Here is a 72,089-nt window from a genome sequence, read left to right on the forward strand (position 1 = left end):
TTGGCTACTGTGAATAGTGATGCACTTAACATAGGAGTGCTGTTATGTTTTCAAAATTCTGATTTTAATCATTTTTGATAAATTCCAAGAACTGGAATTGCTGGATCATATGGTAATTCTATTTTTAACTTTTTGAGGATGAGGACCTTCCACACTGTTTTTCATAGTGGCTGTACCATTTTACATTTCAACCAACAGTGTGCAAGGATTTCAATTTCTCCACATCCTTGTCAACATTTATCTTTTTGTTTTTGATAATAGCCATCATGACACATGTCCCATCACAAAGGAAGCAGTAAAATTGTTCCTGTTTGTAGACGTTATAATCTCATGTATAGAAAACCATAAAGATTCCGTTAAAAAGCTCTTAGAACTGATAACTGAATTCAGTAATGTTGCAAGATGCAAACTCAACATACAAAAATCAGTTGCATTTCTGTACATTAACAATGAACCAATGAACAATGAAAAAGAAATTAGAAAAAGAATGCAGTTTACAACAGCAACAAAAAGAAAAGAATACCTAGGAACAAACTTAACTATGGTGGTGAGAGACTTGTATATTAAAAACTATTAAACATTGATGAAATAAATTAAACAAGATACAAACAAATAGAAAGACATTCTGTGTTCATAGGTTAGAAGACTTAAAATTGTTAAAATGTATGGACTACCCAAAGAAATCTACAGATTCAATGCAATCTCTATCAAAATCCCGTTGGCATTTTTTTGCATAAATAGAACAAACAGTTCTAAAATTCATGTGGTACCACAAATAACCAAATAAATCCTGAGTAACAAGAACTAAGCTGCAACAATCACATTTACTGATTTCAAAATATAGTACAAAGCTACTGTATTCAAAACAGTATGTGACTAACATAAAGACAGACATATAGACCAATGGAATAGAATGGAGAGCCCAGAAATAAATCCACATGTATACAGTCAACTAATCTTTGACAGGGTACCAAGACTACATAGTGGGGAAAGATAGTCTTTCAAACAAATGATGTTGAGAAAATTGGATGTCCACATGCAAAAGAACAAAATTGGACTCTTATCTTACTCCATACACAAAATTAACTCAAAATGAATTAAAGACTTAAATGTAAGACCTGAAAACATAAAACTCCTAGAAGAAAACAAAGGGGAATCCTTTATGACATTGGTCTTGGCAATGATTTCATGGCTATGACACCAAAAGCACAGGCAACAGAAGCAAACATAAACAAGTGGGATTATGTCAAACTAAAAAGCTTCTGTAGTCAACCTGTATCTACTAAGAATACAAAATTTAGCCAGGCATGGTGGCACGCACCTGCAATCCCTGCTACTAGGGAGGCTGAGGCAGGAAAATCTCTTGAATCTGGGAGGCAGAGGTTGTAGTGAGCTGAGATTGCACTGCTGCACTCCAGCCTGGGTGACAGAGCGAGACTCCATCCAAAAAAAAAAAAAAAAAAAAAAAAGCTTCTGCACAGCAAAGGAAACAATCAACAGAGTGAAAAGATAACCTACAGAATGGGAGAAAATATTTGCAAACCATATATCTGATAAGGGGCTAATCTTCAAAATATATAGGGAACTGCTACAACTCAATATACAAAAATGAATAACCAATTAAAAAATGGGGTAAGGGTTTGAATAGACATTTTTTTCAGAAAAGACATAGAAATGGTCAACAGGTATATGGAAAATGCTCAATGTTACTAATGCAAATGAAATGTAAATGAAAACCAGAATCCAACAAATTTGATAAATATTTCTGTTATATTTTAAGTGAATATAGTGTTATTATATTACACTTTTCCCCATGAAAACACTAGATATTATTCCACTGTTTCTTGGCAGTAGAAGGAGATAGCAATCTGGTTTCTCCCATTTGTAGATGATTTGCTTTATCCACTGAATGCCTATAGGGTTCTTTTATTTCCTTAATTTAGTTATTATATCAGATTATATCTTTGTGTTGATTATCGTCTATCGTGTTTTTCAGAATACATTTTGTCACTGATTTGTAGATTTGGGTCTTTGTTTATTTCAGAATGATTTCCTGTTATTCTGTTTATTCTGCTCTTTTTCTGGTACAATTATCATCATCATCTTGACATTGGATTTTCTTTGCCTGCCTTTATTCTGCTTGCTCATCACGCATTTGCCTTTATCTTCTGGACTTTGTGTTGTTTTCTCATACTTCTTTTTCATATTGTTGACTCTTTCTCAGCAGAATATATTTTACTTGCCATTATTTTTATTTTCAAGTTGCTTTACAATTCTTTTCTTCGGTTTTGCCAGATCACTTTTCATCTCTTGCTGTTTTATGTAGTATTTGAGCTATTTCTTCTAAGAGTCTATATTCCTTTACTTTTTTTGAGATTATAAAATGCTTGTCTGAGCTTTTCTTCAGTTTCTTAAGGATAATGCATCTGAAGTACATTTTTCATTCTGTTTGCTTACTATGTTAATTTACCCCCTTTTTTTTTTATAGTGTCTGTGTATGCAGGCCAAGTTGAACTTTTTCCGCTTCTTATCTGTGAGTGGGGTAAGACTGCCAGATTTAGCAAATAAAAACATAGGGTGTCCAGTTAAGACTGAATTTTAAATACATGTGGATACATTTTTAATGTTACAAGTATGTTCCATGCAGTATATGGGACATTCTGATACTAAAATTCCATTTTAGTATAATTCTAAAGGGTACTTTTTCACTATATATGCTTGTGTCACTTTCCTTGAGAGCACATTTTCCCCACAGAAAGCTTATCAACCAGAGATCAACATGAACTGAAGTGGAGCCTCTGAGCTAATAGGTCTTTGATTATTTAGTGTTTATTCATCTTTGTTGATAAGACTGCTGCAGAACCAATTGGTGTTTTCTCTTTCCTCCAGGTCTCACTTCTTTCAATTTGTAGTTTGGGTTAGAAATAATATAGTAAAGTTGTGCAATCCCTTCATCAACCCACCTCCCATGACATTCATTTTATGACTTGGAACTGTTTGGACCTGCAGTTCCCACATAGCCCACCCATACCTGTGATCTTCATTGGTCCAAATATATGAGTTTCAATCCAGCCTCTCAAGATTCTGTAAGGGAATCAAGGGCAGTGGAAGTGACTTTTGGCTTTCAGCATCCTTCCTCATTTAAATCCAAAATTCATGGAATTTTGGCATGTATTGTTTACAAACTGTGAGTTGGGGTTTTTGCTATTTCCTGAATTTATATAGATTGGATTTTTAAAAACATATTCTGTTTTGGAGTTTTCAGAGAGAGGTGTAGAATAAACACACTTTTATTATAAAATATATCAGAAATTTTTTGGATGGGTTCTGAAGGTGGATTTTAGTATCTCCAATAATAATAATAATAAATATTTATTGAGTATTTCATGCGAAAATCACTAAATTAAGTAAATTTACGTGGGTTTATGCAAAACCATCCTATTACTGTGCTCATCAATTTACAGATAAGGAAACAAAAGCTTGGAGAGTTTAGCTGCCTTCTCCAAGGTTGTGCAGCTCTTAAATGACGCAGACACAGGATTTGCATCTAGTTCTGGAATCCACTTATAACTACGACGTGACTCTACCTCTAATATCAGAGCAGTTACTGAAGAGAAAAACTTTTCAGTTTCCCAAATCATCAATGTTCTGGCATTCAGATGGTTAAAAAGTGACAGAGTGTCACAAGAATGGAGAAAAAGGCACTATAGTCGGATAACCTGGTGGTTAAGTGGTTGCTGGAAACATGGTCTAAATGGGGCAATAGAAGGCCAAGAGAACCACTGTTTTTGACTTCCTTATAGTGTGTCCTGTTCCTCAGTTAAAGGCAAAGGTCATCTGAGATCTCTAAAAATCTCTTTTCATACACTTTCTGTGTTCAGTTTGATCAAAATAATTATCTACAAGCTGTGGAATGCCAGAAGCTCCGTTTTCCAGTGGGGATCCAGCTGAAGAATCCTGGAGAGACCAGAAGTTCATGCTGAAAATTAAATATTTATGTAACAACCTGGTGGAATTGACTCAAATATTGCATTAGCTGTGTCTTATTACTCTGCAATAGAAATGAATACTAGAGATCTGTGCAAAGACCCAGGGCATGCTAGAATAATGACAAGTTAGGAAAAAATCAGATCATCTGTGACCTACTTTGTCTGTACTTCACTGGGGAAAGGTCAAAAACTCTGTCCTGTGCCAATGTTGCACTCATCCTTTCTGCAAACCCTTTCAAAAGAGATTAGGTTCCTATTACTTTATTACTGTAATAAAATGTACGGCCAGAATTCTGTAATGAAAGAGCTGCTGCTACAGAAGCTGTAATAGAAGAAGCCGTAACTTAAGTGTCAGCTTGAAAAATTGCCATAAAAGCAATCTTTTATAGAGAAAATATCTTCTAATTTCTTGTGCAGCATATGCACCATCAGATATGAAATGTCATGGACACTGACTTCTTTCAAGAATGGAAGATTTTCACTCTTGTCTGTCTATCCTTGTTATTTCTCTTCTGCATCTCTCCTATGTCTCCTTCTCATTCATTTCAGGGTAGATTCTCCTGTCCCTAAAAACTGGTATGATAGCAGAGGCACATCCATTTCTTGATTATTTCTTTTCACAGATCATAAACTGTATTTTGGTAATTATATGCAGCACAGATGCAGGGACTGGATTTACTTTGGAGAAACAAGGTTACAGTCAGGGTCACCCTTCCTGAATTTTTATAGCAGACCAGGGGAATTTTTGTGATGTGATTCACTAACATCTTCCAACGGACACTGTCTTTGCAGGCTAGAGAAACTTGACTCACAAGTTTTTATATGCCTGTATTGTCATCAAAAGCCTCTGTGAAATAAATGACAGAAGGGATTTGCACAAACATGGGACACATTGTTTTAGTTTCTATAAAAGGAACTGTGAGGCAATGCATAAAAGCCAATATTGTATTTTAATATAATTTTTAATAATAATATTTGTACTGATGCAAATTGGGGGAAACCCACAGATTCTAGCCATCCGAATTTTTTAATGTACTACTAAATCATCATATGGCATAAACACCAACATTATGCTTTTATGTTGCTAAGAATTTATGAGGGAGATATTTTTACCTTGCCAGCCCCACCATCTCCATTCTCCTAAGTAATATCTCTCTTTGGAATTACCTTTTATTTAGCTTCCCTACTGCTTTAATGGATATTGCTTAACTTGGTCCTTACAGCAACTTTAGCATATGGGAAGGGCAGGTATGGCTATTTCCATTTAACTAATGAGGCAATGGAATCTCAGAGAATTCAAATTATCTAGAAAGTAAAAGTAACCAGAGGCTCAGAGCTTCTGGATTATACACCAGAACATAGGGTAGGTTGGCTGCAAGAATCTCGGCACCAAGGGATGCTCTCATTATGATGCTCAACATGAATGGGTAGCAGATGGGTCTTTAGCTCATGCCACTACTTCCCTCCTTGGGGCGTGGTGTAACAGGGGCTTGCATATTGTATGAAAGACATAAACCTCCCATTCAAACTGTAGAGATGTCTTATGTGATGAGAATTGATAAAGCATTTGATCTGAGGCTTAAAAAAATAAACTCGTGTAAACCCCAGGACAAATTATTTTGCATCTCAATATGTTCTTTTGGGTATTATGATAACTGATGACTGAACTCACTCTGAAATGTCATTGCTTCAGGGGCAGGTGCTCTCATCTTCTTCACTGGAGCATCTTGATTCTTGCGGGTGGAATTCACTCATATGTTGCTTGGCCCAGATAGGATGGTTTGGGCCAATATTTTAACCATGAATTTACCTCTCCACTGGAGGTTTTGTAAACCAGATAAAGCAGATGAACTGCCAAATTAACTATTTTCCCACATTATATTCTTTCTTCTGCTTTTGTGCTTTTGCCAAAGTTACTCTCCCACAGGGGATTCTTTATCCCTTCTTTTTTGCTGTCCTAATCTCCTGCCTCACCACTCCATTTGAAGTTCTATCTTTTCTTGGAAATCTTCTCAGTCCAACTTTTGCTCTCAAATAGTCCTTCACTTGCCTTAATCTCAGTAACATTTATGGAGACTTTATAATTTAATATTGGATTTTGTCATTCTCTTGTGTTAAATTTGATTGTATCGTATTCCTTTAATGTATTAGGCTTCATTGTATCCACCAAATGGGGAACTCTTCCAAGACAGCCATTTGAACGTTGAAGGTCTCAAGAGGACTCAGATGGAAACTGAAGTTGGGTAATTTTAGAAGAGTTTAATAAAGGACTATTTACAAAGGTGTGGAGAGTGTAGAAGGAACTCATTCACACAGTATCCTGGTTAATAGCAGTGTTAGCTCCTCTAGGCTGAAAAGGGTGGGTAAATGGAGTAGGTTTTGAGACCCAGAGGCTCTGTGACCCAGCCAGCCTGTAGAGACCTTATAGGAAGTAAAGGCAGCCAGTCCTTCATATCTGTGGATTCTGTATCCGCAAATTCAACTAACTACAGATTGAAAATATTCAGGAAAAAAACAATAAAAATAACAATATAACAATAAAAAATAATACAAATAAAAACAATATAGTGTAACAATTTGTATAACATTTACTTTGTATTAGATATTATAAGTAATCTAGAAATTAAAGTACACAAGAGGATGTGCATAGATTATATGCAAATACTATGCCATTCTATATAAGGGATTTGAGCATCTGCAGATTTTGGTATCAGAGAGTTGTCCTGGAACTAGTCCCCTGAGAATACCAAGGGACAACTGTACTTCTTTCACTCTCCTCTCATCATCTCACCTCTTGCTGGGGCTCTTTATTGGCCAAACACTTCCAGAAGCTGGAGGACAAGTGAATCCTTTGATATGATTCATGCACATCACCTTTCCAGGGCACAGAGCAGAACACAGAATGGTGAAGAGTGAATCTGGAGGAGCAATAACCTGTGATAACAAGTGACAACTAATGCAAACATCCTACCATTCTTATACTTGTTTTGTGTTTCTCAAGCTTCTAGCACATTGTAAAGCTGACTGACAATTTGTAGCACCAAAATGGCAGAACCATAAACACCAAACGTTGCACATAGCTGCTACAGTCACTCTCCAAAGAAAATCTTCATGGATTTTTCCACATACATTTCCTTGAATGTTACTTTAATTACTTTAATTATTCATCAAAATATTTGGTTGCAGGTAACCAAATATAGAATCGTCATTAGAAATATCATCATTAAAAATGCAAAGAATAAAACTTTTGAGTGTTTAGCAGTGACTTGATAAGTGGGTGGCGTGTGGCAAGATCTGACTAGGATGATTCACTATTTCATCTAAAATCAGTTTTATAGCTTCTTGCATTTCAATTATTCCTTTGGAAAGGAGTCTTTTGGTTTGGAAATTTTGCTTATCTCCAGAAAAATGTTTTATTTTTATTTTCATATTTCCTGTCATTTAAATTTCAATTAAGGCTACTAAACCCCTGCAAAAAGACTTCCTCCTAGCACTCTAGCTCTCTGCCTACTTGTGACAAAATGTATTAGGGCAGATCTCAGGCATCTGAGGTAGCAATACCCAAAAGAACATTTTCAGTTAAGGCTCAAATGGAACTGATCTCAGTTAAAGCTCATTGAAATATGCAATGGTAAAGAAAAGTATTTCAGCTGGTAAAAACTTTAGGATTGCAAGCTGCTACAATACTGTGGATGAATGTCAAAAGACATCTTAACAAATGCTGTTGAACATCAAAGTCACTTGGAGTGTCAACTGCTTTGGGAGAACATAAAGAAAATCTGATTAATTTCAACCTGGGGTTAAGTTAAAAAAGCCCTGGCAGAGATAATAAAGGAAGAACAGAAGTTGCATAGTCATTCTTTGACCCAAGATGCTAAAGTTTATTAAAAAATCCCAAGGTTGCCGATGCTAAAGATGGTATTAAATTCAAGATTGAGTACTGCACTGTAAATTATATTTATTGTTCATGAACATGTAAATGTTATCCTTGCGATTGTTCATTTTAATTTAATATGAGAACTTGATATTTTATGGCAAGGGCGTGTTAAACATGAAAGAATTATACTAAGATAGTGGAAGGATAACATATAAATGGTAAGTGACAAGGTATACTGGTTTAAGTATTTATTGATTTCATTTCAACAAATAATGATTACTTTGATATTACGTCCACTTATTTGATACATGCATGAGGTAAAAGCGGGGCAGTTTTTCTTAATAGCTTGCTTGGTTTTCTCATGGGCTGCCATTTCTTCTTTTATCAAGCAAATTATGTCCTCTATCAACTCCTTATAACTCGATTTCAAGTCTCTTTCTTCTAAGCATTTAGGGGCGTCATAGTAACCAGACATGTAAATGAGATTTGTTTCCTAATTCCAAGTGTCTACTTCATCTCTGAGTAAGAGAGTGCTCACCTCTCGACTTTCACACTGTTCAAAATAAATTCCTACAATAAACATTTATGAAGTGTTTACTATGTACCAGTTTATGAGCACTGAGGATAGAGAGGTGAGCATTACAGAGAAGACTGCTGTTCCCACATAGCATACATTTGAATGTCAGCAAACAGTCAATAAACGAATAGATGAATAAGTTATTTTCAGTGTAATAAAAGAAAATGTGTAATGATATTTAATGAAGAAAACAGTAATGTGTAATATATTTAAGTATAATGAAGAAAAGAGTAACCGTGTGTGTGTGTGTGTGTGTGTGTGTGTGTGTATGGGTGGGTGTAAGCTACTTTAACTTGAGTGGTCTTGGAGGGCTTTTCTGAAGGGGTACATTTAAGTTGAAAATGGAATGACAAGTAAGAGGCAGATAAGAGGAAAGAGTGGTCTAGCCAAATTGAAAAGCAAGTGCGAAGGCCCTGAAATGGAAACATGCTTGATATGTTCATGGTAATCAAGGAATGGTTGAATGCCTTTACAGAAACGCCTAAAGTGATATTTTATTTGAAATTTGAAGAATTATATTGGTCTAAACTTGTGTTAGTAAATGGTTCCAGGGTATTTGCAAATTTAAAGTTTACTAATAAGAATTCTAATCTGACAATGACTTTTGAATCGATTGTTACTTAAATATATTTCAAATTATTAGAGATAAAAGTTAATTTTCACAAATTAGGTCATTTCATTCTTTTTTTAGTAAGAAATTGATCAACTTATGTTTATTGAACGCCCACTACTTGCTATGTGTATTGTGTGCAAGCTCTATGAGGAAAATACAAAGTAGCATAAGATGACTTTTACCCTCAAGATGAGCAGAGCTCAGTTGCTGGGAAAAGGTATAATCTCATTGAAAATAACTAATGATACAACGTCATACCAAAATGCAAATGAATTATGAGGTCATAAAGAGGAAGGAAAGCTTATTTGTGGATTACAGTGCCCAGAGTGGCTTCTTGGAGGAAATGGGATTTGAAGGGGCAGGAATAAGAATTAAGTGGCTAGAGACTGGTAGAGTTTGTGGTAATGAACAGGAATGTTGGGGATCAGTGACATAGTCAAATGCTTTAAATACTGCTTTTTGCCTTTATTTCTTCTTCATATCATGAAGTTGAATAAAGTTTTAAAAATCAATTTTGCATTTGGCATAATCAAAATATGTATCTAAGCATTAGAAAATGGTGAGAGGCTTCTTACTTACAGGAGTGATATCTTTTTATGATATTTATAAGGCTTCCTAACCTACTAGATAGCAGCTCACCATATGAAGAAAACTCTAGTCCTCAAAGTGTTAATTGTTTTATTTTTGGTGATGCTTAACTATTGCAAACAAATGAAACAATGTAACTTCATTTACTATTGACAAACAGAAGGGACATGATGTAATTATTGATATTTACCAATTGTTGATAGTGATATGTACCAATTGTTGATATTTACCCCATTTCTTCCACAGTGAAGGGTATGACTTGGGGTTGCTGGTCTCCATGCCTCACAGCCACACTGTATAGTGTTTTCTAGGTAATGTTCCTTGAAGGTGAATCAAGGTTGTTGATGTATCCAGAGTTGCTAGATGCCTCTCAATGGAACCTGCTTGAAACTGAAAAAGGATGCAAGCAAATAAAGAAATGCAGCTCAGTGGGCAGTTAAATGAAAGGTGTAAATGACACTTCTCATATCACTGACTTTCGCTGGTCATTGAGTAAGGTCCATGTTGTTTGTTGAGGGCCAGTTCAGTAACATTTTCTTCCTTTTACCATCTGATTGGTGTTTCTCTCTACTGGGGCCATAGCTGCTGCAGACTGTCTGAGATGTTACATTGTGTGGGTGCGTGTGTGTGCATGCATGTGTATGCTTGTGCATGTATTTAATTTCTTGAGGTCTTAGAGTGGTTCTCAAAACTGGATAATAATTACAATTACTTGGGGTCTTTTACAAAATACAGATGCTTGGGATTTACCATAAACCATTTAGATAAGGATCACTGTGCTGGGACCCAGGCACCAGTATATTTTTTAAAAGCTCCCAGTGCTTCTAAAGTTTAGTGAATTTTGAGATCCACTGACCTCTCACGGCCAGCAGTGAGAGGACGAATGCTTTAGTTTGTATGCGTGCATTTCTGTTGGATGTTTTAAATGAAAGTCATTAACCAAAAAGCATTGCCAGAGTTCGGGGTCATTTAGTTTAAAATGAAACAAAATGCATTTCTGGGTCAGAACAGTAAGGACATGAAGAGAACCAGAGTGGTGTACACAGGTGTAGGTACTATCTCTGATACAGCACAGATACTGACCCAAAGAAAGCTAGTACCCAGGTCACAGCTGCAGAGACACATTTAAGAAGGACTTCACAATGCCATTACACCAGGTATAAGGTGGCATTGCATTCAACTCCCTGTCAAGAGGATGATCAAGAGGGTGATCCTCATCTGGATAACAGGGCTAATAGGGTTGTACCAACCTACTCCATACATGAGTGCTGAGAGGATCCAATGATGCAACATAGTCTTGATTTCTTTGTGGAGTACAGTCAGAATAAAGAAAGAAAGAAATAATCCACATGTGAAAATCCTTTCTATCTGTCAAGTGCCATGTGATAGGAAGGACTCATCTTCTTTCTCAGTGCAGTGCAGTCACTATGTAGGTTGAACTCTTTTTCAGAGTACTATAAGTAGTAAAGCAGTCACAGAAAATACAGAATTTAAACTCAGATATTAGATTTAACTGTGGCTGCACTTCTAACTTGCTGAGTGACCTTGGGCAGTGATATGGTCTGGCTGTGTCCCCACCCGAATCTCATCTTGAATTGTAGTTCCTATAATCTGTGTCATGGGAGGGACCTGGTGGGAGGTAATCGAATCATGGGGGCAGGTTTTTCCCATGCTGTTCTCGTGATAGTGAATAAGTCTCATGAGATCTGATGGTTTTATAAAGGGCAGTTCCTCTGCACACGCTCTCTGGCCTGCTGCCATGTAAGATGTGACTTTGCTCCTCCTTCACCTTCTGCCATGATTGTGAGGCTTCCCCAGCCATGTGGAACTGTGAGTCCATTAAACCTCCTTTTCTTTATAAATTACCCAGTCTTGGGTGTGTCTTTATTAGCAGCATGAGAACTGACTAATACAGGCAGGTTCCTTGGCTTGTCTGAATCTGTTTCTCTAAAATGTGGACAATTATAAGGTGTGACAATTACAGATATTTTGGTTATAAATTCATTCTATGAATATTTATTGAGTAACTACTATGGGTGAGGTCCTGTTCTAGATGCTAGGGATAAAGCTAAGAACAAAACAAAGTCTCCAGGTCTCATGGATCTTACAGAAGTGTAGGGGAACAAAGACAGTAAACAAATCAAGAAGCAAAGACATAGTATGCTAGGTGCAATAGGGCTTTGGAGAAAAAGCAAGCAGGGTAAATAGGTAGTAATTCTTGGGGGAATGTGGAGGTGTTTTGTATCAGAAAAGCCTCACTGATTAGGTGATATTTGAGACGAGCTGTGAAGCAGTTGGGCAACTGAGCCAGGTGGATATCTGTGGCAAATTCATTGCAAGCAGAAGACATAGCAAGTGCAAAGGCCTTGAGTGTGGAATGATGGAGAAACACAAGGAGGCCAATATGGCTGGAGTGCGGTGAGAAAGAAGGAGACTGATAGATGAGGTTACGGTTACTAAAGAGACCAAGTCATGGAGGCAGCTGTTTCCAAGCTTTAATGTGAGTGTGAATCCTCTGGGGATCTTGTTGAAGTGGGGGTTCAGACTTAGTAGGTCTGAAGTTCTGCATTTCTAATTCCTCCCAGGTGTACAGACCATACTCTGAGTAGCAGTGGTGTAGGGCCATGTAACCAATTGTAAATAAAGATGTTAGCGTTTGCTCTGAGTAAGAAGGGAAACCCTGGGAAGGTTTTGAGCAGACTGGCCTTTTGAAATGATCCCTCTGGCTGTTCAGATAATGAGGTATGGTCAAGAGCCCTGGCTGGCTTTGCAGACAGAATGTCTGGGTTTCAGTCCTAGTGCCACCACTTACTGTGTGTCTTTGGCAAGTTGCTTAAACCCTTTTTTCTCCCACATTTTGTTGTGAAAAATGTTAAGCCTAGAGGAAAGGTAAAATAAAGTGTGATAAGCACCCTTGTATCCTTTACCTAGATTGACCGATTGTTACTATTTTGCTGTAACTACTTTAGCTCATACTCTAAGGACATATTATTATTCTTATTTAAGAGGAGTACAGTTTTGACATAATGATCCTTTATCTCTAAATATTTCATTATATACTTTCTAAAAATTAGAGTAATAGCTTCTATACAATTATAAATTCACAGCAGTTGATATTAATATCGTCATCTAATACAAAATCCTTATTTAAATGTAAACAATCTTCCTCCCAGATGTCCTTTATAACAATGTTCCTTTTCTGATGTGGGACCCAATCTAGGATACTATAGTGCTTTAATTTTCATGTCGCTTTAGTCTCTTGATCTAGGACAGTTCTTCAGCCTTTTCCTTATCTTTCATCTTTCATGCCATTGTTTATTTTATTTTATTACGATTATTTTGAGACAGAGTCTTGCTCTGTCACCTAGGCTGGAGTGCAGTAGCATGATCATAGCTCATTGCAGCCTCCAGCTCCTAGGCTCCAGTGATATTCCCACCTCAGCCTCCCAAGTAGCTGGGACTACAGGTGCTTGCCACCACACCTAGCTAATGTTTTTATCTATTTATTTATTTTAGAGATGAGGTCTCACCATGTTGTCCAAGCTGGTTCTAAACTCCTGGCCTCAAGCAATCCTCTTGTCTTGACCTCCCAAAGTGCTGGGATTATAGGCATGAGCCACTGTACCTGGCACCATTGTTATTTTTGAAAAGTCCAGGACAGTTGTTTTGTAGAATGTCATTCAATTTTGGTTGAAATTATTTAATAATTTTATTCAGGTTATGCATTTTTGGCAAAAATACTTCCTAAATGCTACCGTGTCTTGCTCAGTGCATCATATTTGGAGGCACTTGATGTCAGTTTCCTTCATTTTTAGTGATGTTGACATGGGTCACTTGCCTACATTGTTATCCACCAGATTTCTCTGCTGTATAGGCAGCTATTTTCCTTTGTAATTAACAAGCCATTCATGGAGAAATGCTATCTAAATATTCTTTTCCCCCAATAAGCATTTACCCAATCATTTTTTTACCTATTAATAATTCTCATCTCAATAAATTATTTATATAGTGGTTGCAAGGTGATTTTTTTTTAAGCTCTATCATTATTCGTGTTTATTACTTGGAATTCTGCTATAAAGAAGAAGTTTCCCTTTACCCCTTTTATCTGTCTGTCTGCCTATCATCTCTATTTATCTATCTGACTATCTATCTACTTACCTACCTACCTCCTTACCTACCTATTGAACTGAACTATCTATAACTTGGCTAAGTATTAACTCTTAGATTACTTTTTAAAAATTTAGTTGCTGTTGTAAACAATTACTGTTTTTATTTTGATGCTCAATTTGTCCCAGTTTTTCCAGTGAGTGCCTATTTAATCTGGTTTCTGTGTTCTTATGAGTTTCTATGTGCTTCCTTACTTTCTTGCCTCACAAAATATTCCAGGTTCACCTGTATTTTACCTTCCCCAGCTTTGGTCCAATGATTTCTCCCGGGAGCCTTGGTTCCTTTTTGTGGAGATTTATACTTGTTTAAGAACTAAGTTTTTTTTATCTGTAAAATGGGATGGCACGTAATACAATACCTGCAGATTTTATTTTTTTTGAGAGTTACATGGGAAAATCAATGTAAAAGACTTTGCACGATAGCTGGCACATAATATATGGTCCTAAATTGATTTTATTCCAACTATTTCCAAGGCAGTATAAATAATGAAAAGATGGCTAGATATTTCAGGGCAAAAAATAGATGAAATGGATGAAAAAAATAAATGGAATTTTAAAAATATAAGTAACAGTGTCCTATGAGGGAAAGCCAAAGGTTAACACATTTTCATAATAGGCCTAGAAATATCTACTTTGCCTCTTGATGCACAGATGAGAAATAGTTTCCCATCACATGTAGCATTTTAGCATAAACAGCTACCAATCTTATGCTTAAGTCCTTATGCAAATAACATAGAAAACAAGTCATACTCTCAAGGAAATGAATTCTTAGATTTGATGATGTGGGAAGAGATTTTACATAAAACTTTCAATCCTAAAGCATTTTATTTAAAATTATTTGCAAAAATTTATTTAAGAAGGGAACTTCATATGGAGAGAGATTGGTCCCATTTAGACCCAGATATAGAACCAAGTACCATGAGAATATATTAGTAGAGTCTTAACGGTGAAGAGGAATTTACATTGCTTCACCATTTGTAATTTTTCTGACCATGAACAATCATCCTTTGCTTGAAGGGTTGGTCTTCTTGTGTGTTAACCTTTTTTTAAAATTACCTTTAAGTTTTCTTTAATATACAAGTTCCTTGTAGATACATGAGAAAATACAAATAAGCAAAAAGAAAAAGAATGGTCATCATTCCACCACCGAAAGGTAACCAGAATTAACATTTTAGCCAATATGTTACATTTCTGTATACTATGCATTTATATGTGTATGTATTATTTGCATATAACAAATATGTTCTGATGCTGCAATATGGCATGCAACTGCCTTTAAAAGATAATATATCAACAACATTTTCACATCAGTGAATATTCTATACTTTTATTTTCATTGGCACAAAATAGTAAGTTATATGTTGGTATAAAAACTTACTTAACCAACACCCTGTTGCAAGCATTGTTTCTAACACTTCCCTATTGAACACAATACCCCTTTGTAGTTTAATTAATTACAACTCCCTTTTGTCTCTTCCACTAGACAGCTGCTTGAAGACATGGGACATATCTTGTTTATCTGAGTTTCCCTAGCACCCAGTAGTATTCTTGGATCCATTTGGCACTAAATAAATATTTCTTAAAGGCATGCATAGTCTATAAATATCTCAAGCTCACTCCTGTCTTTGGGATTTTGTATTTGTGGTGGGATGCTTGGTAAGACATAATCTAAAAATAATTTTAGCAAAAGAAACGAGGAACTGCTTCTCTAAGGTGAATAAGAATATAGCCTAGGACTTTTTAATGATCGCCATTCTAACTGGTGTGAGATGGTATGTCATTGTGGTTTTGATTTGCATTTCTCTGATGGCTGGTGATGATGAGCATTTTTTCATGTGTCTGTTGGCTGCATAAATGTCTTCTTTTGAGAAGTGTCTGTTCATATCCTTCGCGCACTTGTTGATGGCATTGTTTGTTTTTTTCTTGTAAATTTGTTTGAGTTCTTTGTAGATTCTGGATATTAGCCCTTTGTCAGATGAGTAGATTGCAAAAATTTTCTCCCATTCTGTAGGTTGCCTGTTCACTCTGATGGTAGTTTCTTTTGCTGTGCAGAAGCTCTTTAGTTTAATTAGATCCCATTTGTCAATTTTGGCTTTTGTTGCCATTGCTTTTGGTGTTTTAGACATGAAGTCTTTGGCCATGCCTATGTCCTGAATGGTATTGCCTAGGTTTTCTTCTAGGGTTTTTGTGGTTTTAGGTCTAACATGTAAGTCTTTAATCCATCTTGAATTAATTTTTGTATAAGGTGTAAGGAAGGGATCCAGTTTGAGCTTTCTACATATGGCTAGCCAGTTTTCCCAGCACCGTTTATTAAATAGGGAATCCTTTCCCCATTTCTTGTTTTTGTCAGGTTTGTCAAAGATCAGATGCTGGAGAGGATGTGGAGAAATAGGAACACTTTTACACTGTTGGTGGGACTGTAAACTAGTTCAACCATTGTGGAAGACAGTGTGGCGATTCCTCAGGGATCTAGAACTAGAAATACCATTTGACCCAGCCATCCCATTACTGGGTATATACCCAAAGGATTATAAATCATGCTGCTATAAAGACACATGCACACGTATGTTTATTGCGGCACTATTCACAATAGCAAAGACTTGGAACCAGCCCAAATGTCCAACAATGATAGACTGGATTAAGCAAATGTGGCACATATACACCATGGAATACTATGCAGCCATAAAAAATGATGAGTTCATGTCCTTTGTAGAGACATGGATGAAGCTGGAAACCATCATTCCCAGCAAACTATCGCAAGGACAAAAAACCAAACACCGCATGTTCTCACTCGTAGGTGGGAATTGAACAATGAGAACACTTGGACACAGGAAGGGGAACATCACACACCAGGGCCTGTCGTGGGGTGTGGGGAGGGTGGAGGGATAGCATTAGGAGATACACCTAATGTAAACGACGAGTTAATGGGTACAGCACACCAACACGGCACATGTATACATATGTAACAAACCTGTACATTGTGCACATGGACCCTAGAACTTAAAGTGTAATAAAAAAATTAGAAAAAGATAAAACACACCAGGAAGCAAAAAAAAAAAAAGAATATAGCCTAGGAATAAAATTCTCTGAATCTTTCTTGAACCTCTAAGTAATATTTTAGGTATGGAAGTGGAAAGGAGATAGATACCCATAATTTTTTATGACCTGATAATTGTTGCCTCTCAGGATACTCTTTGTGATGTATAGTTGTTCCCTGGGAGAAGGGAAATATTTGCATAAGAGCAAGGAGCTCCATGGGAATAAAGGCAGTGACACACTGTTCATTGTTTTGGTGAGACTGAAAGTTACTAGCCTCTCTCTGATTGTTCAGAATAGATGCTCTCATCACAAGAAAAGTGAGAGAGTTGCTTTTCCACTAGGGTCTAGAAAATGTTGAGGGAGGCCTGGTTCTCAAGCAGCTTGGAGTGGAGGCTTTGAGGCCCTGTGAACCCAGCTGCTTTGGCTCAACAATTTCACTTTGAGGATAAAAGGTGAACACGTAAATAGACATTTTTGAAAAGGCTATAACCTTGAGAGTTTGAGTGGTGGTACTCTGAGTCCTGTACAAGCCTCAAAACTAATCTGGCTATTATTATAGTAGTGAAGAAAGACAGCAATCTGTGGGATGGGTTTTCATGGTGATGACATGTAGTAATGATGGGGGAAAAGAAGCAAACCGGGACTTCCTGCTAGGCTGAGAACATTCTTGGTCTCTTCTAGCGTGTTTTGAACTGAGTTAGTGACTACAGTTCTCGTACAAACTAGGAGGGAGGGGGTATGCTGGTTTTTAACAAGTGATACCAGAACTCCTGCTAATACGGTCTAGTAGGATGATGAGTAATTGGAGAAATAAAAGAAACAGGAAACATTTATGTTCTAAGCTCACAAGACATGTTGTATTAGAAACAAACGCCTTCTTGTTTTACCCTTCACCTATTCAAGCTATAACCTATCTCCAAGTGCATCAATCAGTTATTGTTGTGTAATAAGACTCAGTGACAAAGTTTTTTTTTCATGTGTCTGTGATAATCTAGGCTGTGCTCCACTGGATAGCTCTACCTTAAACTATGAGTCCAGCTGAGTTTTGCTCCTTGTAGAAAGTTGGGCTGAGGCCTGCTCCGCGTGTTTATTCTGGGACCCAGGCTGAGGAAGCAGCAGCTATCTGGGGGAGGCTGTTCTCAAAAGGATAGCAGAAGTGCAAAAGGGCATGCCCACCATGGGAGCACATTTCAAGCCTTTGCTAACATTCCATTGATCGAAGCAAGGCACGAGGCCATTCTCAAAGTTAAAAGCCACGGCCATATAGTCAGTCTCTAATGGAGGAACTGCAAAGTCGCCTGTCAAAGCCTATGGATATAGGATAGGGTGAAGAATGGAGCCTATAAGTCAATCTACCACTCCAAAGATCAGATTAGCCTCCTCTCTGAGCTTTTCTTTGTCTATTTCCATTCTCATTGAAGTTACTCTCTTTAGAACTCATCCAGGAGGAACTTTATCTTAGGATTTAGTTGAATTTGGTCTTGTATTTTTTATGTTCCTTAATGTGTTCTCATCAGCCAAATTATAAGCAATTTATTTAATGATGGAGATCATATCTTATGTTTTTGTATGTTTCTGCATGTCTTACAATAGTGATGAGCATGTATATATTAGATACCAATAAAAATCTAAGTAATATATGTATGGAAGTCACATAAAAACACTTCCTGGAGAAAAGTAAATATTATAATTGCTAAGATCTTAAGATTCTCATAAAAGGTAGGTTATAAGCATGCAACACCTTCTTAAAGAATTTGGCACAAAATAGACTGCCTAAACTTTCTCCCAATAAATACAAATCTGAAAGCAGACAGAGCTGTATGTTTGTGGGCTGCCTACTGCACTAATATTAACTATTTCTAGTGTGATGGCAGGCTGTCTCCTCCATAATCAAAGGAGAATGTACAGATTGACAATTCTTCTGACTATTCAAATGTCTATTAAAAATAAAACTGATGGTAAGTAACAAGCATTTTGTATGTGCTGGTTATTTTGACCTGATGGATTTGCAAATTTCTTATGAGCATAGAAAATAAAAACTGCAGCGTATTTTCAAGTACAAATCTTGGGTACAGCAAATGAAGTCACATTTTTTATTTGTTCATTTATTTGTTTATGCTGTTAGAAAACCACTTTGCAGCGAGTGTGAGGGAGAATACTTATTAGGCTAATAACAACAGAATCATAAAAATGAGGCGTTTAGACAAATCTGCCTCTAGAGAATAATGTGGAGTTACAGAAGGTTAAGAATCTGTAAGGATCAATGGATGCTAAGAGCTAAAAATAGATAAGCAGCATGGAGAAAAGAAGTGAAAAGAAAAAGAAAATATCAAGAAGCCACTAGTAGTGTTTAGGATGGTTATTTTGTCTTTGTTCCCTGTTGAAAATTCCTAAAACTTCATTGACAGACCTTTAGAAATTCTTCCAGATAGATTATTATTATGCACATTATCTAAACTGTGGGTGTCTTTCTTTTCCACTTTAAACAGGCACACATGTATGTATACACACACACACAAACACACACGCATGCCTTTGACTTATATAATGAAGCGCATCTTCAAATTATGAGTGTAACTAATTTGGTAAACAGTGCTACCATGAGCAGTTAAAAGATGAGGAGAGTTGTAACCATTAATGCTGATTCTATAATGCTGAAGTATAATGTTTTCCATATCCACGTGGACATTTTGTAACTATTATTATTGAAACTCCTTATATAATTTGGGAGATAATGCATCATGTTTTCTTTGCCAGAAATGCAGATGTTTTGGTGAGAGTCTTCTGCCTAATTTCCTCTCAAAATTGAGTGGAGTATCAGGAAACATGTTTGCTCTTTATGAAGGCATCTATTCAGAGTGAAACAGGAAGATCCTGGCACAAAACTAGACAGTTTTATTTGTCTATAGTCATCTCCATATTTTATCCATCTTATCTCCAAAATCCCAAAGGAATCCTGGCATTCATGTTCTGTGTTCTAGGAAAATAGGTGAGAATTACAAAAAGGCTATGCTTTGTTTTCTTTCTAGTACTCTAATATTCATAGTATTGTTGGCTCCACCCTATAACTCATGGCCCACTCTGAAAGTTGATAAGAAATAGTAACACATGGTATTTTTACATTACTTTACCCTTTCCTTCCATTTACCAATTGTAATTCTGGAGTTCTTTTTATATCCTTCCCATATCCAAAATTAAACAACTCCAGTTTCTGACTTCTGATCTTTGGGAACCTGGATAAGGAGTGGGTACTATGCTTGCTACCTGAGTGATAGGCTTATTCATACCCCAAACCTCAGCGCCATGCCTTTGTAACAAACCTGTACGTGTACCCACTGATTCTAAAATAAAAGTTGATAAAAGGGGGTAAAAAAAGGACTGGGTTCTGTATGGTGCACTGTATTAGTCTGCTAGAGCTTCCATAACAAAACCACAGAGTCTGAGTGGCTTAAACAACAGAAACTTATTTTCTCACAATTTTGGAGGCTAGAAGTATGAAGTCAAGGTGTGACAGGGTTGATTTCTTCTGAGGTCTCTCATCTCGGCTTGTAGATGGCCACCTTCTCCCTGTGAGTTCACACGGACACAGATACCAGTCACGAAGAAACCAGTCACATTGGCTTAGGACCCACCCATACGACCTTATTTTACTTTAATTATGTCCTTAAAGGCCCTGTCTCCAGATTCAGTCATATTCTGAGGTACTGGGAGTTAGGACTTCAACATATGAATTTTAGGGGAACATAATTCAGCCCATAACACACAGTTTTCACCAACATGGTACAAAAATCTCTAGGCCACTTTACTGTAGAGAAAAATCCCTGTTTCAAGTCTTATTTTTCTAAATCGTATTGATGTAAATTGATGTAAATATTTGTGGTTCAACATATGGTTGGCAAGTCAGAAGTGACTCAGGGATTTAAAAAAATGTTTTAGATATTCCAACACATTCAGTAGGTAATCCAGTCCTGTTGGGCAGACTGCCTGGATTTCAAATCTATACCCACACTGCATAGAGGCCAGATATATTCTTTTTGTGCCCTCTACTCTGCACTCCATCCCAACTAAGTGAGTTGGAATTATTTGAGGGGGAATAAAGATTATGAACAAAAGAATCATGGAGAAACACCAGATTCTCTTCTCTTAAACTCTTCCAACTTTCATCTAAAGTGTCATTTAAAAAAATTTTCCAAAGATCTGTTATCATAGTGGGAATGGCATAATATAATCCATTGATCATATAATATCTGTCCTAGGTACATTGCTACAAATATCTGATATGTCACATCTTTTCTTCTTTCCTTTTTTCCTTCCTTCTTTCCTTCCTTCCCGCCCCTCTGTGTCTGTCCCTGTCTCCTCTCTCCTTAGACCCTCTAATTCCCTAATTCACACATACAAGGATGCAGGGTGAACCTTAAGTAAACTGATTGCTAATGCAATTCATTTACCAATCATCTCTCCGTGATCACATCTGATGAGGACAATGAAGTTAATAAGGACACATAAATGAAGAAAAGCTAGGAAGGATAGCTATAAGGAAACAAGCACAGGATTGAGAAGAATGGGGGAAGGGGACAGGCTGTGATCACAGTCAGGGATACACTGGAACACAGAAGCAAGGGGATGAATGAAGGCTTCTCCTTGTGACCTTAGTACATTGACATGTAGCTGATCACATTACCCAGTTGGATTTTCTAACAAAATCTCAGTTGATGCAAAGATGTTATTCTGAAGGTAATATGTATGTACGAATGATTATATGGCTTTGGTATGTTATTTCCTTGCTGTAGAGAAGAATCTATTATTTATTTATAGAAGTAGCACCAGCCTCACACAGTTTCCACAGGTATGAGGGATAATTTACAAACAAAATATAAGCATCTCCCAATGTAGAAAGCATCAAGGTTGTAATGAATAAGATGATTTTTTTTTAGCAGAATAAAAAGTGCTAGCATGCTGTCACTGGGGATATCTATGTAGTTGTTTGCAGGTCATGTTTCTTGGTAAACTGGTCCAGCGCTATTAAGAAGGAATTATAGAAAACACGTTTGTTTTTCTGCTTCATGGCCAGAAGTAATTTTAATAGATTCCTGAGTTTTGTCACAAGGCAAGCTAGGGACATATGGAAATCATTTTTAGTTGTTAACGATTTTGTTGCTGATGGGAATTGTAAAGAGGATTTATTTTAATCATTTTAGGACTTGTTAAAGGGACTGCTAATAGCTGGGGCCTGGGAGGATTAATTACTTCAAGTGTGTTCACTAACAGGCCCATGTGAAAGTGGGATTTTAGCTGTCAGGAGACAACATACCTACTCCAACTAAACAAATGGCACAGATGTTAGAGGAGCCTCAGCTCCCAGCCAAGGTCAGAAAGCAAAGCCTGGTGATAGATCAATAAATCCTCTAAAGCATCTCATTTTTTCAAACTTCTTCCCAGAAAAGTAAAACACACTGGGTTTGGCTTGGAAAGTTACTAACTCCATGGTCCTGAGTAAGTTACTTCACTTTTCTCTGCCTCAGTGACTTTATCTGTAAGAAGGAGATAACAATAGCAACTGTCTACTTACAATAGCACTTTGAAGGTTGTATTAGTCCATTTTCATACTGCTGTGAAGAAATACCTGAGACTGGGTAATTTTTAAAGAAAAAGAGGTTTAATGGACTCACATTCCACATGGCTGGGGAGGCCTCACAATCACAGTGGAAGGCGAAGGAGGAGCAAAAGCATGTCTTACATGGTGGCAGACAAGAGAGCATGTTCAGGGGAACTGCCCTTTACAAAACCATCAGATGTTGTGAGTCTTATTCACTATTACAAGAACAGCATGGGAAAAACCCACCCCCATGATTCAGTGACCTCCCACTGGGTCCCTCCCACAACACGTGGGGATTATGGGAGCTACAGTTCAAGATGACATTTGGGTGGGGACACAGCCAAAACGTATCATTCCACCCCTGGCCTCTCCCAAATCTCATGTCCTCACATTTCAAAACCAGTCATGCCTTCCTAACAATCCCTCAAAGTCTTAACTCATTTCAACATTAACTCAAAAGTCCACACAGTCCAAAGTCTCATCTGAAACAAGGCAAGTCCCTTCTGCCCATGAGCCTGTAAAATCAAAAGCAAGCTAGTTACTTCCCAAATACAATAGGGGTACAGGCATTGGGTAAGTACACCCTTTCCAAATAGGATAAATTGGCCAAAACAAAGGGGCTACAGGCCCCATGTAAATCCAAAATCCAGTGGGGCAGTCAAATTTTAATGCTCCAAAATGATCTTTGACTCCATGTCTCACATCCAGGTCACACTGATATAAGAGGTGGGTTCTCATGGTCTTGGGCAGCTTTGTCCCTGTGGTTTTGCAGGGTACAGCCTCCCTCCTGGCTGCTTTCACAGGCTGGCATTGAGGGTCTGTGGCTTTTCAAGGTGCATGGTGCAAACTGTTGGTGGATCTACCATTTTGGGGTCTGGAGGATGGTGGCCTTCTTCTCACAGCTCCACTAGGCAGTGTCCCACTGGGGACTCTGTGTGGGGTCTCCCACCCCACATTTCCATTCCACACTGCCCTAGCAGAGTTTCTTAGGGCTCCTGTAGCACACCCCTGCTTGGACATCCAGGCATCTCCATATATCCTCTGAAACTTAGGCGGAGATTCCCAAACCTCAATTCTTGAATTCTGTGCACCTGCAGGCCCAACACCATGTGTAAGCTGCCAAGGCTTGTGGCTTGTGCCATCTGAAGCAATGGCCTGAGCTGTATGTTGTCCCCTTTTAGCCATGGCTGAGACACAGGGCACCAAGTCCCGAGACAGCAAAAGCAGCAAGGACCTGGGCCCGGCCCATGAAACCATTTTTAGCTCCTACGGTCCCTGGCTTGTGATGGGAGGGCTTGCCGTGAAGACTTCTGGCATGCCCTGGAGATATTTTCCTCAGTGTCTTTGAGACTAACATTTGGTTCCTCATTACTTATTCAAATTTCTGCTGCCAGCTTGAATTTCTCCCCCAGAAAATTGGTTTTTCGTTTCTATCACATCGTCAGGCTGCAAATTTTCTAAACTTTTATGCTCTGCTTCCCTTTTAAACATAAGTTCTAATTCCAAACCATATCTTTGTGAATAAAAATGAATGCTTTTAAGAGCACCCAAATCACCTCTTGAATGCTTTGCTGCTTAGAAATTTCTTCTGCCAGATACCCTGAATCATCTCTCTCCAGTTCAAAGTTCTACAGATCTCTAGAGCAGGGTCAAAATGCCATGAGTCTCCTTGCTAAAGCATAGAAAGAATCACCTTTGCTCCAGTTCCCAATAAATTCCTCATCTCCATCTGAGACCACCCCAGCCTGGACTTCATTGTCCATTATCATTATCAGCATTTTGCTCAAAAGCATTCAACAAGCCTCTAGGAAGCTCCAAACTTTCCCACATCTTCCTGCCTTTATCTGAGCCCTCTAAACTGTTCCAACCTCTGCCTGTTTACCCCGTTCCAAAGTCACTTCCATATTTTCAGGTATCTTAATAGCAGTACCCCACTCTACTAGTACCAATTTACTGTATTAGTCCATCATCATACTGCTGTGAAGAAATACCCGAGACTGTGTAATTTATAAAGAAAAAGAGGTTTAATGGACTCACAATTCCACATGGCTGGGGAGGCCTCACAATCATGGTGGAAAGCGAAGGAGGCGCAAAGACATGTCTTACATGGTGGCAGGCAAGAGAATGTGTGCAGGGGAACTGCCCTTTTTTAAACCATCACATGTTGTGAGACTTATTCACTATCATGAGAACAGCATGGAAAAACCTGACCCCATGATTCAATTACCTCTTACCGGGTCCCTCCCGTGACACATGGGGATTACAGGAGCTACAATTCAAGATGAGATTTGGGTGGATACACAGCCAAACCATATCAAAGGTCAACTAAGATGATACACATAAGTCTTATAGCACCAAACCTGACACAGAATGAGTGCTCAGCAAATTATCACTATTCTGAGTAATATTGTTATTGTTATGCTTAAAATCTGTGTCTATTTCATTATACATGTTAGAAAGAGAGACACAAAATTAGAGTATTGAGGAGAGAGTAGGCCTAGGTCTAAAATTTTTATGGTATTCATTGCAAAATAATGGAATTACAATTTGGAAAATAGAATTTACAACATTTTCTGCATGGGAAAATTACAAATGTTCTGATGCTCGCCAGTTCCTTTAATTTTTTAGACATCAACTCAGGATTTTTTTCAGTTGTGCTTTTGTTTTATTTTGCTTGTACCTTTGCTACTCAAAAATATTGTTCCTATCTAAATAAGCGTTTGTGGTATTTTCTTTGGTTATTTTTAAAATGTAACATTTATATGATCAGATTTAGCCCTTTTTCAAGAAAACTTTTATCCAGTCTAACCATTTCCTAAAATTAAATATCTGTAACCTTTCCATTGAATAAGCAGGTTCATGGGATATAATTATAAAGCAACTTTATTTTTGTCTTCCAATATTTAGCTCTTTAAATTTATTCTGTGGGGCTAGTTCTTTTGTTGGCTTTTGATCAAAGTTAAGGACAGTCCCATGATTCTGATGGTTACTTTTTGGATATGAAACAATCTTTAGTTAGTAATTACTTTGTCCTGTCAAAGTACTAAGATTCATTTGAAGGTAAAGCTTCTCTATTCTTCTAGTCTGCTTGCTGCAGGCTGTTTGCTAGTGGGTGGGTGGAGGTTCTGGTTAACTTGCTCTTCCTTTCTCCTCTTGCACATTAACCTTTTTTCCACAAAGCCACTTCAGATCACTCTAGGTTTAGAGGTACGGGAGGCAGAAGGGTATAAGACAAGAACATTCTTGCTTGCATGTCATTGTGTGATAATCTAGTATCAATGCTCTCTAGATCTGGAAGGTATTTAAAGGTTAAGTTTTTTGGGTATACCTTTATGAGTTCACGAGAGACCCGTGTGGTGCTTTGTCTTTCTTCATCTCAATGCTGAGGAGCTCTCACTTTCAGTTCCTTTGATAGGGACAAGTGTATCTCTGATTGCCCTTGGCTGGTTACTAACTCCTTCCACTTCTAGCTGCTGCTGCTTCTTTTTTTTTTTTTTTTTTTTTTTTTTTTTTGATGGAGCCTCACTCTGTTGCCCAGGCTGGAGTGCAGTGGTGCAATCTCAGCTCACTGCAACCTCTGCCTCCTGGGTTGAAGTGATTCTCCTGCCCCAGCCTCTTGAGTAGCTGGGGTTACAGGCATGCACCACCACGCCCAGCTAATTTTTGTATTTTTAGTAGAGGTGGGGTTTCACCATGTTGGTCAGGCTGGTCTTGAACTCCTGACCTCATGTTCTGCCCACCTCAGCCTCCCAAAGTGCTGGGATTATAGGCATGAGCCACCACGCCCCGCCTCTAGCTTCTATTTGACCCTTTAGCAAACTCTCTTGGACAAGACATGAGATTAAGATATGCTAATTCTCTTGTGTGTAGATGGCATGTTTCTCCCAAATTGTTGTGGGAATACACATGATCCCCAAAGAAGCAATATTTCTTTCACTTATGTTTTAAACCAGCTCAGTAGACAGATTCAGGGTCCTGTACATTACTTAGGAATGAGTCTGACTCTTACCAGCGTGTTTCTCAGCCTACGTGAAAAATACAGGAAACTTCTCAGGTGGTCTCCTTATACTTCTTTCTCTAGGTTTAGGCAAAGTGGTTACAGCAAATCAATTTCTTTTTCTGAATTCCTCTGCTAATGTATAAGTACTTTTAATCCTTTTATATCCTTAGTTTGGGTGTGGGATTAAGAGTGCAATAACAGGTTTTTTTTTTAGCTCTAAAAGGTAACATTCCATTCTAGAAAATGCAATTATTATGTGGGTGTATCACAAGCCAGGATGCTTTATTCTAATTTTTTATAACTATGTAGTATGTCCTATTTTTAATTTTATATTATCTTATATAGAGACATACAAATTGAAGAGTGTATATATATATATATAATGTACATAGCTTATATACATGTGTATGTATGTATAATTGTAAAAAAACATAAAATTTACCCTCTTAATCATTTTAAAGTATATAGTTCAGTAGTATTAAGTATATTCACATTGTTGTGAAACGTGGACTACATATTAAATGTCTCATTGTATATTGAATAAATCTGGCTTTTTCTGTGATGAAACTTTATAAAAGCATTTTGGTTATAATATTGTCATGAGAAACTTATTCAAGCTGCTTTATAGAAGGGAAACTGGTACTAGGATAGACGTGGCCAATAAGGAGATAGAATCTCCTAAGAATTCCAGTTCAGTAGCTATAACAGTGTCAAGCCTCATGGAAATTATTGTTGGAAGGAGAAGCAGGAACAGCAATAGCTCTCCAAACCTCAGCTCCATGAGTCTCCATTGCATAGATTCCCTATTAATAATACTTAGGTATTCCTAGTCTGCCTGCTTTCTTATGAACTGATACTATCTGCTTATTGTTTTCCTCTCCTTCATCTGTCATTTTTTAGTACATCATAATTTTGGTTTTCTCAGTTTCTGGTTCATAATAATTTCTGTTTACTGCCTTATGACCCTGACAAACTGTTCATAACTCCAGCTCATTGTCACACAGTGAAATTCCTCATTCTCTTGTTATTGGTATTTCCTAATTGAAATTTTCAAGAGAGGAAATTAGATTTTCTTTGCTTATCTTTTCATACTATGTGGGCACTGCCAGCCAAAGCACTGGCTACCCTTGGGTGAAAATGTGGCCATATATGATTGCCACTTGAGCAGAGGCTTGGCGGACATGCTTCCTGAGAAGGAGACCTGGGTATGGCAGGCAACATGCTTAATTTCATGTACTTAATAAAAATATTTTTTGCAGCTGGGCATGGTGGCTCACGCCTGTAATCCCAGGACTTTGGGAGGCCAAGGTGGGCAGATCACTTGAGGTCAGGAGTTCGAGATCAGTGTGGCCAACGTGGCGAAACCCCGTCTCTACTAAAATTACGTAAATTAGCCAGGCGTGCTGGTGCACACCTGTAATCCCAGCTACTCAGGAGGTTGAGGCAGGAGAATCGCTGGAATCTGAGGAGTGGAGGTTGCAGTGAGCCGAGATCACCCCACTGCACTCCAGCCTGGGTGACAGAGTGAGACTCCGTTTAAAAAAAAAAAAGTGCGTGCTTACAAAAGAGTAAGTCTGTCTCTCTGTATTCATTTTCGTAGCTTTCAGCAGAGAACAGGAACTCTTATAGGAGAAGGAGGCTAATAAAGGCCCTCTGAGAACAAAGAATTGAAAAAGGACTTCTGAGTTTCTCATGGTAATGGGGGAGGGTGGGCCATTTTCCTGATTTGGGTTCCCCCAGTAGCAGACCCTGAGACAAAGATGCTACTGCAAATAGTTTATTTGGGAGATGATAACAGGAGACACTGGTAAGGGAGGTGAAAAAATGAGACAAGGGAGGAAGGCAACCAATAAAAAGTGCATTATTAGGGAGTTACCATGGTGGCTGTTCGCCAGTTAATTCTGGGAAATGTAGAATGCATCTTAGAGTTATCCCACATGGAGACCTAGGAAACTGGCTATTTACCCACCAACTTCACATCTGTCATCAGCTGAGGGCTGCTTCTGAGAGTTATTAATTCTCTGGTACTACTGGCTTGCCCTGTGCACAGCTTATAGCTCCATGCCCAGGAAAAATTCTCAATCCAGGAGTCACAGGAGTTTGTAGTCAGCAGCCTTTAAAGTACAGGAGGGAGAGCAAAAAAGCTGTGGACAGGGCATTGACAGCACTTACCCCAACACCCCTCCCACTATCTTCTTTACTGAATGAAGCCTGATTTTATTCAGGCATTCAACCCTTTGGGTAGGTGACCCTACCTAGAGCTTAAGAGTAAATCTTGATTAATCTTAGCTAGTCATGGAGATTCCTTTCTATTGGGCGTAGGTATTCACAGTGCAGTCTGGCATGAGATGTGAGATGAGATCTGCTGGAGGGTCTCTGGGAAAGGCCTCTTCATTCTTAGAAAGAGACTCACAGGAAAAGGCAGCATCTTATTTTGTACCAGATGTTCCATATATTCATGTGTCACTTGGAAATGTGAGACTCATCTTGGTGCCACAAGCCTTGAATTAACCGGCCCTAAAGATACCCTACCATAGGATTTCTCCTTTTGAGAGATGACAACTTTCCTGACTATCTAAATCATTTTGAGTAAAATTTATTCTTACCTGCAGCCCAAGGCATCCTAGTTGGTACAAGGATAAAGTGTAAGTGTACAGTGAGAGGAAAGCTCATTTCTTGATGTTTTCAAAAAGATTGACTAAGAGATTACAGGATGATGTCAATATGTTGTAACAATTTCAACTCCGTTTGTATAACACTTATATCCCTCTAATAGTACAAATACAATTCAGGGGGTTTTGTTGATGATTGATCTTTAATTCTAGAATAGCATTTTTTTCGGTATCAACCTTCAATTGCATGTCTATTCAATATTCCGTGTGATTAAATATGAACTATGCATAAAACACTTGTTCTACATACTGAAGTGTAAATAGTCGTCTTGAAGGAAAGCACATATGCAACTGATTGGGCTACCAGCCGAACTAACCACTTTTTCCCCTGAAGATTATTCTTAATGGGAAGACTGACAATACAAATGTTGGCTACTCAGTCTTGGGTATTTGGCAGACAATTTCTCAAAAATGAATAAAGTGAACCTGTTACTTGAAGAAAAATGATTGACAGTATTTGTTGCCAATGATAAAATGTAAGCTTTTAAGTAAAATTTTAATTTATGGAAATCTTTTATCTGCAAAGGCAACAGCTTTCTGTACTTACAGACTCGTTTGATGAGATTAGTGGTGGTATTAACAAATGTGTTTTTTGATATTGTATAATAAAATGTGTCAGCATTTGGAACATCTACATAACTCAGTGAAGCAATATTTTTCAAATGAGAGATGCATGATGTTATAAAATCATGCATAGGTAGAAGATCTATTCAAAGTGTAAGATAGAATTTCAATGTAACAGAGTAAAAATAACTTTATTAGTATGGTTTAAGTTTCCACATTACAACTAATTTTTAAGAAACTACCGTTTGTTGAGTTTTGATATAGTGTCAGAAAAGCATATCCACAATTTTCTGAAAATATTCTTAAAATATTATTTCTGTTCAAACTACATATCTGGGTAAAGCTCAATTTTATTCATATATATCAACTAAAATAGTGTATCACAACACGTTGAATGCAAGAGCAGATATAAGAATCCACCTGTCTTCTAATAAGGCGGGTGTTAAAGAGACTTAAAAAATATAAAATATTGCCACTCTTCTCACTTAATTTTTTGTTTTTATAACATAGATTTTTCATAAAAGTATGTAATTCATGTTAATATACAATAAGTTTATTTTAAATAATAATTTTTTTTAACTTTCTAATACAACAAATACTGGCAAATATAACCCACATAAACAAAGCTTTTTGGGTGTCCTCAATAATTTTTAAGAATTTCCAGGAGTCCTGTGACAAAAAAAATTTGAGAACTATTTTTAAAGCGCATAGAAGAAAAGGCTCAGAGTTGTGGATGGGTGGGAGATAGCATCAGAAAAGATAGGTGCAGAGTCCTACAGTAATGAAGGTTTAGCGAATTAAGGATAAACCAAGAGACCTCGGTTGGTGACTGATAAACACAGAAGTGAAGGGTACAATTGAATTTGAGTTAATGATCTTGAAATAAAGAACAGTGGAGAGGTTAAGAGGTTACATAGGAGGAGGCCTGTGGGAAATTTCTTGAAGCATGGGAATTCTGGGTTCTCTCTTGACTCCTGTAGATGGAGGAATGGAGGTCAATAAAAGAGAAGAATAGATCTGGGGTGATTTATTGATATATCCTACATTGTCATAGTTCTTTATGGTTTTTTTTTTTTTTTTTTTGAGACGGGATCTCGCTCTGTCGCTCAGGCTAGAGTGCAGTGGCACGATCTTGGCTCACTGTAGCCTCCACCTCTCGGGTTCAAGCGATTCTCCTGCCTCAGCCCCCCAAGTAGCTGGGATTACAGGGGCATGCCACCACGCCCGGCTAATTTTTGCATTTTTAGTAGAGATGGGGTTTCACTATGTTGGCCAGGCCGGTGTCGAACTCCTGACCTTAGGTGATCCACCTGCTTCGGCCTCCCAAAGTGCTGGGATTACAGGTGTGAGCCACCGTGCCCAGCCCGTAGTTCTTTCTGTTTATCAAATATACAATAAACAAACAAAACAAAAGTAAAACACAACTTTAAAAGGACTTTTTTTTTCAGAAATGAGCATATTTAATGTTTTTAAGTTTGGAGGATGCAGAGTTAATGAAGTTTTTTCTCTTTCAGGAGGTACATGAGCTTTACTAGGAAACCAGGGAACATATCGGCATGTCTGAATGAATGAATCTCAGATTGTTGGGGAGAACCCCGTCTAATGGGCCAAATATTAGCAAATGTTCTAGACATATTTCAGCTATATAGACTTCACATAAAAAGTGACTGATGGAGGGCCTTCAGAATGAAGAACGGCATTTACTGTATCTGAAGCTCCTGACTTCTGGATTCAAATTCTACAATGTCCAGCTTGAGCCTTGATATTGTACCACTTTTATTGTAAAGTACCTCATCCTTTCTCCTTAGGTGATAAGCTTTGCCTGTTTGACATTTATACTTCAAAATATAGGCTACTCCTTGGAAGAAATCTTGTTAATTATTTGCCAGTAGAAAAAGAAGGATGGCTTAAAGTAAATACATACTGCCAAGCTGCCAATAATTATTTAATACCACTATGTACAGGAAATGATTCATGTCAAATTGCTCTAAATGAATTAGAATGAATTTGTGTCTTTACAGAAACTAGACTTGCAATTTCTGGAGTAGTAACATTACTAATATAATAAAATAATATTTGAGACAGGGAGATGGGTAAAACCATTAGTAAAACCAAAACCAAAGATATATTTGAATCATTCTTGAGGAATAGTATTTATTCTAAAACCAGTTGGAAAATGAGGGAAAGATATCTCACTGGGAAAGAAGGGAGGGAGGTTGCCAGATGATCTAATATTTTATGAATCCCTTCTGTTTCTCAGACTCTCTGTAACTTATTTCATTTTATCCCTCAACACCTTCCAAAGTAATTTTTGCGTCACATTTTAGAGATGAAGACACCCATACCCCCCACCCCCAAATTTTGGCAAATTGCCCAAGATCAAAGATCTTGAAGGTTTTCAACTGAGATTAAAACCCAAATATTGTTATCTTTGAAGACCATTCTTTATGATTTCTTGGAAACTCCCAGCTCAGATCCTATAGAGATCTGTAGGGGAATATAAGAAGAAAGCACATTGCTACAACTATTGTTTGTATTTTATATCACCTAGTTTATAAACAAAAAGTCTTAGTCTCCATTTTTATTGTTCTTTGAAACAGTTGAGAAGTAAGGAAGTATTCTTTAGAAAAATAAACACAGTTTTGAGGCTTTTAGAGATGGACCCTATAAATCAGCAATATAACTGCTACTTACTCATATTTAAGCCATCCATTGAGCCAAAGATTTTACCCAGATATGGTATTGGGTCAGAAGACTTCATTTTTGCTGCCTAAAAATAGATCAAATAATACGAAGTCTCTATGTTTCATATTTCTGTTAAGCAAGGAGACACACCACCACTCTCAAAACAGTCATGCACAGCATACCTAGCTCAAATATGTATATATGTATGGCTTCAAATAAAATATTCCTCTTCAAGGGGTTTGAGCTCTGTGGAAGAAGGCACATAAACTTAACTTTTCATAGTTAAATAGTTGCTGTGATTAATATTCTTTAAGGTATCATTCTGAGGGTAGATAAAAATTCTTAACCCCTTACCTAATTTGCTCCCATTATTTTGGAAGCCGTCTCTTCTTTGTTCTCAAAATTACCCAATCAGCCAGGCATGGTGGCTCATGCCTGTAATCTCAGCTACTCAGGAGGCTGAGATGGGAGAAGTGCTTGAGGCCAGGAGTTTGAGACCAGCCTGAGCAACAAAGTGAGACCCTGTCTCTACAAAAAATTACCCAATCTACGCTGAACTTATTTACTATCCTGTTCAATTTTGTCCTTGGAAAGTCCCCACATTGCCATTAACCAAGTTTTATAATTAGAAACTAAATACTGGACATTAATTATCATAAGTCAGATAACTTCTTTAAGTTTTAGTTTCCTATTCTGAAAACTGGGAATAAAAATACTATCTCCCACAGTTGGTCAGAAGTAAATGAGATAGTATTTGTAAAGCCATTAGCCCAATACCTGACTCAATAAATGCTAGCTATTATTATTATTGTTATTAATACTGAATCAAATTATAAAACAAGCCTGCCAATTTCAAACTATCTAAAGTTTTATTTTGCCAATGTGTTTATTTTTTTAAAGAAAAATTTTACTATATTTCCAAAAATATTTGAAGAGCTTACCATTAAAGCCATATTAAAAATAAGGTTTCAAAAATAAAAACAAAAATCAAAAGTCTTGTAAACTGCCTTGGAAACATAAGCAATTAAGGCCACCGCTGACTCTCTCCATAGGTATTTGAATCCCTTTTCCATCAGAAGAATACTGGAAGGGAGTTAGCTGTTCCTAGAGCTGGTTCTGAGCTTCTAGGCAATAGAGACAGGAAGTTGGAAATAGGAACTTACACTGTTTTATCCATGACTGATCAGAGGAAATTCCTGTTCAATGATGAGAGAGCAAAAAGGTTCTGTTCTTAAATTTCAAAAGGAAGTTATTGATTTGAAACTTCATAATAGAGACATTGACCAACACTATATGCATTATTTTACAGAATATGAAGTATTCTGCATTTACATCCATTGTCTTATCTAGCAACTGGGAAGCACTGAATGAGATTGAGCTCTTTGATGAGAGCCCTCACAACAAGTTTGTGCTGTTGAGAGAAAATCTATATTTAGTGACCGTTATCAGATCTGTAGGTGGGAAATTTTATTTGAAAAACTAGCAAGTCTGGTATATATAAAATGTTTCCCCCATTCCAGTGAAGAATCAGAGTACTAGAAGAACGAAAAGAAACTTCCTCAACAAAACAAAAAATTTTGAATTTTTAGAAGTTTATAAGAACCTGGAGAATATACTGGAGAAAAATTAAGAGCATGGGATATCAGTTTCCCAAAAGCTTAATTCCTAATAACAAGGATTCATGTGTGTGTGTGTGTGTGTGTGTGTATGTGTGAATGAAAATAAAATAGGAACTTATTTAACAAGAGACTTCAATATTTACATATTTTTCAAAAGTAATGAATAGTACATGATTTCTTATATTTAAAAGCCTGAAGTTATAAATATTGAAATTTGTAGATAGAAGTGGCAAAATGTCTAGGAAGGAACATTGGCTAGGACTGACCATAACCTTGTTGAGGAATACTTTTTGGGTAAATGCACAGAAGATGTGGACAGGCACCAGGATGTCAACAGATTAAGGTCACATAAGAAATAACTGTCAGAGCACTGGAATACTCACTATCTGTACAAGTACATTCTCACCTGTGGTCAATTCAGTACATATCTAAAAGTTTGCTTCACTAAATAAGAAACAAAGCTAATGTCATGAAAAGTCCCTAAGTTAAAATAGATGAACAATGATATAAATCATCCTGTTATAAAGATACATGCAAACATATGTTCATTGCAGCACTATTCACAATAGCGAAGACATGGAATCAACCCAAATGCCCATCAATGATAGACTGGGTAAACAAAATGTTGTACATATACACCATGGAATACTATGCAGCCATGAAAGGGAATGAGATCATGTCTTTTGCAGGGACCTGGGTGGAGCTGGAAGCCATTATCCTCAGCAAACTAACACAGGAACAGAAAACCAAACACCTCATGTTCTCACTCATAAGTGGGAGCTGAGCAATGAGAACACATGGACACAGGGAGGGGAACAACACACAGGGGCCTGTTGGTAGGGAAGGGAGGGCATCAGGAAAAATAGCTAATGTATGCTGGGCTTAATACCTAGGTGATGGGTTGAAAGGTGCAGCAAACCACTATGGCACACATTTACTTATGTAACCTGCGCATCCTGCGCGTGTATCCTGGAACTTAAAATAAGATAAATAGATGAACAAATCTTCCTATTTCAGGAGTTGCTTCACTACTGGGACAGAGGTATTTGAAATCTCTTGTCAAAAACTTTCTTTGATAGAGCTGTGTACCCATTGTTGAAATTTCATATCTATTCATCACTTTTATTTATGCTTCATTGTGATGTTCTGTAAATACTCACTTTCTCTTTGCATCTCTTGGTACACGTCTATGTTGCAGTTTTGGCACACTGACATATTCCTTATTTGCCTGGAACAGTGGTTTTCAATGCTGGCTGCACATTAGAATCACCTGGGGAGCTTTTACATATATCAATTTAATCAATTAAGTCAAAGGCCCTGGGATTGGGGCTCAGGCATTGGCAGGTTGCAAAAACTCTCCAGGTGATTCTAATGTGTAGCCAGGGTAAGAAGCATTGGGCTAGAGCCTTGGAGAAGGCTGTTTATTTAACCTTTTAAATCTGTTTTCTTTTTCCTTAGGGTTGACTGTGTTACAACAGGTTATACCTCTATGTAGTACCTTTACATGTTTATTTTCAGAAGGCTGTCTATTTGTGTATTTCCAATTTCTTGGGGATATCTCTTTGTAGCTTCAAAGAACAATCAATAATAAACAAATGCTATACTTTAAAATGATTTAGTTATACCAAGTTAGGGCTTTTTATTGGTCTTCCTCAATATTTGAATGTGCAGTGTTTTTCAACCTTGACTGCACTTTGTAAACACTTAGGGATTTTTAAAAAAATATTGATGCCCTGGTGGGGTCTTATCCCCACAAATTCTGATGAAACTGATCTGGGTTTCAGCCTGGATATTGGGATGCAAAACAAAGCTCCCCAGGTGATACTATTAATAGACTCTTAGCAGATAACTCTTGTAAATATTTTTAAGATAGGTAAAATTCATGGTAGATAAATGATATGCTAATCCATGGTCAAACTAAGGCAGCCAGTCAACCTTGGTTCCATGTGGGAATTGCTTGGGATCAGGGAGCTTTAAAAAATACTGATGCCTATGCCCTAGCAATTATGATGTAATAAGCTTTGGGTGTAAGCTGAATTTTGGGACTTTCCAAATCTTCCCTGGTGATTCTGATATGCAGCAAAGTTTGAGACCCATAGTTTAGCCTGGTCTACTGTGTTTAGCCTGGTCTACTATGATGGTTAATATTAAATGTCAACTTGAATGGATTGAAGGATGCAAAGTATTGTTTCTGAGTATATCTGGCTGTTTCTGGGTGTTGCCAGCAGAGATTAATATTTGAGTCAGTGGACTGGGAGAGGAAGACACGCCCCCGCCAGGAAGACCCACCCACAATGTGAGTGGTACCATCCAATCGGCTGCCAGCACAGCTAGAAAAAGCAGGCAGAAGAAGGTGGAAGAGCTAAGTTGCTGAGTCTTCCGGCCTTCGTCTTTCTTCAGTGCTGGATGCTTCCTACCCGCGAACATCAGACTCCAAGTTCTTTGGCCTTTGGACTCTCTTTTTTTTGTTTTTTACGAGACGAAGTCTCGCTCTGTCGCCCAGGCCGGAGTGCAGTGGCGTGATCTCGGCTCACTGCACCTTCCGCCTCCTGAGTTAAAGCGATTCTCCTGCCTCAGCCTCCGGAGTAGCTGGGACTACAGGCGCGTGCCGTCACGCCCGGCTAATTTTTTGTATTTTAGTAGAGACGGGGTTCACCGTGTTGTCCAGCCTAGTCTCAAACTCCTGAGCTCAGGCAATCCACCTGCCTCGGCCTCCTAAAATGCTAGGATAACAGGCGTGTGCCTCCGCTCCCGGCCTGCCTTTGGACTCTTGAACTTAGACCAGTTGTTTGCTGGAGCTCTTGGGCCTTTGGCCACAGACTGAAGGCTGCACTGCTGGCTTCCCTACTTTTGAGGTTTGGGGACTTGGACTGAGCCAGTACTGGCTTTATTGCTTCTCAACTTGCAGATGGCCTCTCGTGGGACTTCATCTTGTGATCGTGTGAGTCAATTCTCCTTAATAAACTCCCTTTCATATATACATGTATCCTATTAGTTTTGTCCCTCTAGAGAACCCTAATACCCCTACCAAACACGTATCTGTTTAGTCCATTTTAATAGTTTAAATCATACTAAGGATGTTTTAAAGGGCACTTGTATGTGAATTTTATTGAATACAGGCTTAAATGACTTAGTAAATTGACAGTATATGCCTGTTTCTTTTTGTTCATATGTGTTTCAGAAGAAAAGGTACAAACAGAAAATTGAATATGGTACACAGTCTACAGTTCATTAATTTTGATTTACTTATTGTTCAAACATCCGTTAGTGAATTTTTTCTTTCTTTGATCTGATCTCTTTTGTGTTGAATGGGAATTTCTAGAGGGCAACCCCATCTCTTTAACATGCTTTGTTGCCCGTTGAACAATCCCCATACGTCTTTCCAGAATTCAGTTGGATTATCAATTATTTTTCCAGAGTTCAATTGGACTTACATAAGTAGCTGCCTATTAAATCCTCACTAAGGCTGACTCTCAGAACGCAGTGGACACTCAGAGGGTACAGATGAACCCAGGTTTGACATTTGGCCTCATTTCCGCCTCTCTCTTTGAGAAGAGTAAAGCACCTGTACAGCATTATTGAACAGGCCTTCCAGAAACTGTTTGTCTTACTTGAAAAAGGGTCTCTTTCAAAAGGAAAACTCATACGTTTAACTAGTGACAATAAAGTAGAGGAGAGGATATTGATTTTTTTTTTTTTTTTTTGGAAACCAACGCACAGTTTTTATTACAGTTCAACAAAATTGCCAATATCCTTCTTAAAGCATTTTAATAAAATTGACATCCTTGGCAGAGAAACAGAGCAAGTCTTTCATTTTCAGACAGTTGCCACTGGGGGTCACCATTACAATTGCTAAGCTTTGTCTGTAGTTCCGGAGCCACGGCAGCAACTCGCTTAAAATGACAGAGAAGATGAGGGGAAGACTAACGTCTTTCAAGCAGCTTTTTTTCCTTAGTGTCTCATGGAGGCATTGTTCAGATACAAAGATAAATATTTGTGTTTTGTGGGTAGGATACTCACTGTGGTAAGAAGGGATTCAATAAATTGTCCAATAGATAAAACAATTCTTCATAGTTATAGCTTATCTCTGAGGTCTGTGCCAGCCCTCAGAGAGGGTGATCAATATGCACTTTTCTGCTCTTCTGAATTTTTCAGAAATTAAACTAGGATTTGTCTGCAGCATGTTTTTTTAAATACTCGACCTCGTTTTCTTTATTTTATGAGTATCAACCCTTACTGTCTTATTAGTCAATACATTGTTTCTGCCTAGAAAATCCCTTTAGCTGTTTGCTTCTTACATATTAAATCACTGTCATTGCCATTACATAAGGGAAATCAAATGAATAACCAAACCAAAGCCAGCTTCCCCTAGAGTGTGAGTCATCATAGGACAAACAGGGCTTTTGGACCATGTGAGGCTATGTATGTATAAATTCTGCAATACTGGCACTCAGGAGAAGCAACTCGGGCAGGAGAGGGGGCCATGACAGCAGATGGCACTCCTGACTGTGTCTTAAACAGGGTATTTTAACTACTCGGTGGACTCCGCTCACGTTAAACTTCTCCCAAGTAAAGCATCCCTTTCCGTAAAATTCTCTTGATCTTCATTGTTCACTCAGTACATTTAATCAACATTTCCCAAATATTCCCATGGTAAAAACTATGGTTAAAACAATACATAACACAGAATTACTGCCCTCAAGGATCACTTCCTGAGTTGTGACTTGTGCACACAGGGCCCTCTGCTCAGAAGTCCCCCTCTCCCATCATTGTCTTAAAAATTCTGAATAATTTTGAAACAAGGGGTCTTGCATTTTCATTTTGTTTTGAACCTTGAAAATTATTTAGCTGGTTCTGACTCCCCCAGAGGGGCTAATGCTATACAGGGGAGAGAAAAAAAAATAAAATGTACTTGGTAATGTAATGCAAAGATTTCAGATGTGATCTATTAGCTATATGAACAAAAGAGACTATAGAGTATTATCCTGTTTGCAGGGAAGTGGAGCGAATTTAGGAAAGGTTTGTTCATAATTCCCATATTACTAAGTACTTATGTGCAAGGTACTGCGCTAAATGATTCAGAGTATTCAAATATGAATTGACCGTGAACCCTGCCCATCTCAAGTTAACTCAGTATATGAAAAACTTATATAGGGCAGAATGAGTTTGATCAGATTTGGTAGGACATGTGACTGGGATCGAGTGTTTATGTGAATAATATATTTTTCCTACTTTTATGCTTTTTTTTTTTTTTTTTCAAATCTATCCCATGCAGGTCTGCTAGACCAATCTTTCTAACACATTCCTTTGAAAACTCCCTTATTCAAAAATACTCATAGGATCCTCGTTGCTTCAAGATAAATTCTAGACATCTTAGCATGGCATTCAAGATATCCTGCAGTATTGCTCCAGCCTTCATTTTTAACCTAATGTTTTATTATTCTATGTGATTCATTTGACTTTGATCAAAGTAGGCCATCTGAAATCCTAATGTTTCAGTTATCTGTTGTTGTGTAAGAGATTACTCCCAAATTTAGCAGCTTTAAACAATAAACATTTATTATCTCAGTTTCTGTGGGTTAGGAATCTGGGAGCAGCTTAGCTGAGTGGTTCTATACTTGGCAAAAGTAAAAGAAGCTGGAGAAAGAAGCTGGCAATACAAAGGGAAGCAGAAACAGTGAATCTCAGACAGAAATGGGGTAGTATATCTAGAGAAAGGAGTGAAGATGCTACCAAATTCTCAGACATCTTGGTTGAATTGATCCATTCTACTTGGTAAAAAATTCCACCCTCCTGAAATGCTGGCTGAAGGCAAGGGGATTTTTGAATGGGCTATGGAGAACTGAGAGTAATGGAGTTATTTTTCTCACTTATCGAAATATTTGGATTTTAGTTGTTGTTGCTGGCTTAATGCTGTTCTGGCTTTTATTCACTTTTGTATATGAGGTATGTTCTTCATGGTTAAATATATCATTTAGCTCAGGGATGTAGAGTGATGAAAACTAGCACCTGGATAGGTAGTGACAGCATTCAGGGAGAAATGGACATTCCCTGGGAATCATGGACTCTGAAACCAACAAACAACTATTCCATTGGTTCCCAAAGCACCTCTCTTATATGACTGGCTGTCATTTTTTGTTTGTTTTTGTTTTAAGACGGAGTCTCGCTCTGCCACCAGGCTGAAGTGCAGTGGCGTGATATCGGCTCACTGCAACCTCCACCTCCCTGATTCAAGCGATTCTCCTGCCTCAGCCTCCCGAGTAGCTGGGACTGACTACAGCCACCCGCCACCACGCCTGGCTCATTTTATTTTTTTTTTGTATTTTTAGTAGAGACAGGGTCTCACTGTGTTAGCCAGGATGATCTCCATCTCCTGACCTCATGATCCGCCCACCTCAGCCTCCCAAAGTGCTGGGATTACAGGCGTGAGCCATCGCACCCAGCCACGCCCAGCTATTTTTTTTTGTATTTTTTTTAGTAGAGACGGGGTTTCACCATGTTGGCCAGGATGGTCTCCATCTCCTGACCTCGTGATCTGCCTGCCTCGGCCCCAAAGTGCTGGGATTACAGGCGTGAGCCGCTGCGCTCGGCTGAGTGGCTGTCATCTTATATGGGAAAACAGATTACATTTGCAGTTATTCAGAGGATAGTTTGAATATATTGGTTATGGTTCATATTTGAAGTTATATGCTTAGGAAGAAGCTTGTTGTGTTCCTGGCAGCAAGCAAAGGTTGAAATGTACTGCGTATGTACTTCTGCCATTGTAAAATATTTGACCAGATCCAGAAACCAGAGGCATGTCATTTGGAGACTTTCTTCATGTTGACAGGATCCATTCATTAACCACCCGTTAATTCAACCTTTGAACTCACTTAGTATGCTAGTAAGTCCTAATTGTTCCATCTGAGCCATAAGGGTATTACGACGCTGGTCAAACAAACCCAGAAGTGAAGTAAGAAGAAAAGAACAAAGGAGAGAAGGAGAGCAATGCTGCCCTTTTACATAAAGGTGCCTTTGGGATTATGGGCTCTCTCTGTCCTTGATCTTGGATGTCTGTCTCTATTTATATTTAATGGTTGTTCTGGGACCTGGGACACGCTTGTCACCATGGGGCTAGAAGTGAAGGTACATTTTCTAAGGAGGAGATGGCTTTCAAATAATGGCCTAAAACTATTGCAGTGTTCTGTGACAAATCTCCTGTGGCCCTGCCCTAGTTAGAACTCTGGAAATGAAGTTACTTTGGTGTGGATTAGAATAAAGGAAATGAAAGGTTGGAAGAAATCTGAAAGGGCATCTTGTGTAACCTGTGCCTGAATTCCCTTTAAAAAGCAGCTTCTGTCATGCGGATAAGTCTACACTTATACAAGCCTGTCAGTGACAGAAAAGTTTTTACTGTATAGAAATCCTGGCATATGTTGTACTGAACTCTATTTTCCCATAGCTGCTTCTCATTGTTTTTTGGCAGTTATAATGAGAAAATGGAATCTCTCACAAAACAGTTTTTAAATTTTTTTATACATCATGATTTCTAAACACAAGTAAGCCAATACAGCTGTGCTTTCTTGATGATACAGTGAAAAGATTCAAAGCTTTTAACTTTAAAACCTAACCTTGTGTATTACTCCGTTCTCATTCTGGTAATAAAGACATACTTGAGACTGGGTAATTTATAAAGGACAGAGGTTTAATTTACTCACAGTTCAGCATGGTTGGGGAGGCATCAGGAAACTTTCAAGGCAGAAGGGGAAGCAAACACGCCCTCCTTCACATGGTGGCAGCAGCAAGGAGAAGTGCCGAGCAAAAGGTAGAAAACCTCTTATAAAACCATCAGATCTCTTGAGAACTCACTATCACAAGAACAGCATGATGGTAAGCTCCCCCATGATTCAATTACCTCCCACCAGGTCCTTCCTGCGACATGTGGGGATTATGGGAACTACAGTTCAAGATGAGATTTGGGTGGAGAAACAGACAAATCATATCACCTTGCATGGGATGGGATGCTACTGCATGTAACTTACATCCCTCTGTTTCTATCCTGACCCCATACAATCTAGTTTCAACACAGCATCTAGGGTTAATTTTACAGAAATTAAAATCTACCAACATGGTAAAATTCCATCTCTACTAAATATACAAAAAACATTAGCCAGGTGTGGTGGCGGGCACCTGTAATCCCAGCTACTTGTTAGGCTGAGGCAGGGGAATCGCTTGAACCCAGGAGGTGGAGGTTGCAGTGAGCTGAGATCGCGCTGCTGCACCCCAGGCTGGGCAGCAGAGTGAGACTCCATCTCAAAAAAAAAAAAAAAAAAAATGAGGTCACATCATTCCTCTGCTAAAAAAACTGTTAATGTCTGCATTTCACACAGGGTGTAATACAAAGTCCTTACAATGGCCCAGGAATCCCTACATGATTGTCCTCAATTACCTCTCTGCTGGTCTTTCCTAACTGCTAGCCCTGCTCCGTGCATACTGACTTTCTTGCTGTCCCTGGAACATGCCTTTACATCAGAATCTTGACTCCAACAATCTTCTAGAAGGATTGGCTTGTTTTCTCACTTCCTTCAGCTTTTTACTCATACTTCACTCTTTCAGTGAGGCTCATTCTTTCTATCTTATTTTGAACTGTGCCACTCTCTTCCTGTACTTCAGGTTTCTTTGCCATTCCCCTGTCCCCCGTAAGCCAATTTCTTTTAACGCTTTACTATTTAATTTACTTATCCATTATGTCTGTTGTTTATTGTCTCCCCCCAAGAATGTAAGCTCATGAGGGCTGGAATCTTTGCCTGTTTTGTTCACTAATGCATCCCAAGTACCTAGAATTGTGCCTGGCAGGTATAGTACGTGCTCAATAAGCATTGAATAAATTAGAATTTTGGAATTCTCCCAGCCCCTTCTTAATGGATATTGAGCTTTCCATTCTGTATGTTTAGGAATTGATCTTTGCTTCTTTTTTGAAAATCTTGTGTATTTTCAGCGGATATTTTGACTTTTCTTCCGATTTCTTAAGAAATAATAGTGGGGTGAGGGGTATTGTATGTTCATATCTACAAATTATTTATCGTAGCAAGCATTCTGTTCCAAAGTCCCAGCTATACCATGGACTTTGAAAAGGCCAGACTCCACAGGTGTTTGAATTCTGGTCTAACTGCTTACTAACTCTGACAATAGGCAAGTCAGTCATTTTATTTGAGCTTGAACTTCATTTATAGTAAGAGAAATTAAAATATACCTCATAGGGTTTTGTAAAGTTTAACTTAGATGATGTATGTACATCTCTTAACATGTTTCCTAGGCCAGTGTTTTAAAAATTGTGTCCATGAAATCATCTGAGACTGTTGCTAAAATGAAGATTCTGATACAATAGATCTGCGGTAGGGCCTGAGATTCTCTGTTTCCAAATGATGTTGATGCTACTGATTCATGGATCACACTCAGAGTAGCAAGACCCTAGAATGAAGAAGACGCCCAATAAATGTTTGTTTCCTTTATTGTCTGTTTTCCCTATCTTGCCTATACTACCTCCAGTTATTTAGTGCTTGGAGACACAGCTCATTTAAAGTGGCTCTCACTTCTTTACTTGGGTTTCAATTCCCTCTTAATGAGGTTTGTTCTACCCTTTCCAAGTTGATGATCATTTTTATTGATGGAAAAGGTGGAAGTAACATAAGAATTAAGAAGTTTTCCTTTTCATTCTCATTTGAAGTCTAGCCTAAAGAATTTTATTTTCCTTATTTTTCTCATGCCTCAGTCATGGCAGACTTGGTTTTCTGATTCTGATTTTTACAAGTCCATTCTATTCCTGGCGATTCTCAATGGCTGCATGCCTTCCTTTCAGTTTTGTGTGTGAACTTTTAAGATCTGATTGAATCAGGGAAGACCCTTTGCCAAGTTAAACAAAATATCTCCTTATAAACTCAGATATCAGAAAGGAAAAGTTCCAGACAAATCACTAATGGGCATAGAATTCTGATGTTATTAATCACAAAGTTTATCCCTCTTCTTATACACAAACACTCCCCCAGACACACACATACATATCCTCCCTCTTACCAAGGAAAGAAAAAGAAAAGTGTTCTAGTAAAAAGAAAAGTGAAAGGGATTGTAGTCACTGTGAGATATCCTAGGAAGTTTTCTTTTGTTGTGTAGTTTATTCAAAACCAGAGATATTGTCCAAGTCCCCTTTGCATGTGAAGATACTTTGAGCTGCATTAGTTTATCTGTTAGGGTGTGGTGTTGAAGATCTGGAATTCATATCACTATTATAATAAATTCAATTCAATTTCACAAACAGAACTCCTGGTCTGTGCCATTCACTGTGTAGCTAGCATTACAAAGATGTACGTGAATTGGCGGCCTCACCATCAATTAGGGGAGATATATACACGAAATAAACAAGCACAGTGTAGTATAATGAGTGCACAAGTTATGAAGATAGCAGATGGAAAGCAGGTAGGGTGTAGGCTTAAGTGGGGAGAGGGAGGTGGTCAGGGAAGTATTTACAAACGAGGCCTCATTTTTTATTTATAAAGAGTGAGGGTAAGGCCTTGTTTCCATTAAATGGCATTATAGCCAAGAAGACCAGGCAAACTAGAATTTTGCCTTCACTCATAATTGGGTAATTCTCTCCTCTGTAAAGTTTCTAAGGATACTATGCTCATGAGAGCATATCATGAAGAATATCAAAGGATCACCTTTTTATTCCTTGAATAAGTGTTTGCTTCTCCGAAGCTGGCCTCCGTAAGTGGTGCAAGAGTGTGTGTCTCCCATTTCTCCCTTAATCCTCAGATCCCGTCCCTAAATGGATGGGATCTCATGATTGCTTGAATGTGCCTGTGGGAAGAGAAAGAGCCTCAGCTTCTTCCAACAGGTGCAGTGGTAGGGGAATTGATGAAGAGAACAAGATAGCCTGTATTATTTCCTGCAGGACAGTGCCAGAGTAAGAAGGGAGAGAGGAAGAAGCCTGGGATCAGATCTTACTTAGCCCTTTGGACAAGGGAAGTAGAAAAGAAGATTGCATTTAGATAAGTGACCTCTTACTCTGTAGTAGATCATTTGCAAAGTCCCTCCCTGTATACTATAACTTTGCCTCTCATTGCACCAAGACGTAGTTTATTTCTCCATCCTTTGAATCTGAGCAGGCCTTGTGACTTGCTTTGGCTGACACAATGTGGCAGAAGTGTTTTGTATAAGGTTTGGAGCCAAGGCCTTGAGAGACTTTGCAGCTTCTGCTCCCCCCTTTTTAGAACCTTGAGATGGCTGTATGAAGAAGTCAGGCTAGCCTCCTTGCAGATGACAGGCCACATGGAGGAGAGGGAGGCCCGGCTGACAGTCAGCATGAGCTGTCAGACATGTGAGTGAGGCTATTGTGTAACATCCAGGCCCCACTGAGCAGCAAGGCCAGCCGGAGAAATGCCCAGCTGAGTCCAGACCACATTACTGACACAGATAATTATGAGTGACATTTAAGCCACTATGTTTTGGGGCGGTTTGTTTTGCAGCCATAGATAACTGATGCAAATACCTAACAATAGTGGGCAAATTCATGGGCTGGAATCTAAGCAATCAGATTTGAAGCTTTTTAAATTTTTTTTTTTTTTTTTTTTGAGACGGAGTCTTGCTCTGTTGCCCAGGCTGGAGTGCAGTGGCGCAATCTCGGCTCACCGCAAGCTCCGCCTCCCGGGTTCACGCCATTCTCCTGCCTCAGCCTCTCCGAGTAGCTGGGACTACAGGCGCCCGCCATCACGCCCGGCTAATTTTTTTTTTTTTTTTTGTATTTTTAGTAGAGACGGGGTTTCACCGTGGTCTTGATCTCCTGATCTCGTGATCCACCCGCCTCGGCCTCCCAAAGTGCTGGGATTACAAGCGTGAGCCACCGCGCCCGGCCTTTAAAATTTTTTTATTTATTTTTTATTTTTTGCAAAGGCTCTAGGACAAGAATTGAAAGAAGAGGATTAAGAAGGGGATAAATGATCCTCTGTATGGTCACTCGGAGGCTTGTCATCTGAGCAACTTTCTAAGAGTACTTTCAGTTACATAGGTCCTTTGAAATTCTGCTTTGGCAGCTTGGAGACTTTGATTGTAGGAAACAGTTCAAAGCCTTTAACGGCCCTCTCTCCACCTTGGACTTGGCAATATTAAAGGCCAAAGAACTCTGCGAAGTGTTGCTTGAAGGGCTCTTTTTTACTTGCTTATTCTGTTTAAATCCCAGTTTTCTGCTGTTTTGACCTCTTTCATGAATGTGATGTTTCAAGTGTTCCTTGATTTTCCACTTGCTATTTCAGCAAAATAAACACCCTTTCTTACTTGCCTCTCACTTCCACTTAGTTCCACAGTGGATCACCTCCCCACTCAATCTTGGGTTCCAGGACAAATCACAACCTGGGATGCCACATCCTCCCACCAGGTAAAGGCGATCAGACACAGAAAATACTTTATACTCACAACGGTGACTTACAATTATCTTTTTTTTCCTCAGGAGTCTCCTGTATTGCTATTAAAATTACATGGTTATTTTATATTGCTGGGATACCATAAAACCTTGGTTATGTTCTACTTGATAGAGAAAGAAGGTGTAAAATTAGTAAATAAAACTTCCTAAATTTTGCTTATTTTGAGGCAAAGTGTGTTAAAATATGGCGCAAGTCTCATTCCTATTTCAGTCTTTGAACTTATTAGTTTCCAGCTTTTCACATGTTTTTTGCACTTCACTCATATATTTATTCAAATGTCACTTCCACAAACAACACTACCTTGATCACCTAACTGTGCTGTCACTCTCTGGTCTGTTAAGCAGATTAATTTTTTCATAGATTTTCTCACTTTCTGATATTTTACAATATTTTCATTTGTCTATCACAAGGGTGGGATCTTTGTCTTATCCTCTGCTATACCTAGGACCTGTAAATGTGCACAGAGCCTAATAGTTGCTCGATAAATTTTTTATAAATAAATTAACAAATCTTCATGCTGGTGTTATCTATGATTTTGCTAAAAATTCCTTCTGATTCAAGTAATAGGTAATACTATTGAGCAGCATATGTTGGTGCAAAAGTAATTGTGGTTTAGGCGCTGAAATCTGCCGTTTGATACTGGAATACATTCTTAAATGTGGTTATGTTATACATCATTTTAATGTGTGTTTATCGCTTTGTTTTTTTTTTTTTTTTTTTTTTTTTGCTAATGACTTACTTGCTGTTTATACTTATTTTAGACTGTGGAAATGATGTTAGACAAAAAGCAAATTTGAGTGATTTTCTTATTTAAGTTCAAACTGGGTTGTAAAGCAGTGGAGACAACTCGCAACATCAACACATTTAGCCCAGGAACTGCTAACGAATATACAGTGCAGTGGTGGTTCAAGGAGTTTTGCAAAGGAGACGCGAGCCTTGAAGGTGAGGAATGTGGTGGCCGGCCATCAGAAGTTGACAATGACCATTTGAGAGCAATCATCAAAGCTGATCCTCTTACAGGAGAAGTTGCCGAAGAACTCAACGTTGACCATTCTACGGTGATTTGGCATTTGAAGCAAAATGGAAAGGTGAAAAAGCTCGATAAGTGGGTGCCTCATGAGCTGAGCAAAAATTTAAAAAAAGATTTTGAAGTGCCATCTCTTACTCTACGCAACAACAATGAACCATTTCTGATCAGATTGTGATGTGTGACAAAATCTGGATTTTATACGACAACCGGTGATGAGCAGCTCAGTGGTTGGACCAAGAGGAAGTTACAAAGCACTTCCCAAAGCCAAACTTGCACCAAAAAAAAGGTCATAGTCACTATTTGGTTTGCTGCTGAACTGATCCACGACAGCTTTCTGAATCCCAGTGAAACCATTACATCTGAGAAGTATGTTTAGCAAATCAATGAGATACACCAAAAACTGTAATGCCTGCAGCCGGCATTGGTCAACAGAAAGGGCCTGATTCTTCTTTACAACACACCTGACTGTATGTCATATAACCAGTATTTCAAAAGTTGAATGAATTGGGCTACAAAGTTTTGCCTCATCTGCCATATTCACCTGACCTCCGCCAACTGACTACCACTTCTTCAAGCATCTCAACAACTTTTTGCAGGGAAAATACTTCCACAACCAGCAGGATGCAGAAAATGCTTTCCAAGAGTTTGTCGAATCCTGAAGCATGGATTTTTATGCTACAGGAATGAACAAACTTATTTCTCATTGGCAAAAATGTGTTGATTGTAATGGCTCCCATTTTGATTAATAAAGATGTGTTTGAACCTAGTTACAATGATTAAAATTCATGGTCCAAAACTGCAATTACTTTTGCACCAACCAAATAACAAAGGAAAGAGCTCTATGGCATACCATTAGAGACAACCTCTACACTGAATGAAAACAAATAATCAACAAGAATAGGCGTTCATTACTTAAATATCTGTGCATTTTTCCTAACAAGAGTATCATGCAGCCATGGTGGAGTACTTTGCCTACAAGAGCACCCTAGTAGGATGACCAACTAGTCTTGGTTTGCTTGAGACTTTTCTGGTTTTAAAACAGAAGGTCCTGTGTCTGAGAACCCCCTTGGTTTTGAACAAACCGAGACAATTGGTCACTCTAACATGGTATATTTTCCTGAATCCTAGGTAAACTGTCCATGTCAAACCTATGAGTTATTTTGGTTTCCTATCAAAAACAATGAGATTTGCTTGGAATGCTTTGTTTATGATGTCATATTGATAGCTGGTGAGGTTGACAACTCATCTTTAATCGCTTCTAGAATTTTTTTCATGGATGAATATCAAGCTAGCTAGCTAGCTTTTTCTTTCTAATAGTCATGTTTCTCATTTTTGAATATTGGGATATTTGAATTTCAAGTACTCTGACGTTTTCCTTTCTCTCAGAAGTTTTGAAACACAGTGGTGTCAAGTTTTTGCACCTGATTTGTCCTTAAGATTTCTGTAAGGCAATATAGGCCAGGAGGCATTTGTTGTCAAAGAAGCACAAAGATGCTAGGAAGGTCTGAAGACTCATCTCTTGGGATAGTGGGTTTGTTCCTTAGCAGGATGCCAGTTGACGGTAAGGCCAGGGAAGCACATGCTGTTAGCTAGGCTCTCAATTTGAATCCCTGATCAGTTGCCTATGACTCAGTCTGTGTCAATAATATTTTGAGATTTTTCTTGTTTTATATCTCATAATACATTATATGTTTTTCATTCATAGGCTAGTTTATGTTGGCTTAAATATATGTATATTATAGAATCTCTAAGAGGATGGATTGTGTGCTTTGCTTTAATATGGGTATAGCACTGAGAATGGTAAATGGTTACTACATGTTATTCTTTGTGTTTCATCATGTACATATGGCCTCATAATGTCTCCACTGCCCCTTACATATTGGTGCCTCTATGTCTTGTGTCTGTGTCTTGTACTTTTATCATCTCTTGAGATAATTTCTTTCTTACCCATGGTTTCAACTACTTCCCATAAGCCTATAAGCCTATGCCTTCCAGATCTAATTCATACCTCTAGCCTTTACTTTTTTCCCGAGCTTCTTATATAGCCCTCTGTCTCCACTAAGAATTCCACCCAACAAATCTCCAGTCCACCTGTGCCCTGCCTTGTTCCTAGCATATTTCTTATCTAATATTAGGAATATAATACAGATACCTGGCCACAGTTCCAGGTCACAAGAATGCAGGTACCAGGGATAGCCTAAAATGAGTCCTATGCCAGACCATGGCAAGCCAGTTGGGGGTCAAGGACAAAACAGAAACCTGAAAAAGCTGTCATTTGACTATCAAACACAAAGAGGCAGGGAAGAATTTTGGAAGGATGAAGAAGAAAATAGGCATAAACCAGAAATATGGAGATGTAGGCAAGTCAAAGGACAAGGGATTTCACTGATGTTTAGTTTCAGCTATAGCGTTCATCTCTTGTGTAGTGTATAGCTCCTGTTACTTGGTATATAGCTCCTGTTACTCAGTAGACAAAATATTACTATGCTAGGAAAAATGATGCATGTACCAACCTGACTTCTATATTATATATAATTCCCCATTTTACCAATTGCATATGAACTAATTCATGCTACAGACACACATGTAGAACAGTAGGTTATTTATCTATTATCTCATTAATCTTTTTCCTGCCCAATGAGGTACCATTCCTGTTTTTCTGATAAGAAAACTGAGGACAAAAGTTACATATCTTGTCTAAAGCTGCATAATTAATGTATTCATCAAGAGAGGATGGCTATTAACTGGGAATGATTACCCCTGAAATCTAAGTGGTTTAACACAGTAAAGATTTATTGTGCTTATAGTGTTTATTCTCACTCATGTTACATATCAGATGTGGGTTGGTGGGGGGCTCTGCTCCATATAGTTAAGAGACTCAAGGTGATGAAGGCTCTGCCACCTTGTATCGACATAATCTGGAACAGGTTTCCATGGAAGCAAAGGTGGAAGTGGTAGGTGAGAAACACTATTCTTAACTGCTTGTCCGTTGGCCAAAACTAGTCATGTGACACTAGTCTTACTGGAAGAGAGGCTGGAAATGTGGGATTGCAAATAGAATGTTTTGAGAGCACTGTCTTAGCAAACCAATAAGTGTGGCAGATATGTAAACTCAGGTTTGTTTAGTTCCAAATTCAATACTATTTCCACATCTAACCCTCTGTCACAGGATTTTTGAAGATCAAGATTAGGTGCCAAGGAGTCTAGAGAGTCTAATCAGGACCAAATTGAATAGATCAAATGTGACCAGTCATGCCTAGAACAAGCACAGCACCATGGAATAGGAGGCAAGCCATGAGAGGAAAGAAGTGTGGTGGTTTTGAGGCAGAGAAAACGTAATCAATAGAGATGTCAAAGTATAAAGGCCAGAGCAAACAAGGATTTGGAGACGTTAAGCAGCAATCGATACAGAGCAAACAAAGATGGATCATGGAATGGGAAGATGAAAGGCAGTTTAAGAACCAGCCAGGGACATATCCCACTTATACTGACAGCAGGCCTTGGAATCCTCTCAATGTGCCAATTGTCAAAATCCATGCTAGGCAGAAAGTGTCCTAAAAGGATCAAGACTGTTGTTTAAAAATCCATCAGTGATTCCAAATTCCTTCACCAGCAGAACCAGATCCATCTCTTTGCTGCATGCCAGACTTGTTACTGTCTTAAACTATTTGCAGATCTTCAAGTATGCCATGCTTTTTCAGACCTCCATGTCCTTTACCAGTTGGATCCCTTTCCTAGCATGCATTTTTGCCTCTTCTCCTTCCAGCTAAAATCTTCTCACTGTTGTTGAAGTAATAGGTACCAGAGAAAGTAGTCTGAACAAACAAAACGTGGCTTCTGTTTCCATAGCAACCTGGGCCTATTTCTGTCACTGCATTTATCACATGATCTTTTAACTAGTGGTTTTCTTGTGGGTGTGAGCGTTGTTTCCCATCACATAGCAGAGTCTGGCCCATAGAAGGTGCTCTGTATTCACTGAATGGGCAGAGCTGCAGATTTGTGTGTTTACGTGCCATTTCATGACATGGAGTTCCAGATCAGCTCCATGGGTTACTTTGAGAATGAGTGTAAACACTAAAATCAACTTGCAAAGATCAAAAGTGCCTCATGTTATTGTCTGACATAAGGCAAAGCTATGTAAGTATCAGAATTTTTTGTTTTCTCCAGAAAATAAAAGCATTTTGGTTAAATATTTACAGTTTCTTTCAATTATTTTTCATTTATCAGTGAGACTGGACATATTTTCTTTTTTATTTAAAAGACAATATAGTGCAATGGTAGAAGATAGTTTATCAATTACAGTCCACTCGGGAGAAAGATAACGCAAGTGTTTTAACTGACACAAATTAATAAAAATAATTGTTAATCAGTTGTTAGAGAACCTAAAAGACAATGTGAGGGCATGGAGGTATAAGCAGTGGTAGTAACAGCAGGAAACTATTGCCTGCCATAGTTCCCAGGACTATGTGAACAAAGAAAAGAGGTTGAAATGATCAAACATAGACCTTGGAGGAGTCTCGAAGAACTGAGACTCAGACCTGTGAGGATGGGGTGCCAGCCATTTGGTACTGGCGTCTGAGGGGGTGCAATGAGGCTGGTTCTGGATACATGAAAAAAAACTACAAACTGGAACTAAGTGCCCCTGGTGGGGTAAAGAATCATTGTTGGGATGACTCCGAACAAAAACAGGAGAAAGCAAGTCCTTTTTACTCCTCTAACTTATTGTCTCCCTCGAACGCCCTCTAGTGGTAGGGAATAAAAGGGAGCCACTGGCGGAGCTGAAATGGAATTTGCAGTCTCAGATTGAGCCTCGCGGATCAGTATACACCAGCAGTTTGAAGCTGAGAGATAATGAAGTCTTAATAGCCAGTGTGTAAAATAAAGAGAAAGCCCACCAACCACCGTCAAACATATTTTTAATTTTTGCTTCTTAGCTTCCATATGTGAATTCATCTTTACAGTTTTAGCATTATTCTGTATTTGATATTAAATCATTATTTTTTATGTTTCTACGTTATATTAATAATCATCGTGTCAGTGGTTGCATAATGGTACATTGTTTCTGCGGAACCTAATTCATTAAACTGTTCTCCTAAAGTTGGGCATTTATATAGTTTCTAATTTATAGCTACTGTGGATAAAACTTATAATTAACATTTGTGTACATACCTTTCTCCTATTTAATATTCCTGAGTGGAATTATTATTTTAAAAGGTATTGACATCTTTGTGTTGCTTTATTGCTCTTCAAAAGTAATTTAAGCCACCATCAGCAATGAGTATACTGATTTAACCAGTAAATACTGATTTTTAAGCATCCATATGAAATCATGGAAAAACAAAGGCATATATTTTGAAGGCAATGGCACAATTAATTGTAGGACAGAGGGCATTTAAAACTTAACTTTTTAAACATGGACTTTGCTCTTTAAACAGGAAATATGGCCACCATGTAAGGGTGACTGATTTCTTAGCTTGATCTTCTATAGGTTAAATGTTTCCAGTGAATTAATTACTTAAGGTAGTGGTTCTTAAAGCATGATCCCTGGACAAGCAACATTGGCATAACTTGGGAACTTGTTAGAAAAACAAATTTTTGGCCTCTGTCTGGGATCTACTGAATCAAAAAATCTGAAGGTGGAGCTCAGAAATCTGTGTTTTAAGAAGGCCTCCAAGTGACTCTAATACATACTAAGATTAAGGAACCACCAACATAATATGTATTCTGTAGAGACAGCTTGTTACTTTAACTCCAGTTTGCACTTTGAACATATTTAAAGAACTTTTTTCACTTTGTATTGAGAAGTTAAAAAGAAAAAAACTACACATCTTAACATAGGGATATCTTAACATTAAAACACTTTTTTCCTGCAGCTTGAACTTTACAAGTGTCAGCAAAGTATTTTAAAAAGTGAAAATACAGAGGTCACAATGTTGATTCAGCTTTTACCCTGTGTTTGCAGGCAGACTCTCAATTTCATTCTTGTAGTTATTTGCAGTGGTTCCCATGGCACTGAGGCAAAGAAATTAAACTGTACTTAGAAAAGAAATGTGAGGTTTGTAAATAGTGTCCCAAACACATTAAAATTTTAAAGTAATTACATCTTGATTTGCATGGAACTTTAAATTTTCCCAGCTTTCCATATTCATTGTGTTGAGACTTCTGATTGCGAGAAACAAAAATCTAACTGAAACTGGTGAAGCAAAAAAGAATTTTTTTGGATCATGTACCCAAAAGCATGGGAAGCTGGAAGTCAAGCTGGGATTCAGGGATGATTGGAACTAGTCATGTGACACCAGTCTAACTGGAAGGGAGGCTAGAAATGTGGAGTTGCAAATAGAATATTTGGAATCAAGGACTCTATTTCCTGTCTCTGCTTTTCTACTGGCTTCTTCCACACACCCAGGAACATGGCTGCCCAAATCTCCTTAGCTCAAATGATGATGATGATGATATAATAATAGCAATGGGTCTTAATGAGTATTTAACATGTTCTAAGTACTATGGTGAGTGCTTTACATGTAACTTAGATTATGTATTACTTATTAGACACACTTTAAGAAGACTGAGACTTAAGGGGTTGATAATTTAATCGAAGTCACACAATTAGAAACTAGCTAGACCAGGACTCAAACTCAGGAAGTCTGACTTCAGAGTCCATGTTCGAGATCACTGGGCAATACTGGGTAAGTCAAGTGTGGCCAAAAGGGCCATTCATAAAGAGTTGGGGACTTCTACTTGAACCACATAATTAGTGTAGAGAAAAGAATAGCCTCCAGGAGAGATAGAGTGTTGTTTTCAGTAGAGAATGCAATATCAGACCACCAAATTCAGCCTGGGCAATTAATACTGACTGTGAGGCATGTTTACTTACCCACATTTCACAGCTTTAGAAAGCTTGAGTAATTTCTCTTAGTTAATTCAGCAATTCAGTAGTGGTCCTAGAATTAGGTCTTTTGGCTCAGAGATCAGTGCTCTTTTCATTATAAAATTCTATACCTCCCTATCTATTACATTCTATTTACTGAATTAACTTGTCCTTCAGGGTACCCACTGAGAGTTCTCATTCCTGCTGCAACTGTATGAGCTATTCAGCCTTGGCTGGATAGAATCTATGTTAATTCTTCTCCTTTTCCCCTTCAACCCACCTAGCTCTCCTTCACTCCCAAGCAAACTAAGGGGCAGCATCTTCTAGGCCCCTGTTATGATTGCTGAACTCCTCCATCAGAGGAAATACCTTATTTACTTCTACTTGTTTATTGGCATGCATGTCTCCCTACCAGAATATAAGTCCAGGAAGGGCAGAATAGAATTTTCACTACCTGTATAACCCAGACAAGTGTGATGTGAATTACATATTAAGATTATAATATATACTTGAATGGATAGTTTGGAACTCTTCATTTCACAAATATTTATTGAACAACTTTCCTGAAAGATTATGAGACGATAATGACCTCAAGGGATTCACTGTCTTATAAGAGAGGTAAGTCATAGGTCATAAATAATAATATGAAGTAGGAATTAAGACCTAGGGTAAAGCCAGTCTTTCCCAGAATGAAAACCGTCTTCACATTCAATGTCAGCAAATGCAACCCAAGAAGGCCTGCCCCTCTGACACAGATTTTTATTACAGTGAGTCAGATAGAATGGAAGTTTCATTCAGTCTCCAATGCCACTACTTAAATTGACCTCCAATCACCAGGTTGTTTTCTATTGCTAATATTAGTTGATTTATCTTTGTAAGTGGACATTTGTATATTTGTACTGACCTAACAAATCCACTTTAGGAAAATAATATTTACCTTACTGGGTAAATAGTACCTTTTGGGTTGTGGTAAAAATTAAATGAAATATTCCTATAACACATTTTATATAGTGAGTATATTAGTCTGTTCTCATGCTGCTAATAAAGACATACCTGAGACTGGGTAATTTGTAAAGGAAAAAAGTTTAATTGACTCACAGGTCCACATGGCTGACGAGGCCTCACAATCGTGGCGGAAGGTGAAGGAAGAGCAAAGGCATATCTTACATGGCAGCAGGCAAAGAGAGAGCATGTGTGGGAGAACCCCCCTTTATAAAATCATCAGATCTTGTGAGACTTATTACCACCAGAACAGCATGGGAAAGACTGCCCCTGTGATTGAATTACCTCCAACCAGGACCCTCCCACAATACTTGGGAATTATGGGAGTTACAATTCAAGATGAGATTTGGGTAGGGACACAGCCAAACCATATCATTGCACCCCTGGTCCCTCCCAAGTCTCATGTCCTCACATTTCAAAACAAATCATGCCTCCTCAACAGTCCCACAAAGTCCTAACTCATTTCAGCATTAACTCAAAAGTCCACAGTTCAAAGTCTTATTTGAGATAAGGCAAGGTCCTTCCGTCTATGAGCCTGTAAAATCAAAAGAAAGTTAGTTACTTCCTACACACAATGGGGGTATAGGCATTGGGCCAATAAACCCACTCCAAATGGGAGAAATTGGCCAAAACAAAGGGACCATAGGCCCCATGCAAGTCTAAAACCCCATAAGGCAGTCATTAAACCTTAAAGTTCCAAAGTGATCTCCTTTGACTCCATGTCAGACATCCACATCATGCTGATGCAAGAGATGGGCTCCCACGGCCTTGTGAAGCTCTGTCCCTGTGGTTTTGCAGGGTACAGCCCCCCTTCTGGCTGCTTTCACAGGCTGGCATTGAGTGTCTGTGGCTTTTCAAGGTGCACAGTGCAAGCTGTCATTGGATTTACCATTTTGAGATCTAGACAATGGTGGTCATCTTCTTACAGCTCCACTAGGCAGTGTTCCAGTAGGGACTCTGGGAGGCAGGAGGGGGGCTCCAACTCCACATTTCCCTTCTGTACTGCTTTAGCAGAGGTTCTCCATGAGGGTCCCACCCTTGCAACAAATTTCTGCCTGGACATCTAGGCATTTCCATACATCCTCTGAAATCTAGGCAGAGGTTCCTACACCTCAATTCTTGACTTCTGTGCACCCACAGGCTCAATACCATGTGGAAGCTGCCAAGGCTTGGGGCTTACGCCCTCTGGAACCATGGCCTGAGCTGTACCTTGGCTCCTTTTAGCCATGGCTGGCGTGTCTGTGACGAAGGGCACTAAGTCCCTAGGCTGTACACAGCATGGGGACCCTGTACCCTGCTCAAGAAACTATTTTTCCCCACTAGGCCTTCAGGCCTGTGATGGGAGGGGTTGTCTTGAAGGTCTCTGACATGCCCTGGAGACATTTTCCCCATTGTCTTGGGGGTTAACATTGGATTCCTTGTTATTTATGCATATTTATGCAGTCAGCTTGAATTTCTCCTCCGAAATTAGGGTTTTCTTTTCTATCACACCGTCAGGCTTAAATTTCCTAATTTTTATGCTCTGCTTCCTCTTGAACACTTTGCCGCTTAGAAATTTCTTCCACAAGATACCCTAAATCATCTCTCTCAAATTCAAAGTTCCGCAGACCTCTAGGGCAGGGCAAAATGCCACCAGTCTCTTTGCAAAAGCATTGCAAGAGTGACCTTACTCCAGTTTTCAACAAGCTCCTTATCTCCATCTGAGCCCACCTCAGCCTAGAACTTACTGTCCATATCACTATTGGTATTTTAGTCAAAGCCATTCAACAGGTCTTTAGGAAGTTCCAAACTTCCCCACATTTTCCTGTCTTCTTCTGAGGCTTCCAAATTGTTCCAACCTCTGGCTTTGCCCACTTCCAAAGTCACTTCCACATTTTTGGGTATCCTTACAGTAATGTCCCACTACCCAGTACCAATTTACTGTATTAGTCTGTTCTCATGCTGCTAATAAAGACATACCTGAGATTGGGTAATTTATAAAAGAAAGAGGTTTAATTGACTCACAGTTCCACATGGCTGGGGAGTCCTCACAATCATGACAGAAGATGAATGAGGAGCAAAGTCACGTCTTACATGATGGCAGGCAAAGAGCATGTACAGGGGAACTCCCCTTTATAAAACCATCAGATCTCATGAGACTTCATAGAACAGCATGAGACAGATTGCCCCCATGATTCGATTACCTCCCACTGGGTCCCTTCCGTGACATGTAGGAATTATGAGAGCTATAATTCAAGATGAGATTTGGGTGGGAACACTGCCTAACCATATCAGTGAGCATTCACAATTGTTTTGCTTGGCAGTAGGGATGTTAAAATAAGCTTTGAGAATTACACATTCAAACAAAGAGTATCAATAAAAACCTATACTTGACAAATTGAAGCGTTGTTCTATTTTAAAGAAACTCTTTGCTAGGCTTCAAGCATGCGCATATGATCCTGTTCCCAGTCCCCACTGGTTTTTACATCTTCATTTCAGACTTGTTTGAAACCAGACTTCCTTGCAGCAGTAATGGGAAATCTTAAAGCATCAACTCAAGCAGTAGTTCACAATTTACCTTGTAAGACAACCAGAGAACTGAATCCAGAATATTGCCTTACTTGGAATATTTTTCTTCCTTTTCCCTGTATATTTAACCCTTAATTTATTCTGGACACACAACTGAGGGACATGGCTCTCCCTTGCTAGGCAAGCAAATACATTCAGTTCTTTTTTCTTCTATTTAACACCTGTCCTCTGACTTCCTTTAACTTTGGAAGAGGTACAGGTTCATCTGTATTGGAGCCTGAAAGAAATGAACATATCATAGAAAGTCATCATAGGGTATAAAACTCTTCCAGCCTAATAAAATTCTCAAAAGAAGGATGATATTAATTTCTTATAGACTGTAAAGTCATAGTATTTGCACCTAAAAGGCTAGAACAGCCTTCAAAACTTTTGGAAATGAGAAGAAAGGTATTATTCGTAGGTTGGAAAACTATGCCAATAATTTCATTTTTAAAGCTACATCCTTCTATATGCTGTTAAGTTTTTGTTTGCTTGTTCGCTTGTCCTTTCTCTACATTGTCAATTTATTTGCATACGTTGGGGGCACCTTTTAAGAGAGCTTGGATAAATAATACCATGGACTTCTTTTAATACTTTATGTTTTTTCTAGGTAAAGTCATGTTGAAAAAGACGTAAAGGGGTTTTGAAACAGGAAATAAGTCATAAAATATGCAACTTAAGGGAGAAGAGTATAAATAAATGTGGGAGTAAGGAGAGACATATCTACTCGTTTTGCCCTCTTTTGTTCTGGTTTGGTGAAAAGGGTTTAAGAACTGATTGTAGGCATATAAACCTTCTTTCCATGCTGCATAATTGGTAGTCTTCTTTCTAAAGGCCAAAACACATAATAAAGATGTGACTCTAGGGAAGTAATTGGTAAAGGGTAAAGTAATTGGTAAAAGGTAAAGTAACCCCAAACTTTACCTTTCTATATACCATCTATCAAATTAATCATGTTCAATGCCTTCCTCCATCCTTTACTCCTTCCTCCATCCCTTCCTACTGTTCTGTGCATGTTCTTTTTCTCTTTCTCTCTCCCTTTCTCTTCTTTTCTTTCTCTCCCTATACATCATCCCTTACCACTCTTGAGCCTATGTTGTTACTCAGCCCTCTTTTAAAAATTGCTTATTGTAATACTGACTCAGAGAGCACAATGACTTTCAGCATATGGTTGTTAGCTAATGCCCCATAAGTCTAGAGAGAAATCTGTTAGCTATGATTTGATTTGTCAAAAGGCAGCAGAACTTACTGGTTAGTATATAAAATACAAAGAGGAATCCCACATTTGCTGTTAGTGGAGATGATGAATGCGCTATGCTCGGGGTTGATGACTGTGTCTTCCCCCCTCAGATACAGGCAGATATTCCATTGCTGGGCAATGTATCCAAATGTAAGGAATGTGTGACTATAAAGGAGATGGGCTCTGTGGTTTAGTGTTATCTGTAGGCCTTTAAACATTGCAACAGTAATTCTCCTTTTGTGCTGGCTGCTCAAGGAAATCTTATGAACCTCAGCACTTTCATGGCCAAAAGGTTAAAAGATTTCCTGGAAGACTGAGGGAAAAGGTTCCAAAACTTCTACCTTGCATTTTGTCCTTGAAGGTGTTATGTGACATGCTGATGAAGAAAAGAAAGAGCCAGCAAAATTCTGCATAGCAAAATAATAATAAATAGTGTCTGGCTTTTGTGATTACAACCAAAGCCATTCAGGCATACCACAAGCTTTCAGAAAGTCAATAGTTTAAAAAAATGTATTGATTGTTGCTAGGACCCTTAGAGAATGGCCAAGAATTTTCCAGTTGATCAAAGATGACATTCTAAGAACAACAAACTTTTCCAGACAGGTTATAATCACCAGAGATGTTAAAATTGTGTTAAAAATGTGGTGGTTTTATTTGGAAAGGAATGAAAGAGTAATCAAAGTTAGTACATGTATTAACAATCACAAAATGATTCTCCTACTCCCCAAATTAATTTGTTTACTGTTAAGAATAATTTGATACAAGCAATATAAGATAAAGGCAACTTTTCAAATTATAAAATGGAATGTCATGTGTTAATACACAATGCTTGATTCTGAGCACATTATATTGAAAAGAACAAGAAGAGTCAGACAAGGCTGAGATCAAAGCTCTTTGGGCCAGTTATTAGTACTATGCCGCTGAGAAATTTAGCCTCTTTAAGTCTGTTTTATTCTCTGTGAAATCGAGATACTATTTCCTATAGCATTTAGTGAGTACATAATAAGAGTTATATTCCTTAACTTTCCATGAGCATTTGATTATTATACATTGAAGAACAGCTGCCTAATTAGTTTGTCTGTTATGCATCGGGAGCCCCAGAGGCATCCAAAATTTGAAAAAAAAAAAAATCTGCTATTCTTTATGTGGAATGCTCTGGTTGAGTTCTCAGTGGGAAGCAAAAGGGGATAGACTAGATGGCTTCTCAGGGCTTCTTGGGACTAGGGTGACTTAGTTACTGCAAGCAGCTTAAGCATCTATTTCTTGAATAATGCCTGCGCAGAGCAAGGCAACACTGCTCCTTTCCACTTTGTGTTTCTTCTTTGGCCTCTGTCTCATGGTCTATCTTTGCTTTAACTGAGCCACCTCCTGATTAATGAGTCCAATGTGTTTGCTGCCATGCACTCTCAGGAGCTTATTGGTATGTCACTTTGGATTACAGGAAGCTTCAGTGATATATAAAGTGCACATGTAGTAGGAACTTTTACTTTAATAATTGTTACCAGCATTTCTGCACAATGTTATTTCTAAGCAACTAAATTTAAGAGTGCAAGGGAGTTACTTAGTCATGTTAAACAGTATCAGAGTTCTAGGTTTCACCTATGACATCATGGCAATTCTGAGAGATGGATTCATTTAGATTCCCTGGGTTATATATTTTGTGCACATAAAATGGATGTATTTGCCCTCTCCCAGATTTGAATGACAATGAAGAATAGCCAAATATACTGCAAATGAAAACCACAAATTATGTAAAATGTAAGTAGGGCTTTAAATTCTGAGGCTTTATTAGTTTATATATCCTAACTTGGATACCAAAAGATGACAAAAGTTGTTACCTATACTGTTGCATATTTTGGAACTTGTACAAAATTTGTACTGCCTTTATGACTGCAACTCATTATGACGAGTTACATATGAATAATAGAAAAAAGGTTTCAGCCATATGCAGGTTGTTGCAGTTAACCTTCTATGAGAATGGAGATTCATACCTAATGGAATCATTTTGTTAAATAAGGAGGGAGCATCTCATCAGGCATTCAAGGAACTGTGGGTTTGATTTCAGATCTATTTATATTTCTGCAATTCTCATTAAATGTATGGTTACAGATACTGGAAATACGTTCATGTTTCTTTGTGAAAGTTTTCTTTCTAAGGGGCAAAACACACATTAAAGATGTGATTCTAGGAAAGTAATCTGATCTGTCTTATGTCAAACAGGACCCAAGTGGCGAAGGATAGAATCTAAAGTACTGAGTCTGAACCAGAATGGGTTCCTGCAGTGGATGGTGGGAAATAGTGCCTTCATTTGGGAGAGGGTGCCAGTGGACTTTGGAAAGGACATAGGGAAACTACAAATTATTGAACTCTGTTGTGTTCAAGGCTCTGGACATCCTTATTTACATATATCACATTGCTTAATTATTCCAACAACTAGCATATTCTGTCTCTGCAGGCAAGCTACACATGAAGCCAAATTACATTCACAGGGTTCTTTGGTGAGCATGGAATCAGAGCAAAAAGAGTTGGTTATATAATATGAATGTTTAATATTTGTAATAACTTCCCTGTTAAACATAAGCCTGCACACATAGATCACAGAGGTTGTGTCCTTGGGTCTGATCTACCTCACTCCTTGTGGTACATCTTGTCTTGGATAGGTACAATATTTGCCTTTTAGACTTTCTGTTTTTCGTGTTCTGTGGCTGACCATCCCCATTCTTATAGACATTTTCCTGGGAGAAATTATTTCTTTGAGATGACTGTAGTAGTTCGTTTTTATTGCAAAACAAACAACTTGAAAATCCAGTGGTTATGGCACCAAACATTTATTTTTAAGCTCCTAGGTCTGTAAGTCACCCATGATTCAGCTGATCTAGGCTGAACTTGGCTGGGCCACATTGGACACCAGACTTCTGGTCAGGTTCAAATCTATTCTTCTGTCTTCTGGGGCCAAGGTTAGAGAGGTCATGGCTCTCTGGAATATGCTCTTCTAATGGCAGATGACAGGAGCACAAGATGGCAAGCAGAAACAGGGGATGTTTCTTAAGGCCTTAGCTTGGAACTGTCACACTGTCACTTTCCCCACAATCTATTGACTAAATAGTCACAGGTCCAAGCTCAGCATCAGTAGACTGGAGAAGTATACTCTTATTAAAGCAGCTAAACTGTTCCAGTCTACCACAATGACTCTGAAGACATATACTCTTATATATCATGTGTTATTTTATATTTTATTTCTGAGTGGACTACTTCCTTTAGATTCTTGGGAGTGGCAAAGGAGCATGGCATCTTATTTTTGTTTTCTATTCTTATCTGCAGGAAGGGGGCATGATTGAATCTTCTGCTTTCCTTTTGAGCATTTTCTCTGTGAGTCAAACTGACTGTTATCCCTGTCACCAGGTATATTAATGCTGTAAGGAATTGTGCAGGAGGTCAAAAACCTGGGGGATGCCTTACTTGGCCTGATGTCAAGGTAGGTGACAAATCCTATTAAATCAGAACCTTTTCCCTTCCTGGTAAATCAGCCTCATCTATCTTTGCTAAAGTTCATTTACCAGCCATCCCAAGGCATCAGTGATGTTTGGGTATCTGCGTTTCTACTATACTGATTGCCTCTGAACATTAAATTGCTCACCTATTTCACTAAGTATAAAGATGACTATTTCATTCTGAAAATTATAAAATATACATACAGGAGAATGTATGCAATATATGTACAGATGAAGGCTAATTATAAAACTGTAAAGTATTCTATGTTATGAACATAGCACAATTTACTGATCTTCTTGTGGATGGACATTTGAATTTTTCCAGTTTCAGACTTTTATTAGTCCATTCTCACACTGCTATAAAGAAATACTTGACACTGGATAATTTATGAAGGAAAGAGGTTTAATTGACTCACAGTTCTGCATGGCTGGGGGGCCTCAGGAAATTTACAGTCATGGTGGAAGGGGAAGCAGGCATGTATTATATGATGGCAGGTAAGAGAGAATGTGAAGGAAAAACGGTCACTTATAAAACCATCACATCTCATGATAACTCACTATCACGAGAACAGCATGGGGGAAACTGAACCCATGATCCAGACACCTCCCAGCAGATCCCTCCCTCAACATGTGGAGATTATGGGGATTACTATTCGAGATGAGATGTGGGTGGGGACATAGACCCAAAACATATCAGGACTATGATGAATAATACTTCTATGAACATTTTTCTATTTGTCTCCTGGGGAAATTGTGTTTCTCTTGAGAGTTTCTCTAGGATACAAAATGAGTGGAGTCTGAGTCAAAGGATACGAATAATGAATCAGTTATCTGTTTCTGTGTAAAAAAACATCATAAGTGTAGTAACTTAGAACTACCACCATTTTATTTGCTCATAAATTTTGTGTGTCAGTAATCTGGGCTGGTTTCAGCTAGGCAGTTCTTTTGCTGATCTCTCCTGGGTTCGTTCCTGTGGCTGCTATCATCTGGCAGCTCAACTAGAATGAGATGGCCCAAGATTGCCTGATTCATATGTCTTGCTGTGATTGCTGACTGTCAGTCAGACCTCTTTCTCTATGTGGTCTCTACTCATCAAGGACTAGCTTGTTTTTTTTTTTTTTTTTTTTTTTTTTTTTGCTTATCAGTCACGTGACAGCAAGGGGGCAAGAGTAGAAGCTGTAGGTCTCTTGAGACCTAGGTTCAATATTCGCACTCCATCACGTCCATCTCATTCTACTACAGCAGTCAAAGCATGTCATAAGGCCAACTTGGAATAAAAAATCTGGAGAAATAGACTCTACCTATGGATGGCAGAGCTGCAAGTCCATATTGAAAAGGGGGCATGCCTACAGGAATAGGAAAAATTTGTGGTGATATTTTGCACAAGACACATCTCTAACTGCACTAGGTAATGATGAACCACTTTTCAGTGTGGTCGTACTTCAAAATTTATGCACTCATTGGTAGTGAATGAGAATTTTTATTACTTCATTTCCTTTGCAGCTCTTGGTAATGTTAGATTTCTAAATTTTGTCTGTCTGCCCAATATTTAATGGCAGGTTGTTTTAATTTACATTTTCCTAATTAGTAATGAACTTGAGTATCTTGTATTTCTTTGCTATTTGGATTTCCTGTTTTATAAAGTACCTATGTCTTTAGATAATTTTTCTATTAGGTTGCTTTTGTTTTATTTTTAATGACTGATGGAAGTTTTTTGTATATTTTGGACATTAGTCCTTTGTTGGTTATAGGACTTATGGATTATTTTTTCTTTTTTTATGGTGTATTTTGATGAAAAAATCTTAATGTATCTCAGTTTCATCAATCTTTTCCTTTTGTTCAGTGCTGTTTGTGATTTTAGAGATTTAGTTATGAAAATCCTATCTTATCCTGATGCTAGGAAGATAGCGTCCTGTATTACTATGTAAAGGCTTTTAAGTTTTCTTTTATGCCTCAATTTTCTTATTGATCTGGAACCAAATTTTGTTGTAGTAGTAGTAGTAGCAGCAGTAGTAGTAACAGAAATTGTTGTTGTTACACATGAGTTTCCAATAGATGAAAGCTTTGAAGTTACTGAGGTTTGAGGGGGTTATTTTCAGCTTACTTCCTCACTGAAACATAGGTTATGAATTAGGTAAATGGAAGTAAAAATATCTGCTTAAATTACTAAAAATGAGACAATTATGTGTGTCCTCAGGACAGGAGCTTTGGAAAGAAGCAAGCCTGGAAGAACCTGAGCCAACATGTACCTCCCAATCCTGTCATTTTGATAAGAACCTCCTCAGCCCTCCTTTGGGGAGGCATGCCTGAGGAGGGAGTATAGAGGAAGAAGCTGAGTGGATTCCTTCTTTTTTTCTTTCCTGTTGTAGAGTGGAAATTTTCTTCCCTCTGGATAAACTTGGGGACTAGGGAATAACATCCCTGGCCATTCTGACACTTTTCTTCATTATTAAAGGCATAAGTCAAACTGAGAAACCTTATCTAACCTTACTTTGATCACATGAATGAGTTCCTTTCAAACATCTTTAGGCAAGGAAGTAATGAATTGCACTGACATTCTAGAGTGCATTGTAAAGTGAGCCCAGCAAGGTAAGAGTCAGGAGATTTGGATTCCAGGTTCTGCTGCCATTGACGATGGCCAGAAAGAAATCACCCTCATTTTCCGGGCTTAAGATTCATCACCTGCAAAATAAGGGAACTTAACAAAATGATCTTTAAGGTCCTTTCCATCTCTCTCAATTATTTATTCCATCATGGCAGTCAGTTGGGTATGTTAAGAGGCAGTATGTTCAGAAGTCTTGCCTATTGGGTCGGCATACTAAAGCCTTACCTAGCTAGCACAAAAGATCCATGTAGCATGACACACACAACTGCTATGATGTTAAATTTTTGATAGCAGCAACTTATATGGAGTGCAATCATATATTTTTTATATGTAAACACAAAAGCTTAGGGAACAGTTCACATGAAATGCAAAAAGTGAACTTTTGTAGAATCATGTCTTTTTTAGATTCTAATAAAATGCTAATCTGATTTTACTGTGTAAAATAAACAATGATTCTTTTTTAAAGTATAAAGATTATTGTAAGATACTGCCTCACTTATTTGTTATCATGTGTTGGAAAGATGATTCATGAAATCTAGCTTGTGAGTAAGGCTTTTCTGGTGGGCTTTCTGAGGAAGCCTTTGAGAATACAGAGTCTCTTTAAGAGAATGGCAAAGCAATAGAACCTGATTAATATAGATGTTTTTCCCCTTCGTCTAATGATTAAGGCAAGTGAGATTGTTGTCCCCATTAAAAGCTCAGGCAGTCTTTACCAATTACTCTGTGGAACATTTGACTAAAATGAAGATAAAGTCCTCATTTAGCATTTATTCTATTATTTTCAAATACTGGCATTGTATTATTTTGATGTTAATTTATGTACAACTACTTGTCAGACCACAAAGGCTTAGGATAGAGACCAAATTCCAATTTTCTTAGTCATTGGGTGCTTCTGGCCTCCTGGAAATTTAAGTGCATGTTAACAGAAGCAGTATGAACGTCTTGTATTATAATAATTCCTACAGCTACAGTCATTTTAGGGCATACTTTAATTTTTTAAATCACCTTTTAAATGAAAATTTTACTGTAGAGTCTAAAAATGGGAAACAAATAGGCTCATAACTTTCTATTTATCCAGAAGAGCCTATTAATTAATTGGTCAAGGAAACACTATGATTTAATATTAGGAGAATGGTTTTTGATCTTAGACTGAACAGGTCTGTAACTAACAGGCTGTTTGACCTTGGTTAATTTATTCAAACTCTAAGTCAGTGATTATCAAAATTTAGTTTGTATCAGAATCAACTGGAGCATTTTTTAAAGCACAAACTGCTGGGTTCCCCTCCTGGTTTCTGATTAAGTATATGTGGGGTGGGAGGGCGCACAAAAATCTGCATTTATAACAACTTTCCAGGTGATGCTGTTGGTCCCAGAATCATTCCTTGTGAGTTACCCAAGTCAGTTTCAAGGGAGGCTAATACCTCCTGGAATGGTTGTATTCAATAAGTTGCTCTTTATGAAGCAAATCCCAAGGTATTTGACTAATAGGAAAATTTTAGTTAATATTAGTTTCCTTCCCCAACTATCTCTTCTCTTCTTCCAATAAACACTAAGAAGGTGCTCTGTGGAATATGATGGATGAATAGGGCAAGTACCCTATCTTCGTGGATGTTTATTTAAATAAGAAAAACACCCACATATGTGACAATTTAAAAAAATAAGATTGTTAAACAATGAAAGGCCAAATTACTTTTTATATTGACTTATTGGCAGTTGAGGATTTGAGAAGAGGGAGAGATCACTGGGGCCTATTACTGATCAGGGAAGGCCTCACTGAATAGGTGAGATTTAATTAGTTCTGGAGCAAGAAGTTCTATATTATCTGCAGGTTGGTAACAGATTATAAAAAATCCTAAAAGCCAGGTGGAGCGATTTAGACTGGAAGTGGTTAGCACTAGGATGGGAAAATACTTTATGCTTTTGAGCAAAGGAATAATATGAAAGTTCTTCGGGAAAACAGGCCCAAATGGAGTGTACAGAAAGTTAGGATGTGAAAAATGTGATACCATTTCCTTTTAGTAAGAGGCTGTTACAGCAGTGGACACACCAGCTTAACTTGCAATGGGAGCAGTTGGAGCGCAAGCTAGATCAAGCTTATGGGAAGAGCTTTTCCAGTCTTCGTCTTCTGTTGGATAGTTGTTTGCATCTGCTTCCTCACTAGAATGTGGGGCCTATTCCTTTGAATTTCACAGTACCTCCTATTGTGTCTTTCACAGACAGGTGGGTGACTGACAGATATGAGCCGAATTAAATTAAAGGAGATTTGAAAAGTCTTGTTGATGACTGGTCATGAAAGAGAAAGGACAACATAACAAGAATGATAGCTCTGATAAGCAGAGTTTTCAGGTTAGTTTTAAAGTTAAGTGTAAACAGGGAGGTTTGGACAGGCAGCCAATTGGTGGTATAATGATTTTACTATGGATCTGGCATTGCTATAATGTCCAGGCATCCAAGTGGAAATGTTCAGAGACTGCAGCCCATGCAAGTGATCAGGATGGAGGATGTGAATGTCATCGGACTACAGAATCATAGTTTAGGAAGGAATCTCAATTTTACTCCAATCCCCTACCTAATACAGGAACTGACTGTATACCCTTATTACTCAAAGTGTGATTTCCAGATCCTCAGCATTGACAAGATGTGGGAGCCTGTTGCACATGAAGAATCTCAGGCCCTGCACCAGACCTAATGAATCAATCTGCATTTATACAAAATCCCCAGAAGATCTGCGTGGACACTATTAAGAAGCATTGCATATATACCATTCCTCATTTACACTAATTGTTTTCGTACTTCTAGTAAAGGAGGGCTTGTTAGCTCATAAGATAACCCATTCTCTTTGTACACTTCTAATTGTAATAGTTTAGGCCAAGACATCCTCTGTGGGTACAATTGTGTAGAAAAGTGGTTCTCAACCTTGACTACAAATTGTAAACACCTAGGGAGCTTTAAAAACTAGTAATGTCTACACTACATACTTACTAGAATGGCTAAAATTAATTAAGCATTTGCTCCAGCAATTCAACTCCTAAGTATCTAAGGAAAATTAAAGTATATATCCACATAAATATGTGCCCAACAATGTCTCTATCAGCCTCATTCATAACCCCAAATAGGAAACAATTCGGATGTCCGTCAGCAGGAGAATGGATTTTAAAAATCTACATATAGTCATACAACAGATTATCACTCAGCGATAAAAAGGAACAAATTGCTGATATGTGCCATAACATAGATGGGCCTCAAAAGTATTATGGTGAGGGAAGCCAAACATGAAAGATATGTGCTATAAGGTCCCATTCATATGAATTTCTAGAATAGGTAAAAATAATACATAGTGGTAAAAATCAGAACAGTGGTTACCTTTTGGGGGATGGTGAGGTGAGGATTGATTGTAAAGGGAATTAAGGGAACTTCCTGGGGTGAAATGGTCCATATTGTGATGGGGGGGGTAGGTTACATAGCTGTATACATTTGCCAATTGAAATGAAAGTTTTGTGCATTTAATAGTATGTAAATTATAACTGAATTTAAAAAATTTTCAATGCTTGAGTTAAACCTGAGAGGTTCTGATTTAACTGGTCTGGGAATGCAGCACAGGCATCAGAATCTTAAAGTCTCACCAGGTGATTCTACTGGGCAGCCAGGTTTGGAACCACTGGGGAAGGCTTTAGCATAGAGCCACCTCCTTTGGGTGGTTGCAAGGGAAGTTCTAAATGTTTATCTTGTTTTGTTGCCATTATGCAAGCACTAAATGTCCTTGTTGTAAAGCCATTTCCAACTGTAAGTTGATCTCATAGCAAGGGCCCCTGGAATAGAGTTATTATAAAGGGTTTGGAAGGTTTTATAACTAACTGTCCTATCATTTCTAAATAGCACTGTAAATATTGGCTTCTGTCAGCCTTTATCGGCACACTCTTACATCATATGTCAGAGTTAAGTATTATTTTCTCCAAAGCCTTTCAGGAAACCACACAAAAATTTTGTCCTGATTCTGTTCTTTGGTGAAAAACTCAAATTCAAACAGTAGCTAGAGAATTGAATGAGGAAAAATATGCATGACAGGGAGAGCTTTGAGCCTAATGCTTTTTGCTGTACTTGTGTCTTAGCTAATACAAAGTCCCTTAAATTGGATGCAGGTGAAGGACCTTGAAAACCTCAAGTGGGATTTTCTACAGAGGTTTTTTGACCCAACCATGAGGGAAATCTCTGTGGATGCTTCTGGAGAGAAATCCTCTGTGCTCATACTTCAGCTCTCTGTTCACTGAGTGATTGATTTGGGCCCTCTAATAGGGAGAAGGATGAAATATTTCATATGTTACGAATTAATGTTTCAAATTCAGTGTTCCGTGTCAGAGAAACAGATATGTGCTCATCAGCATGCTCTCCTGAAGGCATCATAGCAAAGACCACAGAAACATTTGGACAGTCTGTGCCCTATCCAATACCCTTACCTGAATCACATCATTCTTTCCAGGACAGTTAACACAGCAGGCAGTTCAGAGTAATGAGCTCTATTTGATATCCCTGAAGTTGATCTCCAGCATGCTTGTTGTATTAGCAAGCTCATGTGTCCAGAGAAAGCAGAATAGAAAACAATAATCAGACCTTAAAGAAATTTGCCTGATTGACAGTGACAAATTAAGGTACTGCCACCTCTGGCAGAATGATGGACCTCGAAGCAACATTAGCTTGAAAGTTTAGTTTTCACAAGTTTGTGAAGTGGAGCTCTTGCCTTCTATCGGGGTGGGATTTTCACACAGGGAGAAGATGTTTTTATTAGTAAGAGCCAAGATTTCCTTCTGTACTTCTGCCCCCTCATGCCCCAGTTTCCACGCTGCCTGCCTCTCCCTGCTCCCACAGTCACAAGAAGAGATGGGGAAGGTTGCTTTCTGACTCACTGCTTATTTATATTATGACCATAGCCTTTCCGTGAATTCTCAGAAAGCAAAATGTTCAGGAGTCTAAATATTGAAGATTTAGATGTTTTGTGTATGATAAGAGAGTGAGAAAGGAACAGCTACTGGCTCAAAGCTAGCTTTTACAACAGAATTGTAGATTTTGCTTTATTATGTTTTTCAAATGTGGAAAGGGATTATCAGGTTATTTGGTACCTAATTGAGTCCAATATTGGGATAAAGGACAATTTTAATGCAAATTTTATTCATGGTTCTCACTAGTTGGTATATTCTGTTGATTTTTGTGATTCAACTTCTTAAAGATAAAGGATGTTAGGAGAAGGGGAAAAGGGGAGATTGAAGTTAGGTGACTTTGGGAAAGTCATGTATCTTTTGGTTTGTTAACTATCTATCTTCCTTAAAATATTCTTAATTCTCACTTCTGCTTCATGGGGATAATAAGTATTTCATAATGTAAAGAAGTCCTTGGGCTTCTAAAAGTACTATAAATCACACAAAGGACGTTTATTTTTGTATGTGTGATTAGAATGAAATTAATGCTTGTTCATGGTCTAAAGAGGTATCATTCTAACGGTATGAGAATTCTGATTAATCTTCACTTAATAACATTTATTTATGTTAGGTTTTCCTTTTTTTTCACCATCTTCCTTTGGCAGGGGCAGCCTGTCTCTCTCCACTGTGGCAATCAAAATCTTACCCCCTATCTGAGGCCTAATATATGTTCCATTTCATCCATGGCACTCTTCCTAATGGCTACCATAACATTACCTTTTCTTCTTCTGAATTACTTCCTAACTTAGAACCACTCACCCCTCTTTTATTCTACCCCTTGAATACTCATCTACCTGAACTATATAATTGGATTATATGCTCTTTGGTGAAAACATCAACTCCCACCCTTTCTTTTTCATTTTCATTTTCTAACACAGAGCTTACATAGAAATATCTGACTTGATTTGATCTGATTCTAGATATCTACCTGGATTCTTCTAATCCTGTGTAGTGAATAGAACTAGTAAGACAAAACCTTTTTACAGAAATAACTGAGTTTCATTGATAAACATAGGAAGAACATTTTAATGTCTGTACTAGACCTAAAAATTGTCAAATTCCTGAGGTTGATGATGTCCAGAATAATAAACCAATTTTGCCTCAAAGTGGGTTATTTCATTAGATTTTGATCCTGCCACTATATGAAAATGTTCACTAATATGTGTTAAGTGCCATCAACATGATTTGTGTTAAAACATTTATGGACCTGTGGCAATATGGAAATGTGGGCATATTTGGTCTTTTCCTAGTCTCTGTAACTTATAAATCATCTGAATACTATTATTACACACCTTTATGGATGATAAAGAAATATTGTTTTATAATATGAAGTGAGGAATCTTGTTAGCTTAAAGATTTAGCAAGGACAAACCGAAGTCTAGTCTTTTGGGAATAATGATAACATAAAGGTACATGTGACCATGGATAGTCTCTTGAGCCTTGTCAAATGACATTTGTTTTATTTCTTCTAATTAGCAATACTGATGTATTTTTGGCATTTCAGATGCTCTAATTTCCTTTGTGATAGCCTTTATTTATATGCACTGATGTCACTGCTAAAGAATTTCCCTTTAGTTCTCCAATGTCATCTCATACACCTTCTTTATTGTGTTCAATGGGAAAATACTTCCTCCAAGCAATTTTGAACATTGTATCACTTAGTTATTGCTGTGTAACAAGTCACCCTAGAACTCAGCCCTGAAAACAAAAATTACTTCTTTTGAATCTGTAGAGAGTGGCTGATCCGAGCTGGGATTAGCTAAGTCATTCTGCTGGTCACTGCTGGGTTCCCTCACATGTCCGTGGCTAAGTTTGGAGCTGAGCCAATTCACACTGAGCTTGGCTGCTGGGGGAAAGCTTCTGATCCACACGTTTCTGACCCTCTTGCTTGGAACTGTG

This window comes from Symphalangus syndactylus, chromosome X (genome assembly GCF_028878055.3).
Source record: "Symphalangus syndactylus isolate Jambi chromosome X, NHGRI_mSymSyn1-v2.1_pri, whole genome shotgun sequence".
In the NCBI taxonomy this organism is placed as follows: Eukaryota; Metazoa; Chordata; class Mammalia; order Primates; family Hylobatidae; genus Symphalangus; species Symphalangus syndactylus.